General features: G+C 53.7%; 5 protein-coding genes across 8 annotated transcripts; 4 read left to right on the forward strand and 1 right to left on the reverse strand.

Annotated features, from left to right (window-relative positions):
• The first annotated feature begins 859 nt into the window (after window positions 1-859).
• PLEKHA2 (pleckstrin homology domain containing A2) lies at window positions 860-10,684 on the forward strand. 2 transcript variants are annotated; one of them, XM_062510602.1, is made up of 12 exons: window positions 860-1,441; window positions 1,812-1,868; window positions 3,310-3,358; window positions 3,487-3,584; window positions 5,358-5,504; window positions 5,629-5,637; window positions 7,359-7,496; window positions 8,411-8,479; window positions 8,611-8,681; window positions 9,222-9,285; window positions 9,541-9,618; window positions 9,730-10,684. In XM_062510602.1, the coding sequence occupies exons 1-12, from the start codon at window positions 1,301-1,303 to the stop codon at window positions 10,054-10,056; spliced, it is 1,248 nt and encodes a 415-aa protein (XP_062366586.1). In that variant the 5' UTR covers window positions 860-1,300; the 3' UTR covers window positions 10,057-10,684. The 2 variants fall into 2 exon arrangements, with proteins under 2 accessions (XP_062366586.1, XP_062366585.1); XM_062510601.1 differs by lacking the exon at window positions 5,629-5,637.
• Window positions 10,685-13,330: 2,646 nt separating this feature from the next.
• Window positions 13,331-14,500, reverse strand: TM2D2 (TM2 domain containing 2). Of its 2 annotated transcripts, XM_062510599.1 has the most exons (4): window positions 14,308-14,500; window positions 14,135-14,222; window positions 13,942-14,057; window positions 13,331-13,830 (listed from the first exon to the last, which is right to left on the reverse strand). In XM_062510599.1, exons 1-4 carry the CDS (start codon window positions 14,493-14,495, stop codon window positions 13,617-13,619), a joined length of 606 nt encoding a protein of 201 aa, XP_062366583.1. In that variant the 5' UTR covers window positions 14,496-14,500; the 3' UTR covers window positions 13,331-13,616. The 2 variants fall into 2 exon arrangements, with proteins under 2 accessions (XP_062366583.1, XP_062366582.1); XM_062510598.1 differs by having other exon boundaries at window positions 13,331-14,222.
• Window positions 14,501-16,045: 1,545 nt separating this feature from the next.
• ADAM9 (ADAM metallopeptidase domain 9) lies at window positions 16,046-38,995 on the forward strand. Of its 2 annotated transcripts, XM_062510646.1 has the most exons (22): window positions 16,046-16,160; window positions 22,978-23,075; window positions 23,583-23,647; window positions 24,691-24,769; window positions 26,052-26,128; window positions 26,853-27,042; window positions 27,800-27,865; window positions 28,332-28,403; window positions 28,941-29,110; window positions 29,451-29,532; window positions 30,287-30,420; window positions 30,624-30,795; window positions 30,897-30,989; window positions 31,194-31,389; window positions 31,895-32,000; window positions 32,410-32,593; window positions 33,238-33,318; window positions 33,759-33,864; window positions 34,845-34,983; window positions 35,454-35,556; window positions 36,110-36,237; window positions 36,952-37,202. In XM_062510646.1, exons 1-22 carry the CDS (start codon window positions 16,046-16,048, stop codon window positions 37,061-37,063), a joined length of 2,568 nt encoding a protein of 855 aa, XP_062366630.1. In that variant the 3' UTR covers window positions 37,064-37,202. The 2 variants fall into 2 exon arrangements, with proteins under 2 accessions (XP_062366630.1, XP_062366629.1); XM_062510645.1 differs by lacking the exon at window positions 36,110-36,237 and having other exon boundaries at window positions 16,064-16,160; window positions 36,952-38,995.
• A 402-nt stretch (window positions 38,996-39,397) lies between these two features.
• On the forward strand, window positions 39,398-46,276 carry LOC134054615 (disintegrin and metalloproteinase domain-containing protein 32-like). Its single transcript, XM_062510477.1, has 18 exons — window positions 39,398-39,573; window positions 39,702-39,780; window positions 39,916-39,992; window positions 40,155-40,338; window positions 40,528-40,593; window positions 40,836-40,907; window positions 41,413-41,579; window positions 41,948-42,029; window positions 42,193-42,329; window positions 42,984-43,161; window positions 43,242-43,331; window positions 43,553-43,751; window positions 44,155-44,263; window positions 44,559-44,745; window positions 45,135-45,215; window positions 45,386-45,494; window positions 45,571-45,712; window positions 45,910-46,276. The coding sequence occupies exons 1-18, from the start codon at window positions 39,398-39,400 to the stop codon at window positions 46,274-46,276; spliced, it is 2,502 nt and encodes an 833-aa protein (XP_062366461.1).
• Window positions 46,277-47,155: 879 nt separating this feature from the next.
• LOC134054616 (indoleamine 2,3-dioxygenase 2-like) lies at window positions 47,156-53,710 on the forward strand. Its single transcript, XM_062510478.1, has 11 exons — window positions 47,156-47,225; window positions 47,468-47,661; window positions 48,181-48,276; window positions 48,788-48,907; window positions 49,113-49,231; window positions 49,564-49,578; window positions 49,981-50,080; window positions 50,282-50,399; window positions 50,491-50,542; window positions 52,298-52,446; window positions 53,089-53,710. Exons 1-11 carry the CDS (start codon window positions 47,156-47,158, stop codon window positions 53,457-53,459), a joined length of 1,404 nt encoding a protein of 467 aa, XP_062366462.1. The 3' UTR covers window positions 53,460-53,710.
• The last annotated feature ends 12,764 nt before the right edge of the window (window positions 53,711-66,474 follow it).

The following is a 66,474-nucleotide window of genomic DNA, read 5'->3' on the forward strand; positions in this document are numbered from 1 at the left end:
GTCAGTGTGCACGGAAGGGCTGAGCTGGTTTACGGCCTCCCAGATGAGCCCGTGGTAGGGAAGAATGGTGGTGGTGGGACATGGAGACTCCCAAGAGGTGTCCATGGGGCTGGTGGCTCATCTCTGTGCTGCCTGTGGCACATTCTGCTTCTTCCTCCATCCGTTTCCTAAGCAGAAATCTCTAGACCTTTGTTGTCAGCAGAAGGAAGGGTTTATGAGATTTGGTCTGAATGTGTTGGTATGGTTGAAAGTACCTAAGGATAGGCTTTCCATGTGCTTCCCCACCACAAAAATAACCCCACAAAAAAGCAGTGAGACTTGAAGTGCCCTCAGAAACCCTTGTGGCAAGGCACTGTCATGGTCTGAAACAACTTCTCCCTCTGCAGCAGCATGGTTCCCATGAGCCAAGCCCCGATACCCATCTCTGAAATGCTGGTGATAAACTGAGATCCTGACAGCAGGTTCACTTGTTTTCTGCCTCCTCTACCTTTTCAGCTGCACCCCAGCTCTTGCACAACCCTCGCCTACCCGGGCCCCACTCCACTGCAGCTCAAAAATAGTATTTCCTCCTTTTCTGCATGAGTTCTTTTATTTGTGTAGCTCTGCCTCTGGCACCTGCGTGATCACCACTCTCCTTCCAGACAAACCACACTGGGTTCACTCACATCCTTTGGGTAACGGCTGCTCTCATCCCTGCCCTGCACCCCGTGCCATGGGGACCGGGCTCTGCCCGGGCACTGGGACGTGTCCTGCCCACCCCGGTGCTGTGTCTGCTCCCCACAGGGCTGGCAGTGGTGCCAGTGTTCCCAGGAGACCTCCTGCCCGTGGGGCAGTGCTGGGGAGGGTCCGTGCCTGTGGCAGACCTGGGGACAGCGTGGCCCTGCTGTGATGGGTCATTGTTTTCCCTGCTGACTCAACATCCTGGCTGCACAGATTTTCTGCTGGAGTTGCAGATTGTTCCCCATTTCCTGGGAGTGTGCTCAGGCTCTCTCTAGCACTCTGCTTTGGGATTATTTTTCACCGCAGCTCTCAGGGATCTGGTGTCTCTTGTCAGATCCTTTGTGGCTCCTTCGTCCTGTCTCATGGTGGCCCTTGGGGCTGGCAGTGATGGGTTGGTGAGTCGTCCCTTCCATCTCCCTCTGGAGAGCTCGGCTCTGGCTGAGTGACGGTGCTGGAACTGGAACAGCTGGCTGGGATGGGTTGGGTGGCCGTGGATGCAGGAGCAGCTCCCTGGGGAGGGAGCAGCCCACCCACCTGTGCCTGTCCCCACCCTGAAGGGTGATGCCAGAAGGAGCCCGGCATGCCGTACCTGGATCGGCAGAACCGTATCTGCGGCTTCCTGGACATTGAGGAAAATGAGACCTGTGGCAAGTTTCTGCGGAGGTATTTCATCCTGGACACCCAGGCCAACCACCTCCTGTGGTACATGGACAATCCTCAGGTAGGCACATGTGCCAGGTGTGTCTGTAAACCTTTCAGTGAGTCTGCAGACACATCCCAGCCTCCCTGGAGCAGGCGTCTCCTCCGGGTCTCCCCAGGTCGTGTCTGCTGTGTCAGAGTATCCCCTAGCTGACCCTGGCCATGACCAGGCTCCAGCCCTTCTGTGGCCTCTGTGGTCTCCAGGAATGTCCCAAGGAGCACAGCAGGCTGGTCCCACTGCTGAGGGGTCTGGGCTGAACCAGGTGCAGGAGAGGGAAGTGGCTGAGCCTGGCAGCTGCTGCCTGACCCCAAGGGCACAAAGGACAGGCTGGATTGCCCCCGCCACCTTCTCCCTGTCATTTACCTCCCACTGCTCATTCTGTGTGTTGCAGAACCTGGCCATTGGAGCAGGAGCTGTGGGATCTCTGCAGCTGACCTACATCTCCAAGGTAATGCTGGGGTGGGGCAGAGGGAAGGTGAGTGCTCCCTGTTTTCCCCTTGTCCTTGCGGCATTCCCGGGAGAGGTGATGGCTTGTCCTGGGAGCGCCCAAGGCCAGGTCCTGGTCCTGCCTGAGCTCGTGACCTTCTCCCTGGGATGAAGCCTGAGTGGAGCTGTGGGGAGCAGGGAGGGAACCCCAGCACAAGGATCCCAGTGCTGGGACCGTGTTCATTTTCACCCGTGCAAGGTTGGGGTGCAGGAGGAAGAGGAACTGCTCTGCTGTGAGGAAGGACACGGGGTGGCCAGGACTCAGTGGGAACAGGAGTGTGGTGTCGGTGTGAGCTGGGCACAGAGCTGGCAATCGGCTGAGCATTGAACAGGAGCTGTCCCTGTGCTCAGAGGGCAGTGCCCTCAAGGATGAGACCTTCTGGAAACTCACTTGTGTGTCCTAAGGGTGTTATCCATTCTCCTTGGGAAGGCAGAACTGTGCAAGAAGCAGCAAGTGTTGCAGGGCCAGTGACTGAGGCATGGAGCTGCGGCTCTGTGTGGAGACTGGAGCTGGCACTGTGCTCCTCCTGCAAGCCTCAGGGCCCCTCAGCTGCCCTGGGGGACTGGGGGGCTTGTGGCTGCCACGCCAGGCAGCTCAGCTTTATCCTGGAGCTGGATATAGCATTGGACAGATCTTTCTGTTCCTGCTGAATCATGATTTATAAATTAAGCGCAGATGAAGCAATGCTGGGAGGCTGAGCCTTCCCCATTTTGGAAAGAGCCTCACAAATTATATAGGTTTTAGTTTAAATGGAAATTGCTGCAGGACAGCATTTGGTCACAAACTGTGGGGTTGAGTTTTGTCAGTGGCTGGAACTACCAACAGTAAACATACCCAAAAAATGGAAGTTTGCTTGAGAAAACATATTTAAAGCATTATGGACTGGCTTTGAAGGAGGAGGACTGTCAGAATAAATACCCCATGCATGCTGTTTGTGGAGCCTCAGGGAATATTATTCTTATATAAATGATTCCTGCTCTTCAGGGAAAAACCACCGCTGTTTTCCCCTCAGTTCTCCTAATTGCTGATGAGAGTGACTATGTTGATCCAGAAGAATGGATGTGTTCAGGTCCTTTGAAAGCTTTCTGTCCTCTGCTGCACAGCTCAGCCAGTGTCTGAGGGGATGCAGGGGATGGAAGTCCTGGCTCCTTGCTGACCTTGCCCCGGGACCCAGCACCCTGTGCTGCATGTGGTCGGTGTTGTGACACGGGCCAGTTCCCTTCAGCTGGCACAGCTGTGTGGGTCCTGCTCAGGGGTCCTGCCTGGGGTGGCAGAGCCCAGGCAGGGAGCAGGGTGGGTGGGTGGAAACTTCCAGCTCTTGTGCCCATCACTGTCATGTGCTCAAGCAGCCTGTGTTATCTCTAGTTGTCTCTAATTCTTCCCCTGATTTGCCCTGTCACAGGTTAGCATTGCCACCCCCAAACAGAAGCCTAAAACTCCGTTCTGCTTTGGTGAGTGAGTGGGGTCTCGGTGGGCTCTGTGGGGGGACACCCTGCCACAGGAAGCTGCAGTGTGGGCACCTGCCCCACGAATCCTTCTGGCTGCTGCCAACTCTCCTTGTCCTTCCCTTCCCTGGCAGTTATCAATGCTCTGTCCCAGCGCTATTTCTTGCAAGCCAGTGACCAAAAGGACCTGCAGGACTGGGTGGAGGCACTCAACAGGGCTAGTAAGATCACGGTAGGTTCCTTAATGCTCTTCTCAATTGTTCCTCCCACCATCCCCAGGGATCCTTATGGCTGGGGTTCATTTGTGTATCTTCCTTCACCCTCCCAGCCCAGCTGTGGGGGACAGCAGCTGTGACCCTGGAAGGTCCTGTTGGAGGCATTCACATCCCCTCCTGCTCCAGGCCCTCCTCCTGTTGTTCCTGGCCCAGCCAGCTCCTCACTGTGGCTGTCAAAGGGCGGTTTTATTGTGCTTCCATAACTTACTGATTCAATTTTCATTCTTCCTGGAACCCCGGCTCTTGTGCTGAGGTGCAGTGAATGCCCCACACGGGGGGCATGACAAGGCAGGCTGTGCCTGCATGCACAGGGGCTCATGTGCCATCTCCTCTCGTGTGCTGTGTGCTCACAGAGCTGTGAGCTGATGCTCACTGACCCAGCACCTCGCAGCGTCTGTGCTCCGCAGCTGCCCCAGGGATGAGTTGTGCTGCTTCCCTGGGCTGCCCTGTCCCAGCCCTGTCCCACTCAGCTGGCAGTGCCTGCACCAGGGGCTTGGGAGCTCCAGGGAGCTCCTGCCTGGATGGGGGGGGTCCCTGAAAGGGCTGGGGGCTTCTGCTGGGCTGCAGAGCAATGGGGCCAATGCGTAACGTGAGCTGAGTTTTACTAGGTCGTGCACTGATGCATGTTGTTTATGGTAGGTAAACTGAATGTAAGGAAAAAATCGTGTAAGCAGTTTGATTGGAGCTTATCCATGAGATTTTTCTTTAAAATCCCCGGAGTGCCATGTTACAGTCTCTGTGGAAAACTCATCTGCAAGAGCAGACCTAGCTTGTATTTTCCTTCGCAGCAAATACAGTAATTGTGACAACTTTTGCACTTGATGCTACCAGTGCAACTGCTCTGGCTATTGGCCACAGACTTCACCTGCAGAGCTGTAGCCAGAGCCCGCCTGGCTCTGTGTGTACTGTCAGCATTTTCCGCCAGGGTCGCTGCCTCTGGGGCAGGGGGATCCTGGCAGAGGGGGGAGCTGGGGTGACAGCACAATGAGATGCATCTTCTGCTTCTGCAAGGAACTGTGGTGATTTCCATGGCCTGATTTTGGCCGCCCTTCCCGACTCTGGCTGTGCCCCAGCTGGACCGGCTCATCCAGCCCTTCAGGGAGGAGCTGTCATGGGCTGGCTGGGAAACCCAGGGCGATGGGATGGGAGTGATGCTGCCACTCTGCCCTGCTCTGTGGGGATTGGCTTTAGGGGAGTTGAAGTGCAGGGCTGGGAAGGGAAACTTGGGAACTCCCCTTTGTGTCCAGAGCCAGGTGCCAGAGGGAAGGAGCTGGGAAGGGAAGGGGAGGGAAGGGGAGGATACCAGTGCTGGGATCCATGTTGCTGCAGCCCAGGCTCTGCCCAGGAGTGTGGGGCCACTCACGGGGGGACACGGCCAGCACTGGGGTCACAGCAGTGCCCGGCTGCTCCCCCTCGTTAGCCAGACCTCCTCATTAAGCCTGGCTGTAAGTGGAGCGGGGACAATTAAAGGAGCAAATGTCCCACAAACTCACTGAGCTGCAGAGGCAAATCGCAGGCGCCTGTGAAGGGATGTTTAATCACTGAGCCCCTGTCATCTCTCTCTGGCTGTCACCCAGAGGGTTCCACACCCTCGCTGACTGGGGTGCTTGGCCAGGGGCTGTTTTTGAAAGGGATGTTGCTGCACTAGACAGAGATGGGGTGCCCAGTGCAGGTGTGGGGATGCCCAGCATGGTCACCCTGTGTCTCTCATCCCTTCCTTTCTCCCACAGGTGCCAAAGGGTGGCAGTGTCCCACCGGCCACGGAAATCACGAAGCCTCCAGTGGTGGCCCAGGCCCAGGAGAGGAAGCCCCAGGTGGCCTACAAAACTGAGATTGTTGGGGGGGTAGTGGTCCACACACCCATCTCCATCAACCAGGTGAGATGGGGTGCACTTTCATTTCTGGAAACTGTGTGCCTGCAAACCCTTCCCCCTGCAGGTATGAACGGCTGCTAGAGCACCCTAAACACCTCTGCTCTGTCTCACTCTGATGTGCGATGAGACCGGGGGTGTGAGGAGGAGGAGGAGGTCATGAATCTGCTCGGCTTCCTGGCTGTGGCCATCCACCCACGTGTCCTGGGTACAAATCTCCTCTGTAGGTACCCAGGGCAGAGGAACCCAGTGTCTGGTGCCCCACAGCAGCCACAGGGACTGTCCCAGGGGTGGTGGCTGGCATTTGCCAGGGCTCTGTGTCCCCTTCCCTGGCACGCAGCTGGGTGTGCACGTGGCCATCAGCGTCTCCCACGTTTGGGCACTTGTCCAGCTCTGGGTCTCACTTCAGCTCTTATCAGTGGCAGCACTAAAAATAGAGCAGAGAATTAGATCATAGCGGCAGTTTCTGCCGGCAGATGCTTTTAACACTTCCCTGGCCACAGGGTTTGGCAGGATGCAGAGGTGAATGGAAGGTTGTGTGGTGCAGAGGGGTTTTTTGGAGGTGGTGCATCAGCTGCCAGAATATTTCCGTGCTCTCGTTGCTTCCCCCGTGTGAAATGGCCATTCCCCCGCTGCAGCTTCCTGGGTGTGTCTGTGGTTTCCTGGCTGTGCCCCAGCCGGTGCTGCTCCAGGACTGCAGTGGGGAGTCCTGTGCTCTGGCTGCACCCCAGACCGGCCAGGGGCATCACCCCAGCTCCTGGGCATGGCACACTCCCAGGAGTGTCCTCACCTCTGGCTCTGGACACCACATCTGCAGTGCCTGGCAGAGCTGGCGCAGCTCTGGGTGTGGGTGGCTGTGACCTGTGCTCTGCTGCTCTGCTGCTCTGCACAGGGGCTGGGCAGCTCTTTGGGGCCAGAGGAAAAGCTGTTTGTCTGTTCTGGGGACAGGTGCTGGGCAGGCAGGTTTACCCAAACCATGGTCACAGCAGCCATACAAGGCTGGCAGTGGCCAAGGCCATCCTGCTGCCATGGCAATGCTCAAACCTTGGAGCAGGAAGGGCTTGGAGGGATGGGGAGAAGCTGAGTGCAGAAGATGTTTCATCTCAGCCATCCTCTGTGCTGCTGGGGGGAAGGGAGGGCACTGCTGGGAGGGTGCTGGAGGCAGGGCAGGGTCTGGGGTGCACTGGGGTGTGCTCAGGGGAGCCAGGGGTGGGTGCTGGGCACATGGTCATGGCCACAGCCCCTTTGTGCTCACAGCACTGAGCACTGCACTGGGGCAGGGACAGCCTGAGGCTGCAGGAGGCACAGCTTCCCTTCCTGAACTCCAAACACCCAAGTATCTTTGGGAGAACTTGGCTCTGAAAATGAGAACCAGAGACTTTATGGCTTTTCTGGGCAGTTTCTTCCTGTAGTATATTGTCTTCTCCCCTTGGAAGGCATTCCTTTCTAACTTGTGTTTGTCTGCTGGTTTTTGTTCTCCTCATACCTTCAGTGGTGCAGTCGAGTCACCTCTTTGTGCATGAAGCCAGGGCACATGGGCTCTATTAACTCCCCAATGCAGGGGATTATCTCCAGCCCTCAAACTGCCTTTCTGCAGCCCTTCTAATTTCTTGTTTTTAACACGATTGCCAAAAGGGTGAATAAGTACCAGGGCAGGAGCCCAGAAAGCTGCACACAATGAGAGAACATCAGCTCTGGGTTCTGGCTCGTTCCCTGCCCCTGTTCAGCCCTGAGCCCTTGGCTCACACAATTCACTCAGGGCTTGTGTCAGGTGGATTTTCCTTGCAGCAGGGACGGGATGTCCTGCCTGCAGCAGGGATTCCCTGGGTGCTCACACTGGCTCTGTTCTCTCGGGTGCAGGATGCTGGGGAGGGCAGTGAGGTGGCTGCTCACCCTCTGCTGCGGCGCTCACAGAGCTACATCCCCCCCTCGGCCACCAAACCTCCCGCCGGGCCCCCTGTGCTCAAGAGCGGCTTCTGCGTCAAGCAGGGGAACGTGGTGAGTGCAGGATCGTGGTGAGTGCAGGATCGTGGTGAGTGCAGGATCGTGGTGAGTGCAGGATCGTGGTGAGGGAGTGCGGGATCGTGGTGAGTGCGGGATCGTGGTGAGTGCAGGATCGTGGTGAGGGAGTGCAGGATCGTGGTGAGTGCAGGATCATGGTGAGTGCAGGATCGTGGTGAGGGAGTGCAGGATCGTGGTGAGTGCGGGATCGTGGTGAGTGCAGGATCGTGGTGAGTGCAGGATCGTGGTGAGGGAGTGCGGGATCGTGGTGAGTGCGGGATCGTGGTGAGTGCAGGATCGTGGTGAGGGAGTGCAGGATCGTGGTGAGTGCAGGATCATGGTGAGTGCAGGATCGTGGTGAGGGAGTGCAGGATCGTGGTGAGTGCGGGATCGTGGTAAGTGCAGGATCGTGGTGAGTGCAGGAGTGTGGTGAGTGCAGGATCATGGTGAGTGCAGGATCATGGTGAGTGCAGGATCATGGTGAGGGAGTGCAGGATCGTGGTGAGTGCAGGAGTGTGGTGAGTGCAGGATCATGGTGAGTGCAGGATCATGGTGAGTGCAGGATCGTGGTGAGTGCAGGATCGTGGTGAGTGCAGGATCATGGTGAGTGCAGGATCATGGTGAGGGAGTGCAGGATCGTGGTGAGTGCAGGAGTGTGGTGAGTGCAGGATCATGGTGAGTGCAGGATCGTGGTGAGTGCAGGATCGTGGTGAGTGCAGGATCATGGTGAGTGCAGGAGTGTGGTGAGTGCAGGATTGTGGTGAGGGAGTGCAGGATCGTGGTGAGGGCCGGGCAGGGGCTGGGGCTGCTGCTGCCCTGCAGGCTGGGGATGCTTCAGGGGTGCTCTGGATTCAGGACCTGGGCACAGAGTGGCAGGGCTGAGCACTGAGCAATTTCCTTCTCCTTTGCAGAGGAAGAGCTGGAAGCGGCGGTACTTTGTGCTGGATGAGTTTTCCATCAGTTACTACAAGTGTGAGCAGGTGAGCAGCTCCCCCAGGACCCTAAGCAGGGCTCTGGCACTGCTGCTCTGCTGGCACAGGGGGCTCTGGGGGAGGCACAAGCCAGCCCCGGGGCCAGCCAAGCCCACCACTGTCTCCTCTCACCTCTGCAGGACAAGGAGCCTTTGCGTTCAATTCTCCTGAAAGATGTTTGCAAGACTCACGAGTGCTTGGTCAAGTCTGGGTAATGCTCCCACCCGTGTTTCCCTGCCGTGGCTGGCTCAGGCCAGAGCTGCCAGCAGGAGCTTGGGCTGCTCCAGCTGCTCATGGGAAGTGGCTCTCGAGGTGTTTGCCTCAAACTAGCCCAGGCAGCTGCAGTGTCTCGGGAACAAGTTATTGCAGCAAACACTGATATAATCAAAGTAACCCAAAGATTTGCAATGAAAAATAACCTAAGAAAACAAACCTCTTCAGCTAAAGTAAAAATATAATGTATTAATGTGTCTCTGAACCATTTATTCCTAATAAGTAATAGCAAGCTGATATTTAAAATGAGCTGGGAGTGCAGTGGATTATGGTGGGGGAGGGCTGGCTGATGGTAGAGCTGGGGGCTTTCTGGCTGAAACTCTCCGGGGATCTAAACTCTTCTCAGAATCCCAGTGAGATCCAAGGCTTGCTTTCAATATGTTCCTCCCCAGCACACTCTAGAGATGACAACAAATACATGGTTTTTCTGTCCACGATGGCTGCTGGGGTGTGACTGTCTCTTCCTCACTGTTTCTAGTGACCTCCTGATGCGAGACAACCTCTTTGAAATCATAACGAGCTCCAGGACCTTCTACGTCCAGGTGAGCAGCTGAGGGCAGGATCATTTTTGGGGCAGAAGTTTCAGCTCTTGAGAAGTGGACTGTTCCCCACAGCCCTTCAGCGTGAACACGAGCAGATGGGGCTGTAACACCTGAGAGTGAGGGAGAACTGCGGGGGATTCACTTCTCCCTTGGGATTATTTATGATAGGGGCTGTTTGTGAGAGCAGGCGGAGGCAGAGCTGGACTTTGGGAGTGCCAGGACAGCCGAGCCTCACTGGGGCTGCTGTGTTTGCAGGCAGACAGCCCCGAGGAGATGCACAGCTGGATCCGGGCGATCACAGGGGCAGTCCAGGCCCTGAAAACCCGCCCCAGGGTAGGTCACGTACTGTGTTTCATATGTAGTGTCAAATGGAGATGGTGCCAACGTACAAGATACTCGTTTAGCGGATTATCTGCCCAGCCTCACTCTGCCCTGTCCTTGCAGGAGATGTCCTTCGCGAGATCCAGCTTCGTGGCCAGGCCCGGGGGCTCCTCGGCGCCCTCCCAGCCGCGGCCACCGGCAGAGGAGCGGCGAGCCATGGCCAAGGTGCCCTCCACGTCCTCCTGGCAGCCCTGGACGCCGGTGCCGCGGGCAGAGGGGCAGCGGGCGGCGCTGGGGGAGCCGCCGGACCCGCTGTCGGTGCCCGCGGAGCGCCAGGGCAGAGCCGTGCCCGGCGCTCGCCTGCGGCACCGCTCGGAGCCGCAGCAGCTCAAGGAGAAGCCGTTCGCCTTCGACCTGGATGATGAAAGTATCCGGACCTCGGACGTCTGACCGGGCACCGAGCCGCCCCCGGCTCCGCTCGCCGCCTCCCTGGCTGCCGGGGGTCCCTGTGGGTGGTTTGGGGTACTCGAGGGGGTCCCTTCCCTCCACCGCAGCCCTTCCCTGCGCTGCAGGATCCGTCGGTGCCCTGCTCTGCGGGGCGTGGGGTCCCTGGCTGCTCCTGCCCAGCCTTGGCCCCAGTGGTTCCATGTCTTGGAAGGTGCTTGCAGCACTGCCGGTGCTCACTGTGCAGGGCAGGAGATGCTGGGGACCTGTATGAGGGGACATCTTCTGCAACTGCATCCTTTCCCCACAAACGAGGTCTGGAGGAAGTGGCAGGAGGTCTTGGAGGCATGAGGGCGAGTGTGGCCTTTCTTGTGTTTGTAAAATGTTTCTCTCCCCTTTGATGCTGCTCAGATTCCCCAGAGCAGAGCTGGGAGACACCAGCCTGCACCTGCCCACACAGGGGACTCACTGCAGCTTCCCCTTACTGTGACTTATTCCCTCCTGCCCACACAAGAGTTTATCAGCAATCTGCTGGCTTTTAATTATGCTTTTTTTAATACCTGTGGTTCCTGTTGAACCCCAGCCTGGGCAGGTGCTCAACCCCTCCAAAGGCTTTTGGCACTTCCTGAGCATGAGCCAGGGAAGGCAGCTGGAGTGACAGTGGCTCCCAGGTTGGAGCATCTTCAGGTGTGCTGTCAGTTTTGCACTGTGCACACCTGGCCACAGATAGCCGTGCCAGGGGGTGAAGGACTTTTAGTAAAAAGCAATGAATACTGAGCACCTGATGGAACTGGGCAGACTTGTCTGGCCAACTCACCCACTGCCTGCCCGAGATGGAAACCAGCAGCAGTTTCTAGAGCAATGTGAATCGTCATTTCCATAACCAAATGAGCTCCTGTAGGTGTGATAAATAGTGTGTAGAAAATCCAGGTGTTCCCTCGGCAGAGAGATCATCTGATACCTTCACCCCACACGTGTGTGTAATCCCCAGTGTGTAAAACTGAGTGAGACCTCAGCTTCCTTTTCACTTCCCTGGCCATGACACGTCTTCTGCTCTGCAGGCTCAGCCCAGTGTGTTCCCCAGGAGCAGAACATCTGGTTTGTCCCAGCCCTTTCGGGGCATCCAGCTGTTTGACAGCTGCGCCTCAGCCTGAGCCTTGATTAGCCTGACCGACCTTAATGCAATCCCAGTTGTACCTTCCTGCCTTGGTCCCCTGTGGGACCAGTGGGGTGCTGCAGGATGGCACACTAGAGGGGTCTTCGTGCAGCTGGGGGAGGCAGGAATGGAGACTCCCAAGTTCAGGGGGGAGAGGGTCTCAAAGGGGATTGTGTGGAGGTGTTGGAGAGCACAGAGACCATGAAAATGGGTGGGAATCATTGCAAGCGGTACAGGACGAGTGTTAATATTATTTAATTGTAGTTACCTAGATCCTGCTGTTGTTACTTTTTCTGCTTCTTTTTGCTTTATTTGCACTAGAGTTTGAAACTTTCATTTTTTTTTAGGCTGACTTGCTGTTTGGCTCCTAACACTGTTTCAGAATGTTTTAGTAGTTTGGTAAGCCCGTCCATCAGAGTCAGAGCGTTCAGTAACAGCGTTCTGATCTCAATTTTGGAGAGCAGGGAATGCAGAGAGATGATTGTTCTTTTGTGCAAGGCCTTGGAACCACAGGCTCCTGAGTATTCCTGGTGCTTGATAATTGCACCGTTTCCTCAGGCCTGGGAAGGTAAAGCAGAGGCTTGTTGCACAATTAAGGTTAATTATCCGGGAGCAGAAACTACCAGTGGCTCCAGCACTATTGCAACATTCTGCTTGCTCGTTCCCACCCTCCTGCATCCCCAGGACAGCACAGAGGCGAAGGTGAGGTTCAAACAGGTGTGGAGCTCAGCTCCAGAGCCGTCCATAACACAGGTGGGGTTGGGAAGGAGGGATCTCCCTCCTGTTCCGAAGGGCTGGGTGGATGCAGCCAGACCTTGCTGGATCTTTGGGGTTATTTTAAAGCAAATTGGTTTCCCCTCAGCTCTGCGTTTGCTCCTGGCTCAGGTGTGGGATGGACACATCTCCCCAAGTTGCTCCCTCCTGAAGTGTGTGCTGTGGGGCTGTGCTGGGGGTGCTGCAGGTTTGGGGTGCCTGCAGGGGCAGAGCAGTGGGAGAGAGGGGTTTGCTATTCCCACGTGATTCCAGATGTTCCTGGAAGTGCTGGCTGGGGATTTCAAGTGCTCTTAAGGCTGGCAGTGCTCCGTGACTCCTGGGGTGGGGGCTGCCTGCCTCCCTCCCCTCGCCTGTAAATGCTGCAATGCCCCTTCCCCCCTGTGTTTTTAAATAAAGAAGGAAACCCCAGTTACTTTCTCAAGCTGTCCATTTGCACTGTGTACTTTGGGTAAGGGTTGCTGTGAGGGTTGAACGCTGTCCCCAGCAGGTGGGGGACAGAGTGCAGCAGCTGGGGAGACCCCAGGAGCACCAGGGGTGCACCCCCATGCTCAGCAGGCTGCTGCCCTGCACAAGGGAGGGGCTCTGGGCTGGGGGAACAGTACAAGGTGAGGGCAGGGACATCACAACTCTTTTTGGACCAAGGTCCCAGATGTTCCTTGGGGAAGAGGGAAGCTGATGGACCAAGGTCCTGCTGTGAGCTGCCAGTGAGGGGCTAGAGACACAGGAACTGTTAATAACAGCACATGGGTATTGGTGGTTTTTTTGTTGTTTTTTTTTTTGTTTTTGTTTTTTTTTTCTGGGTCACTGCAGAATTTTTTCCCGTCCAAGAACTTTCCAGCCCTGTTGTTCTGCTGAGGAATGGCATTTTCAGGACAAAGCTGCCCCCTGCTCCCCAGCTGAAGCTGCCAAACTGGCAGTGTGTTTGTTGTTTTATCTCAAATGTGACCAGACATTTGCATACACAGATTTTGTGTCTGGCTCTGGTTGGGACTTGTTGCAGCTTCCTTTTCCCATTTTATTCAGCTTGGTAAGTTTTTAACCTGCAGCTGGTGGGGCTTCCTCTTTCGGGTGTGAAGTTCTTGCACCCTTTGGGTGCTGCAGGGGCCCTGTGCTGGGGCTGGAGCCAGAGGGGTGCCTGGCATACAGACAGGAGCTGCCCCCTTGGCAGCTCTGGCCCTTTCCCAGCCCCCTGACTGCTCCCAGATGTCAGGTCATCCATGACCCCAAGGTAACCAGGGCTCAGGACTCTGGATTAATGGGCTGGCTGAGAGGGCTCAGGGCTGGACCATGAGCCCACTGGCCTTCATCTCTGTATGGCTGTGACTTTACTACTTCCCAAAGGACGTGGAGTCAGCTTCTTCCAGATTTTATTGTTTGTTTGACCCTCTGTGTTTGCAAGCTCTGATTTCTTAAGCTGTCGCTATTTGCAGTGGGAAGCCAGATTATTTTAAACAAGCAAAATATATACTTAACACCTTTGTGTCCAAGGTTGGTAAAGAGTCGTTCTCAAGAATAACTGCTGTGCACCCTGAGTTCCAGTTCTGTGAGTCCAGGTTGTGCCAGGCAGAGCCTGGTCCAGAGCTGGCAGTGACCAGAGGCATCCAGGGGCTGCAGCTGGGGCCAGTCCTGCCCCTCCTCAGTACACGGTGCACCAGTTGCTGCCATCACTGGGCATCAGCCCACCGGTGATCAGCAGAATCAGATCCACAAACCACCAGATGCCCAGGCCCCCCAGGGTCAGCAGCTTCCCCACGGCCGTGCCGGTGTGGCCCAGGCAGAACCGATCCACTCCGAAGCAGCCCAGGAAGAAGGAGTAGAGCAGAGTGGTGATGAAGTAGTGTCCCGTGTACCTGCGAGAGAAGATGCGGCTGGGTCAGAGCGTATCAGCCTTCCCCGCCGGAGCAGCCCTGCTCCCGGGGGTTCGGTGCGGTGGCTGCGCGGGGGGACAGGGACTCTCCTACTTGACGCAGGGCCGGCTGCCCCGCAGGAAGCTCCGCGGCTCGGCGCACTCGATGCCGTCCAGCGCTCGGCACTGCACGCGCGTGTGATCCACCTCTCCGTGGGCCTGGCCGCCGAACTGCGGCGGGGGCAGCGCTCAGCGCTCGGCGGGGCCGGGGGGCGCCGGCGCTGGGGCCGCCCCCGCCCCGCCCTCACCTTCACGCAGCCGTGACCCAGCTCCTGCTGTGCCGTGGCGTTCCCGGCGTGGTCCACCGGGTCCTCGCACTCCACGAACTCATCGGGGCTGCGGGGAAGGAGCGGGTGGTGAGGGAGGCAGGGCGGCCGCGCTCCATCCCCCGCTGCCCGGCCCGGCCCGGCCCGGCGCTCACAGGTAGGTGCATAGGACGAGCGGCGCCCGCGGATCGCTGTAAGCCCAGGCGGCGGCGGGCGGCCCCGGCGGCAGCTCCCGGGGCTCGGTTTCGTTGCCCGGGAGGCCGCGGCCGTGCAGCAGCAGCAGGTTCCCGAGCAGGAGCGCGGCCTGCCCGCACAGCAGCGCGTACCCCACGGGCGGCGCCATGGCGGCACCGCCGCCCCGCTCGGCCTCGGGCCGCGCCGCCCGCAGCCAATGGGCGCCCGCCGCCGCGCCGCCCGCAGCCAATGGGCGCCCGCCGCCGCGCCGCCCGCAGCCAATGGGCGCCCGCCGCCCGTTGCCAGTCAGAGCGAAGGCGGAAAAAGCTGCGGAAGCGGCAGCGAAGGGCGAGGTGGAGGGAGTGCGCGCCAGACGAGGGGATGATTGGCTGTCGGGAGGGGCTGACGGCCAATGGGAGAAAGCGAGGGGCGGAGCGCTGGTGCAGCGCGCGAGCTCTGCGGGGTGCGCCGCTCTCCGCGCTCGGGGCCGAGTCCCGGTCCCGGTCCCGAATCCCGATCACGAATTCCGGTCCCGAGTCCCGGGGCTCGGGGACCCCTCCCTCGGGCTGTGCCCGCCGCGCTCACCCGGAGAGCGGACACCCTTAGCACGGGAGAAGGGCTCTCAAGGGTCGTGTTGCCGGTAACGGGCAGCGGGGCCCGTCCGAGCGGGCCGTTGTGTGCCCGGCTCCCACCAGCGTCACCCCACCCTGTGGGAATGGCAGGCGGCCTAGGTTCGGGTGCATTTGTGCACTTTTCAGTAGTAAATTGACTGCACCGAGCCATTCTCCGTGTCTGCCCTTCGTGTCGATTTAAGGGAGAATAGCTCCTGTCTCAGCCATGGGAGGAACAAAATGTCCGTGCTTGGACGTCAGGAAATCTTAGTGCAATGTGCTTTCTCACTGTGCTTTATTCTAGTTACAAAGTCCGTGCTGGAGACAGCGAACAGCCCTAATCCAGTGCTCTGCTCCGAGGTCTCATTTGTGGCTTCAGATATTGCAGACCTCCAGGATTTCTTGGTTGGTTTTATCTGGTTCTTCTCGCACAGCAGCTCCTACTGTGCCTGCTGACGTGGGTGTCCCAAGTGTGTTTCCCCCCGGCCGAGCAGATGGGCTGGGATTTCATTTGACCTGAGCTGTGTGCTCAGAAATGGTCACAGCTGTCCCAGCGGTGGTGTGTCTGGAGCCTTGAGGTGTGTTTGCAGTTCCTTGTGTCACAGCGCTGAAGCAGTGGTACTGAGTGACCGAGAACCCAAGGCGCATGGATGGGTCTGGTTTGAACCTGGGGATCTCATGTCCCCCAGGCAGGCAGGAACCACAGGATGTTTGACGTTTGTGCATTATTTGTGCAGTGCACAGAGGTGTGCAGTGCAGTTTATTGTCAGGAAAGGCCAGCGGAGCCGTGGTGGCCGCAGTCTGCGCTGACACCAGCTCCCTTTGCGGGCGTTTCCTTCGGGACCCCGGCTCTTCTGGTACCTGGGAGTTTTAAGTCCAAAAAAAGCACTGGAAAGGTTCAGGCTCTCCTGGCCGCGGTCCGTGCTCGGTGCCGTGCTCGGTGCCGTGCCGTGCTCGGTGCCGTGCCGTGCCCGGTGCCGTGTCGAGCCGGGCCGTGCGGGGCGGGCGGGCGGACGGCTCCGCCCCGGGGCGGTGCAGCGCAGGCCCCGGCCCGGCTCCATAAGGCCGCGGGGCCGCCGGCCGGACCCAGCGCCTCACGGGAGGGGCGATGTGGGCACGGAGTGTCATGGCCCGGGCCTGGAGCTGCCTCTGTCGCCTCCTCATCTTCCTCCTGTTCCTCCTCTTCCTCCTGCCGCCGCCGGCCGCGCCCGGGCAGCCCGCGGGTGAGTGCGCCGGGCCGGGCCGGGCCTGCCGCCCGCGCCCCCTCCGCCTCCGGTTCCCTTTCCCGGACAGCGCCCTTCCTCCTTCCCCGTCCCCTCCGGAGGGTCGGGCCCCCCATGTCACCCCTCCCCGGGGCCGCCTGAGGGGGCTCTGGCAGCCCCTGCCCTGCCCTCACAGGGTGGCCCTGGGGCAGAGACCCCTCCGTGGCTTGTCCGGAGCGGGGCCGGGCCCCGGGGGTCGCAGTTTCCAGCGGGAGGGTCCGAGGGTGCAGCACCGTCAGTGCCAGCGTGCTCCCGGCCAGGAGTGCTGCGGGCCCTGCCGGCACAGCGCGGGTCCCGGCTCCGCACCGGGGAGCTCCGGACGCGGAGCTGATCCCGCCGGTGACCCCGGGTCCCGGCACTCCTGCCCCGGCTCTGTGCTCCATCCTGCCGTGCCAGGTACGGCCGTGCCCTCGCCGGGAGCCGTGCCAGGCTCGGCAGCAGGAGCAGAGCAAAGCCCTTGGAGGTGCAGGGCCGCCCGGGCCGTGCGGGTGCCCTTGGCCATCGAGGAAATCGGCTGTGGGGCAGAGCCGTGCAGGCTGTCCCCAGGGAGGTAGGGCAGCGCTCAGTGCTGCCGTTCTGCGGGGCTTTTAAGGAGTTGGTCCCGTGCTGTCCTTAGGGACTGTTTATGTATGGAGATAGTTCTGTTTATGGGCTCTTACGGCGTTGATTCAAGGCTGTACACAGGTGACAGGTAGAAACCTCTCCTCTGTCATTGCTTTCCCCTCCTGAAGGGACACGTGCACTATGTAAAACGTCGGTGTTTGTCATTAATGTGTATTTCTATAATCAGGTCTTCCCAGTTGAGGAATATACAACTTGATACTGGTGCTTTATGCTGAGGACAGTGCTTATGTGGTGTGTGCCTCTCCCTGAGGGATTCTGTGTTGGAATCTCTTCCTCTCACTTGCTGTGTCTGCTGGAGGGTGTGTGAGCTGCGTGAGGTGGAAGTCAGCTTTGAGAGGTGGCACAGCAGGTTAGGAGCTGTCTGAAGCTCTGCATCTCTGAGGTACCAGGTGCTTGTGCTTCCAGTGGGGTGCTTGGTGTTTTGAGGAATAAGGTTTTAGTTCCTGCCTGTAGGAAAGAAACACTTGTGCCAGTTCCTGATGTTGGATGTGAGTGTTCCTCTCTGCCTTTGGAACTCTCTGTCCCAGCTATTAATACCAAACCTGCCTTGAAATACAGTGAACCTCCCTTGCCTGAGGTATGAGCATGAAGGAGAGAGTAGAAACCTTCAATTTTGGGTTATAATGGAAGTGCTTTTGACACACACAGGGATGTAAGGCAGAAGTGGAGTGTTACCAGAAACAATTATTTGAAAATTCCTGAATGACCATAATCACGTAGTGTTGTGTAGCCTTAAGGGATCTCTGTGTGTGGCTTTTCCTTTCCTGTTTGTGTCCATAGGAGCCTTCAAGATTTGACTGTATGAATTAAAAAAAAAAATATCACAGGCAGTGCTTGTTTTGTGCTACTTCATCTCTTTCTTGATACTTGGTGTCATTCACACACCAGGATGCTCCAGCCATGCTTGGCCACAGTTCTTGAAGTGTCTAAATGCTTGGGTTTAAATTTCTGGGGAGATAGGATGTTTGGATAAGACAATTCTTTTGTTCAGATCATAGAAAACACAATGCTGCCTCACCCATAATGCAACAAACCTGGACCCATCATTCAGCAGAGAGCAGGTGTGTGGTTATTTCCTCTATGTGAAAAGGAAAGAGAGGAAAGGCATTTCAGTGTAGTTAACATTGCCTCTTCTTGTGCTTTGCTTTTGGAAAAAGGAAGTTTGAATCATGACTTTAGAGCTTCTGCATGTCTTGATCATTATTATTTCTCAAGCTAAAATTAAAAAAAAAAAAAAGGTCAGAATGTGCATTTCACAGTTCCCTTTGGTGGCCGAATGTGAAGCCAGTGATGTCTCTGAAGAGAAGGTTCCCACGGGCTCAGCTGGGAAAGCAGAGCTGATGTTCACAGCTGGTAAGACGGGCAGGAAATGAGGGGCTCAGCCTGCTCAGCTCCTGTCCCTGGGCACGCTGTCACACTGGAAGGGAGGGACTCCAGTGACCCACAGCAGGGCTCACCTTGCTGCAGAGGATAGCTGGCTTTACCCTGCTGCTCCTTGAGAGAAGGTGCAGAGGATGTTGTGACGCACCAGTGGACACGTGTGACAGTCCTTTTTGTGGAACAAGGGGAGCTGTTGTCTTGCAGACAAATTAGGCTTTAGGAAGGGCAGAAGGAATGGGGAGAGTCTAGACAGGAAACACAACATAGGTCTGGATTTCAGCAAGGGGTGTAAGGATTTTCTTGGAAATATTTCTGTGGAAGAGCTCCGTAACCTGATCAAAGTCCAACATCCCCTGGGAAATACCAAAAGAAACTTCATGAACTCTCTGGCCAGGTTTAATGTTACACAAATATTCCAGGTGAGCAATGCATACAGATTAATTTGCTTCTCCTGTCATGATAGTTGGTCATCTCTTCCTGCCTTCTAAAAGGCCCCGGCACAGCAGAAGACCCAGCAGGTCTGAAGGCTGAGAGCAGGGGAGGGAGAGATGGAAAAAAAACTCCTAAAGAGTGGTGCCTGTAGAAGAACAGCTGGCCAGATGTTCCCAGGTGTTTTGAAGATGAAGCACCACTGAGGCACTCTTTAGTCTTTGAAGTATGGGAGGAGCTGGAACTGCTGGCTCCTCAGAAAACATCCCTACATTTAGAAGAAGACTTGTTGTCTTTGTGTTTTATGTAAACCTCTAAACATTTTTAAGTGGACTTCGATAATATTTGTGTAGTGGAAGTGAAGGAGATTTTTGCTTGCGGTAGTCCAAATACTAAATCCTACTTCAACTGTGACCTTAGTGCAAAAGTCAAGTGCATCAAAGAAGAAAGCTTTTGCTGGTGTGTCATTGCCTGGAAAAATCCACCAGCAGTGGTTCTGTTGTTTTGAAGGACATACGTAAGTAAGCCAGGCCATGGAAGTTGTTCCTCAGACACTGCTTGGCAAACTCCTGTATGATTCTGAAAATAGGATATGGAGAATGCAGATTGGGCTGGCAGCTGGTACTTCCCAGTGCGATGGGAGTCAGGCTCCGTAAGGACTGGGATAGCAGTCCCAGTGGTTTGGGCACGAGAGAAGTATCTGTCATAAATAAGTGGCTTTGAAAGGATGGTGCAGAGTGTTCTGCTGAGGTAGAAGTAATTGTCTGTACAGGTATGAGAGGGTGAAAAATGGGGAGCAGAAGCACGTTGGCAGGGAAGGAAATGAGTGTCAGAGTAGATAAAATGACAGGTGAATCAGACATGTGCTGTTTGTTTTGAAGGGGAGGTTAACCTGTGGAGATCCATACACACACAGCACGTGTGCCTTGGGATGTGAGACCTCACCAGGCTGCTGTGTCCTGTTGTGGTGCTTTTTTGGGATAGGTGTATCTGACTGGAGACTGGGGCCAGAACAGCCTGGTATGAACAGGCAGAGGTGTAAGGAAATGCTGAATAATGATGCTCCTTAGTTGCAGGAAAGGAGAGGTAAGTATGACAGCACACTGGAAATGTAAAGGTTTTTGGAGCTAGAGGGAAGGGAATCTCCTCACGGATCGTTCCCCTGCTCTGGGGTCAGAGTGCAGCTGGAAGCACCATGAGCTGATCCCGTGGAGATCAGGGATGCTTGGTGGAGGTGCTGGTGTGGAACTGGTCCTGCCTGGGCCCTGGTGGGCTGGATGTCTGTGTAATGCTTTTGGCACTTCTGGTGGCAGTCCCCTACCAAAGTGTGGAATGTCTCGTGCAGCTGACCTCAGCTATTAATTTTAATCAGTTGATGATAACCACAGTTAACTTAATGAGTTTTGGTATTAGCTGCTGACCTGCTCACATGCTGATGAGCTGGTTTTTATGAAATTAGCTTGTTCTGTGGTGTAACAGGCTACAGTCTGAACTTTCTTCTTTTTAATTTTTTTTTTCTTCTACTGAAGAGTGTATCTTTGACCTTCCGCTGTAGGCTTGGGAAGGAGTCACAGCTCAGGAAGGATGATAATTGAGGGGAAGTGTGAGTGTGGGTGGATGTAGCAGTGGGCTGCGATTCTGTAACTGAGCCAGTGACCCATGGCCATGCCAAGGTCTAGCAGGTCAGGGGATGCAGTCTGACCTGTGCTTAATACAGATCTTACCTGTCAGGCACTCCTGATCTCTTACCTGAGCACCCCCAGAGCTTCCCTCAGTGTCTGGAGAGTCCTCCTGGCTGTGATGTGTTCTCAAGCTCCCACATGCCATGGAGCATGCATGGAATTCCTATGGTGGATTTGGGGTGGGGAGGGGAAGATGATTCACATCTCCCTAGTTGTCTCCAATGCTTGGTAATTAATGGCAGCCTTTGATGGGATGAGATAAGTATGGTCATGGATGCAGTTGTGTTTTTGTGATCGGAAACGAAATCTCAGCCCGGACATGGGTCATGAGCATGTCATGTTGTGAGCATGACGTGGTACAGCTCCAACAGCTGCCAGTGGCAGGAAGCCCCTGAGGATTAGAAGTCCTGTAACTTGCTGCAAAACTTATTCCATACTGTAGCTGGCTTTTGTAGGAAGAAAATGTGGGAGCAGGGTTGGCTTTCTGCTGGGCTCACTTGTCCCTTGGGTTGGAGTTTTGTTGGAATGCTCTGTGCCCTCTTTGAGGATTGCTGATGATGTGTGAAATGCTGCACAGGGCAGAAAGTGGGGAGAGAACTGTCAGAGCATTCAGAGACTTGAAAATTTGCCTCTTTTAGTGCTGTTGCTCTAAGAGGATCCTCTTGGAGTTGTACTCTTCCCAGAAATCCCTCCCAGTTCTGCTTCGTGTGGTGATTCACTGATTTGTTTTCTGCTTCCAAGCTTCTCTGGGGCAAACGTGTCGTAGTGCAAGCACTGCCAAGGCTGGCTGTGTCCTGCTGTTTGTGTGACCTGTGCCTCGAGAGCCTCCAGAGCCCGGCCCAGTGTCCCTTCCCCACTGCTGCAGGCATGGATAGGGACGGGTGGCACTGGGGAAGGAACAAGAGCAGAGCAGTGACCTGCAGGGGCTCAGGGCTGGGGACGAGTGTGTGATTGGAAATGACAAATGTAGAGAGGGGATTGCTGCGGTGTGTGCTTTTGGTGGCTCATTCCAGGGAAGGAAGCAGCCCTTCTCTCCCTTGTTTTCAGGCCAGGGAGTAATTGGCACTGTGTTCTGTGGCCAGCAAATGTAAGGGGCTGTTCTCAGGAATTTTCTCTCTGCTCTTTTTCATACCTTTTGTCTACAAACACTGTATTGATGAAAGTTCTGCTGCACTGTGTGCCCTGTATGATTTCCTGAGGAGCAGTGGGGCTGTGCCTGTGCTCAGGTGACAGATGTCCTGGTTCTGTGACAGACCAGGACTGCATGGTGCATCTGAGGTCTCCTGCCAGGGACACGTGTGTGCTGTGCTGTGCTGGGAGGGGAGCTGGAGGTGATCTGATGGCTTGTTCCTTGGGGTTAGTGGTGGGAAGGGACTTGCTTTTCCCTTGGGATGCCTTGGTGAGTGCTCACCCAAGGTGATGATGTGTGTGTCAGCTTGCCAGGGATGGGCAGAGGGGGGGAAAACATTGGGAGGAGCCTGAGTGTCACTGCAGCCTGGTGCTTTTTGGGGAACCCCTGGCATTTCAAACCTGTGGGGGGGCTCCTTCTTGTTTTCCAAAGGATGGAGCAGGCCTCTCATGCAGGCTTTGAGCTCACAGTGCTGTCCTGTGACTTAGAGAAGCCAAAGGCCCTTGGGAGATGGAATGTGAGTTTTGGTGTGCTCAGAGGGGCTGGTTTTAACTGGATGCAGCATCTCAGTCCCACTCGAGAGATTTTTGGAAGGTCTTGGACACCAAACACTTGGTCACCTGCCCCAGATGTGGTGATGATTTCTGGGGACAGACAGTGAGGATAACAGTTCCCTTCCCCCTGGCTTTGTTGGGAAGCTCAGACTCCTCTGATGAGCTCATTGATTCCCTTGCCATGAGCCAGGAAAACTGGCTACAGGAGGATAGTGCCTGTGATCTGGGTTGGGCAGCCTCCTGCTTCCTGGGTGAGCAGCTCTGAGGCAGGCACCAGCAGATGCCACCCCTGATGGGAAGAGTCATTTGCATGCACAATTTATTGTTGCTTACATAGTTAATACAAAACAGTTGCTTGCAAAAGCTGATAAAGGGAGCTTGGACTGTGGACTTGTTTGGTTCAGGGGATGTGTCTGATGTTGCATATGCAATTAATATATAAGGGGATCTGTGATGGCTGCTTTGATGCAGGGATCTGTCTCACCTTGGTTGTTTTGATGAGGCCCTCGAGGGCTCTCTAAGAGCATAATGAATAGTAACAGCAGCCTCAGGTCAGGAGTTTGGCTGTGCTGTGCCATGGGGAGCACAGGAACTGCTGGAGCTCTCTGAGAGGCTGCAAGGGGCAGCTGTGCAGCTTTGCAGCACAGGACACTTGGTTTGACACTGGGTATCCTTGAGTGAGTCCTTGCTGTGCTGACCTGCTTTAAATACTGATTCCTACTGCTGAAGAGGGGTGGTGTATGAGATGGGTACTGGTAAGACAGGATTTGGAATGTGAAGGTTTCAATTTGAGCCTTTCTGGGAAAATTGGTGTCTTCTCTGCTGTTTGTGTGTTGTTTTCTCTGGCCCCTTGCACGACAATCCAAAGTGTGCCATGCTCTTCTGCATGTGGACTTTTCCTGAAGTAGTGTTTTCTTCCTTGTGCCTCATCCTCTTGATTGCGTTGTTCCTTTAGCCAGTGTTTCTACTCTGCTTTCCAGGATTCCAGGAGATTTCCCTGCTCACTTCCTATGAAGTTGTAACTCCACAAAGATTGGGAAGGGAACGACGAGAGGCTTCCAACAGCTCCTCAATACAGGTACTGGGCAGTCTTAGACATATCTTCAGTTTAGTGTCTACTTCCAAGTCTACCCAAAACTGACCTGAAATGCCCATGGGATGCTGCTGGATTCACCTGGCAGCAGGGGAATGTCTGTCCTTGCAGTCACCTCTGTCCCTGCTGGCGGCAGCTGAGGTACACAAGTACCTTCCTCCTCCAGGGGTCATGAGTTGCTGCGGTGGATTTTTGATGTGGGTGTAAAACTTGCATCGTGTTCAATAAAAGAACTCTGTTGTCCTTTTCTGGCTCTGACTTGGAACTTGAAAAGAATAAGAAAACCATAGTTCTATTTTGAAACCATTTCCTTTGTGTGCTTTTTTTTTTTTTTTTTTTTTTTTTTTTTTTTTTTTTTTTTCCTCTCCAGTCACACAGGAAGGGATGCTAGGTTCTGGAGGCAGGGACAATTGTAAAATAAATTTCTGGCTCATCCACCTTTGTTGTTTTTATTCATTAACTTGAGTAAAATGCACCTTTCTTTATATTCAGGACAAGGTGTCGTATGCTATTGAGATTGAGGGAAAAGAATACACCATTCATCTAGAAAAGAACAAGTAAGTGATGAATTTCTTTAAATTATTAAATTATTCAAACTATTGTGGCCAGATGACAAGCTGGCAGGTAGCACGTGAGTTTTGTATCCTGGGGTTCTGTGTGGGAAGTGCAGGTACATCCCAGCTCTGCAAAATGGAAAGAGATTGAGTCCAGAGATGTTTTTCAGTTCTTGCAGCCCTGGGGAACCCCTTCAGAGCAGGAAGCTGCAGATTACCCCAAGGAGACACAGGGAATCTATGACTCTTTCTATTCACATCTAAAAATAAACAAGCTGAACTGTATTTCAAGTAAATATTTTCACTTTTGTCTGGGTCTTGTTTATTGCTTTAGTTCTGTGTTTTTTCCCCCATCTCAGTAGCACAAGGACACTAATAAATGAGGAAATGACTTTCTCTCCAGGATCTGAGCACTGACACCTCACATCTGATGCAGATGCTGTCTGCCTGCAATTTTAGGGCCACTTGCAGCAGCAGCACATGGTCATTTACCAGGCCACCGTGCTCCAAACTGCCCTTGTGATGGAGACACAACTGTGCAAGCCCTTGGGGAGCTCCAGCTGCCCCTTGCCAAGGCCCTGACCCTCAGGAATGTGGGAACTTAGCTGCACCACATCAGTGGAATTACCAGCATGGTGCAGCAGTTGTGGTCTTTGGAGACTTTCCCAGTGCACTTCCTCCTTAAACTGAGGAGGAGAAGGCATATGCAGCAGGCTGAGAGCTTGAATTGTTTTTCCTGCTTGGAAACAGGCTTTTAGCACAATTTAATGGGTTTTGCTGCTTGTTCTACTCTGAGGTGAGGTAGTTTGTTTGATTTCATTAACAGTCCTACCATTCTGATCCTTTGAATTTTGCTGTGAAATTAGACCATTTCTTCATTAATTTTGGAGGGTTCTTCCTTTTTAATGTTTCCTTATTTAATTGCAATTTGTCTATTTGTCACACTTTTGATTAGGGCCATCCTACTGCTCTACTCTAATGTACTTCCATGAAATTGCTCTTATTTCATGGAATGATTGTGTATTCCTTCTCCCCTTTCATTGCAGAGAACTGCTGCCCAAAGATTTCACAGTTTATACCTATGACAAGGAGGGAAAGTTGCAATTGGAATATCCAGATGTCCAGGTAGGATCTCCTTCTATTCATACTCTCACTGAGGCTGACTGGAACAGAGCATCTGGGGGATGAGGGAGTCAGGATTACCAAAGGATAGTTGTATTTTCTGCTGGGCCCACCTTCAGTACCCCCAGCCCTCTTCCTGGAGAGAATCCTTAGCTAGGGATGAGGATCTAACCTGTCAAAGACCTGTATTTTCTGATGTGGAGGTGGTGGCTGGCTGTTAGGGACTAACAGCTCCTGAGAGTGGGTGTTAGACTAACAGCTTCTGTTAGCCTTGACGGGGGGGGAGTGCTGGGAGGGATGGGTGGGATCAGGTCTGAGGGACCTTTGAGAGGGATGTGAGCTGTGTAGTGTTGGAGTTATTCCACAGAAAGCATGCTTGCAGCCCTTGCTCTGTACAGGCAGCTGCCTTACGTGTTCCTTTGGAAATGTAGAGCTGAAAGCTCTCTATTTGTGTGTATATTTGAAAGCTCTTCATATTTGTGTGATATGAAATGCATGAGAGCTTTTCTAATGGCTCCACTCCTAGGGATCAGTGTTGTTCCTTTTAAAGGGAAGTATTAGTCATACATGATTCATAGGATCTTGTTCCTGAAAATAGAGCACCTGAGTTAAATGACTATTTGCTTCCTAGTTAAAAGGGATTGGTTAGAGGGAAAATGCTTTTGCAGCATTAGACCCCAGAAGTCACACTGCCCTGAACAGTTAGCACAAGCCCTCTGTGCTTTGTGCATTCCTTGCTGAGAAACAGGTGACAGAATCTCTACTATATCTGTATTGTAGACCCTGTATCAATGTCTGGAAATGCCCCTGCCAGATCTAGTGGAGTGTATTTGCCCCGTGCCACCCCTTGTGTAGCTTGCAGAGGATGTGCAGAGTGCACAGTGGAGTTAGCCCATCTGTCAGGGCTGCCCGGGGCTGGGCTGTGCAGGAGGCTCTGGCAGTGCAGCTCCAGCTGGCCTGGACAGCAGGAGGGTCCCTCCTCCTGATGCTCAGAGGTGACAGACAAGCCAGAACTTTCTGCCAGAAGACTGAAGAGTAATTTGGCCCAAATCTGGAGGGAGTGGCTGGCCTCAAAATATTTGAGGCAGGGTGGAGGACAGAACATGAGAGGGCTAGCCTAGGTCAAGCTAAGAAATCCAGCTGTGGTAAATTTAACTTTATTAAGTGCATTCATTTTGTGTTCTTGAGTTGTAATCACCGCTGGTCAGTGGCAGATCAGAGATTGGCCTGGGAGTGCAGGCATGTCTGAAATGTGTGTATAATGCACCCTTGTTTTCCTGTGCAGGATCACTGCCATTATCAGGGATTTGTGGAGGGGAGCCTGGATTCCCTGGTGGCTGTCAGCACTTGCTCAGGGCTCAGGTAGCACAACTCCTCCTTTGTGTGTCCTGGCTGTTACATTGTGGCTGCTGAACCCAAAACCCACTTCTGCTGTTTTTAACTGTGCCTCAGCCAGCCAGGGAGTCCCTGGCTGCACTAAGCTGCCTTGGTGCTTTTGTCCTGTGGCATCTTTTATTCAAAGAGTTCACAGATATTTGAAGTACCATCAAATCAGTTATTAATGCAGTTTGTTACCAGAGTGCAGTAAGTTGATTTCAACACATATTCGGCTCATTTTTTAACTTGCACAGATGGTATTGACAACTGTATCTATTGCAAAAATGGGATGTTGAATACTGGTCTCCAAACTTCACAGAATTTGCCCTAAACCTTATGCACCTCAAGTTCGATGGAATTGTTTTCTACTTTGTGCTAATTGCCATATATTCTGTGCCAATGATTTTTCTGCAGGGCCATGCCAGGCACTAGAGTGGCAAGAGTATTTGAGCTAAAGCATTTCTGCTTAAACCTGTGATGTAATTCCTGGGGCACTGCAGAGCCTTACAGAGGTGTTTAATGCAGTGCACTTGTAAGGCCCTACTCAGTGCAAGGCTGCTGCCAGGCCTGAGGTGAAGTGTGCTGGCTCACAAGAGCTGAGGTATAGGCAGGCTCTGGTTCTCCAAGAATAACTGTTCCTTTGTTGAGCTGTACAAATTCTGGGTAACTGTCCTCTCTGCTGGATTTCTCACACACTACCATATTTCAGGGGTTTGGTGACAATAGGGAATGTCACCTATGGAATTGAGCCCATGGATCCCTCTCCTGGCTCTAAACACATTTTATATCGACTGGATAATGTGAAGAAAGAGCCTAAAACGTGTGGAGTGACCAGTGAAGGCCAGGAAAGGGAACATGCAGAGGGAAATCTCCATCCCAGTATGACCCAGCTGCTGCGGGTAAGTCCTCCCCAGTCCCACATAAGAGCTTTTGTGAGTTCATTTGAGAGTATGGAAGCAGCTTATCAGATTTCCTGGGACTTAGCACATACCTAAAGGTTTATAATTTGGGGGGTTTCTGCACTACTGGACAACTCAGTTTCTTCCCCAAAGCAGCCACAGTCTCCTCCTGCTTCTGCATATGGCAGTGAGGGTGGGACAGCTGATTAGAATGTTCCTGGGCTTTTTGGGGGGACTTTTATGGGCAGGAACATGACCCTCATGGAGAGGCTTGTTAACAAAGTACTGCATCAGGATCCAGGAGAATATTGTCATGTTTATTCCATCCTCCTCACCATCACAGTAGCAGTTTGGTGTGAAGTCCCCCTTGTCCTTCAAGGACTGCCTGTGCACGAACAAGATTGAAATGGAAGCAGGAGAATGAAAAATGTTGTTTCACTTCAAGATCATTGGCATTTGCTTGTAGAATCTTGCTGCCCCTTTATGGAAGTGTGTGCTGACCTTCCAAAGGAACCTGTGCAGAGGTGCCTTGTTTTGAAACAAGGGAAGTCTTTGTGCAGCTGAGTTTTTAGTGTAGAGCACAGAGACTGTCATTGCATTGGATTACACTGCTTGGGTTTGGCACAGTGTGCTTTGGGTGTGTCTCAAACCACTGGTGGTATCAAGTGAAATATGACAATGTCATGACAGGTTTTTTTTTTTGTTTACACTTGAATTAATAAATCTGAAGTTGTCTAAAACATGTTCTTTCCCCCAGAGAAAGAGGGCGGTCCTGCACCAGACAAGATATGTGGAGCTGTTCATAGTTGTGGATAAAGAAAAGGTGGGAGTTCTGTGTGGCTTTCCTTTTTTTCCCTCAGGAGAGGGCCTGGAAAGTCCTCAGGCTTCATTACTCCAAAATGGATTGTTGAAAAACACTTGACAATTTACCCAAGTTGTGCAAATATGCTGCCCTAGAAGTGGATAAATGTGTGCAGTGCAATCCTCCTCAGAAAAGGAGTCAGCCATCAGACAGAGAGAGGTTCTGTTAGCAAGGAATCTTGTAAGTGTAAGGAAAGCACATGGTAAAAAACTGCCTTTGCTGTTGTCTTTGGGATATTGAACTGCAGAGCAGTAGCAATGAAGGTGTTGCTCTCTTGGTTAGCATCTTCTTGGAGATTTGGAGCTAGGCAAAAATGTTCTGGGTTTTTTTTGTTGTTTTTTTGTTTGGTTGTTTTTTTTTTTTGTTTTTTTTTTTACTGTTGTCTCTGTCTCCGGTCTTTGTGAGGCTAAGTTTCTTTGTCTTGCAGTTTGAAGATTTTGGGAAGAGTGAAACAGAAGTAAGAGAACATATGGTGCAGCTGGCAAACTTCCTTGACAGTGTGAGTAGGAATGTGCTGCAGTCTTGATGCCTTTTGTACATGTCCACCTTGGGGTCTCCTCTGGTACCACTCTGGGAATGCATCCCTGTGCAAGCTTTCCCAGTTCTAAATTAATCTGCACTTACCCACCTTGAGAATTAATTTAGGAAACTTTTCCAACCTGTGCTACATCCAGTGAGTGACAGGACAGATTGTTGCAATTATTGCAGTTCTTGTGTCTGTGTAAAGGTTAGAGAAAAAGCATGTCTATAGCTCCACTATTTCACATGATATTTCTCAGAATTGAGACTTCTTTTTATTTCTGTTGGATATTGTCTTACAATGTAGCCAGTGTGGCATTTAAGCATTGATCCTGTAGCTAAGGAAGGCCTAAATCATAGGGAAAATGCATTCTGGTGGTTCTAATTGTGTACTAGCTGTGGAAAAAATCAGACCCACACAGAAAAAAAAGAATACTTGTAATAAGATCTATAACACCAGGCCACTTGCTTTTGTCTTTATTATTAATAAATCTCTCTGCTCCTTTTTTCTCCCCAGATGTACGTTATGTTGAACATCCGCATCGTGCTGGTCGGGCTGGAGATCTGGAAGCACCAGAACATCATCAGCACAGATGGAGGGGCTGGGGATGTGCTGGCCAACTTCGTGCAGTGGAGAGAGAAGAACCTTGTGCTGCGGCGGAGGCACGACAGCGCCCAGTTTGTCCTGTGAGCTCCAGCTCCTTCCCTGTGCTCCCAGAAGTTCATTCTGTTCCTGCCTGCTCAGCCTAGCTGTAGTGCCTGTGCTCTTTATCTGCAGAGGGATGATGTGGAAGGGGCTGACTTCCTCTGTAAACGCTTGTCTTAAGTGAACAGAGTAAAGGGCTCTTGAGCAGACAGCAAAAGCTTAACTGGTGCCACTGTGCAGTCAGTAGCAGTGCTCCTGTGGCAGCCTTGCAAAGCTGGAGCAGCAGGGTTCGTGCCAGAGGCAGGAGTGGTGTGCTGATGTGGGCTCTGTGTGTGTCTGTGCAGACAGATGATGGCCTTTCCTTTCTCTTCATGCCTGCAGGAAGAAGGGTTTTGGTGGCACAGCTGGAATGGCCTATGTGGGAACAGTGTGCTCCAAGAGCCATGCAGGAGGCATTAATGTGGTGAGATTTCTTCAGTGATTTCTGGATGTGATTGAGGTCAGAGTTTGCACTCTGAGAGTTTTTGTGGAAGCACGGAGTCTTTCATAACAAAGCTGAAGTGGCTTAGTGGGGCTCTTATGTTGTCCCCAACAATTTCTGACACTTCCAGGATATCTGGATCACGACTTCTGTAGTCTTCTTCTCAGCTTCTCCTCTGTCAGTGTGCAGTACTCATGCTAAAGGATTTCTCAAAGAGGATTTCTGTGTCCTTTTAAGCATCTCTTCCTCAAACGTCTGTGGGGGCTCTGGGTGGTCTCAAATCTGTCCTGTACTGTCTGACCTGCAGCTGTGACCTCCTGAGCAGTGCTGGTTCACTGCATGTTTTACGTGGACCTGCAGAGCCTTAATGAACCAAGCTGCTGGTCTCAGATAACTGGGAATCCCAGAAATCTGGTTTCTTTGGACCAGTGACAGAGGTGATGGAATTTGTACATTTCAAGAGAATTGGGCTGGTGTGGAGAGTTGGTTTTTTTTGTGTTAGTGTTGCAGTTGCTCTGGAAGGTAGAGGTTGTTGGGTAGTGTCCCAGAGAGGTTTCTCTGAGGGCTCTTATTGCTAAGCAAATTCCATGCACTTGGTTGGAAATCCAGCACTGTTGGTCTGAGACTCCTGATAATGTAAAGACAATGGAAAAAGGGTCTCCTTTGCACATAAGTAAATACTGACTCTGTTAGTAGAAGATCTCTGCTGACTGCCTTCTATGTCACTCCTGTGCAGTTTGGGAGGATCAGCATCCAGATGTTTGCATCCATCATGGCTCACGAGCTGGGCCATAACCTGGGGATGAACCATGATGATGAACGAGTCTGTCACTGTGGAGCAAGCAGCTGCATTATGAGCTCTGGAGCATCGTAAGTAGCTGACCAAGGGAAGGCAAAGAAGGCTCAAAATGCTCCAACCATGTGCTTTGTTTTTATGGGTTACTTTCACCTTCAAATTCCCCTCGCGGAGTCCTGTTGTGCTTGTTGTGGGGAAAGGAACATCCCCCTTGTTCTGCAGACACGGGATACTGGCTTGGCTTAGTGTGAAGCTCAGCTCACTTTGTCTGTTGCAGGGGATCGAGGAACTTCAGCAGCTGCAGTGCAGAAGACTTTGAGAAGCTGACCCTGAACAAAGGTGGGAGCTGCCTGCTGAACGTTCCGAAGCCCGATGAGACGTACAGCGTGCCGTACTGCGGGAACGGGCTGGTGGATGCTGGGGAGGACTGTGACTGTGGCTCACCAAAGGTTCGTGCCTCTGCTTTTCCCAGGGGGTGCCCCTCACTCAGAGGGGACTGCTTGTGGCAGAGGGGAAGGTTTTGTGACGTTCACAGCCCTTGTGTCCTCAGGAGTGTGAGAGTGATCCGTGCTGCGAGCCAGGAACCTGCAGGCTCCGATCCGGCGCTGAATGTGCTTATGGTGACTGCTGCAAAAACTGCCAGGTAGGAGACTCTGGTGGTGTTAGGGATGTGAGAAAAGGAGAGCATTGGCTTAGTCAGTGCATCTGTGACAGGGACTTGTCCTGTGTGTCCACAAGGGCTTCAGATCAGTCCCTCGTTCGGGATGTATCCTGGGTCAGGAGCAGTGCCGGTCTCTGCTGTGAGCTTCCTGTTTTCTGATGTGTTTTCCCTCCCCTCTCTCCTCAGCTCCTTCCTGGAGGCACCGAGTGTCGGGCGAGTACCAACGAGTGTGACCTGCCAGAGTACTGCAATGGCACCTCCCAGTTCTGCCAGGCAGACTTCACGGTGCAGAACGGGCACCCCTGCCACAACCAGGAGGCGTACTGCTACAACGGCGTGTGCCAGTACTACGACGCACAGTGCCAGGATATCTTTGGCTCCAGTAAGGAAGAGTGCAGTGTTACGGTCTTTCTAAAAGATATAACTAAAGAATACCTTAAGTTTATTTAAAATATATTTATTTGCTTTTCTGTGACAAAGACCAGCTGGAAGTTTTGAAGCAGGGGTGGCAATGGCTTATCATAATGGCCGTGCGTCCTTCCTGTGTTACACTTACTTCTGTGCTGGGGATTCGAGGAATAATTTTGTTGCACTTAACCATTTCTGGTGCAGTTGGGTTTTTGCTGTATAGGGCTGTAAAGAAATATCAAATGCTAGAATTGACTCATGTTAAGTAACTGTTTTTCTCAGTCTTTAAACTTGGAACCTTGTAATCCTGACAATCCTGTAACCTCTTTAGTGTTTTGATCAAGTTCCTAAGCTCACTCCTGCATGGCAAATACTTGGTGTAGCAGGGTAGCTGCTCTGGCTACAGGAGATGCTGTGTGAGATGTTTCTGTGCCTGGGTAACATGGCTTCTCTCTCTGGGGATGGGCTGTTGTTTGCAGAAGCCAAAGCAGCCCCCAGCATTTGCTTTGCTGAAGTGAATTCCAAGGGGGACAGATTTGGCAACTGTGGTTTCCATGGCCATGACTACAAGAAATGTTCCAGCTGGTGAGTTGAGCCCCGGTGCACTGGGAAGTTCTGAAATACGTGGCTGGGAATCTGTGTTTGGGTGCTGTAGTGTCAGTTTGGGATGTTGTGCAAGGGGAGGGATGCAGGGCTGTGGTGAGGAGGGCGTGTTCCACACCTCCTGTCAAGGATTGTGCTTGTCACATACGGAAGACGAGAAGCAAATCATGCTTTCCTTAATGTAGAGATTCCAACAGCTAACAGAAAGAAGGGATGTGCTACTTTTGCAGCACTGGAATAAAGCCCAGTTCAGCTTTATTTGTCAAGTTGCCTCAATTTTGTTTTCAAGTAGCATCTTCCAGTAGAAAGGAAAGATCACATCAAACACATGGTGGTCTCATTCTCAGAATAAATTCAAGTGTCACTACAGTGTTCCTTGTTGCTGTTGTAGGAATGCCATGTGTGGGAAGCTGCAGTGTGAAAATGTGAAAGCCATGCCTGTGTTTGGAATCAAGCCTGCTATTATCCAAACTCCCATCCAAGGCACCACATGCTGGGGGGTGGATTTCCAGCTGGGCTCTGATGTCCCGGATCCAGGGATGGTGAACGAAGGCACCAAGTGTGGTAATGGAAAGGTAATTAAAAATTTAAAAATTATATCCTAATGTAATAATTTGGGGTGTTCATGGGAATAAAATTTTCAGCTGCATTGTTTCATGAATAGTTATGACCATTATTTTTTGATGCCTGTAGTTAAATGTAAAACTAAATGAGTCCATTGATTCCCCTCTCCCCAGTACTGCACTGCGTGTGCATCAAACGTTTAATGAGCCTTTCAGTTGTAGGTGAAGCGAAAGAAATTGAGGTTGTTGAGAGCCAGCTTTGCTCTGTCAATGAGAAGGAAGAGCCAGGCCCACACAAATGGCTCGAAGACAACTTTCAATTAAAATCCAACTGAACTAGAGAGTGGAGAAGCTTAGCCCTAGCAGAGGAATGTGCATTCCACATGTCCTTACTGGGCACAATTTAATTGCTGTTCCTTTACATTCAGACCGGAGACAAAGGGCTCCAGTGCCAGCTCAGCCCCATGCTGAGAGGCCTTTTGTGGAACAGAGTATCTGCAGAGTTTGGAATTATCAGTGAGAGTGTGTGAGGCTTTTTGTGGCAGCAAGCACAGCCTGTGGCTGGGGAGCCCCGAGCTAGGAGCAGGAATCTGGGCAGGCAAGGGAGCCCTGAAATGCCATCATCCCTCATCTGTGTGCATCTCTCTGTTCCCCAGATCTGCAGGCACTTCCAGTGTATGAGTGCCTCTGTCCTGAAATACGACTGTGACATGGAGAAGCAGTGCCACGGGCATGGGGTAAGCAGGGAAGAGAGGCTGCAAGTTTTAAAATGGTGATTAGTAACTTCATAAAATGTCTCTAGGCAAGAGAACCTGTAGCAGTGTCAAGTCTTTGACAACTCTCTGCCAGGCAAGAATTCCCAGTTCTAGTATTGCTAATGAAATTTGACTCTGCATCTCACAAAGGAAACAAAAAACAGCAAAACAAGCAAAAGCCATGGTGTATAAGCTGCTCACATAGCTAATCCTTGGAAACTATTCCTGAGCAGTGCTGTGTGTGCTTGGTCATGTGAAACCTTGGGATGCCTGGCCAAGGACTGTTTGGAATTGGCTATGGAGTTACTGGCTAAAATTCTCCAAGCTGAGCAATACAAGGGGCAGAACAGGTCGTGGCTGCTGCAGGAAGATTTAAGTGCACAGAAATGGAAGTTACTGAGTATTTGTGTTTCGGAATACAGGTGTGCAACAACAACAGGAACTGCCACTGTGAAGCAGGCTGGGCCCCCCCTTTCTGTGAGGCCAAAGGCTACGGAGGCAGTGTGGACAGTGGCCCTCCATACAATGGCAAGTGGCTGTGAGAGCTGGGCTGGGGCTGGGTGCTCCAGAGCAGCCCCTGTGCTGCTCTTTGGTGGATGGCTCTGCACTGGGTTTCACTGCCAAAGTGTTCTGGCAGAGGTTTTCTGCTCAAGGTGTTGCACTTTGCTCTCTGGATGCTGGGGAAGGGATCTGTAAGGATCTGTTCAGGTGATTTCTCCCACCTTGGAACAAAAATCCCTTTTGGGCTTCTCTGTATCAGGGTTGGGAAGGAGAGCATGATTGCTGCAGACGAAGCAGCAGACTGACAGAGCTGGGAAGCTTGCTTTGCTCACTGAGGATTTGAAGGTGAATAGGGAGCCAGAGCCAAGCTCTAATTTGGAGAAAATTTATGCTGTGTCCATGTGGAATATATAAAGAAGGGATTGGTGTAACTTCTGTGGGCTGTAAGAGTGATTTTTTTGAAGTCTGTTTTTCTTAAGCTGATGTGGGTTTGGGAAAGCTAGGCACTGTGATGCAATATCAGGCTGGAGAAACACTGGAGCTCAGGCAGATCCCTCAAATCATCTGACAGAAAAAGGGAAAGGCTGTTTTAGTACAGCCTGCAGGGAAGAAATTGCTGCATATAAAAATGTCAAGATTAAGAACCCAAGTTCTTTGTCTACAGCCAACAGTGGCTGGAGAAGAGGTAGATTTAACATCAGACCAAAAGGCAGAAGCTCTTGTTTTCCTCTCTTGTAAGATCTTTAGTAATGCAACAATCCAGTCATGAAAAATGAGGATTGATCTCCTAATTGAATGTGCTGTTGGAGCCCAGGGTATCAGCTCTGAAAGATAAACAGAAAGGATCTATTTGGGCATATATCTTACTGGATTCCTTCAGGTTTTTTTCTGTGAAGAAAGTGAAACAGTTACAGAACCATTCCTACCAAATGTTCACTGCTGTGATGAGTCAGGAGGTGCTAACACCACGTCAGACTCGTTCCTTCTCTGTGGTTTTGTCCCCTCAGACAAAGACACCTCTCTGCGCAATGGGCTGCTCGTGTTCTTCTTCCTGGTGCTGCCCCTGCTCGTGGCTGCTGCTCTGGCCTTTGCCAGGAGGGACAGGCTGAAGCGAGGCTGCAGGAGGCTGATGTCCCGCTGCCACTCGTGAGTGCCCCTCCTTCCTGCCTTCCCTGCCCCTGAATATCCGTGGATGTGTTTGCACGAGCCAGTGCCCGAGTGTGGAGGCATGTCCCGGTCCCAGGATGTCAGGTGAACGCCCCTGCGTGCAGTGGCAATGCAGCTTGCCTCCAGTAATGATAGAAAACATCAAGTCATCCCAAATCAAGACAGCAGTTATGTTTTGTCTTTGTTGTTATGTTGGTTCTTGTGCATTGGTGATAGGGGTTTATATTTTTGGGTCTTTTTATAAAGGGGCAAAGGGAAGCTGCCAGAGTCTTGAACAGAAAAAGGGTTGTTGTTTATTAGATTTGTGGTGAATATTATCTTTCTCACACCTGATACATGCTAAGATAGTATAAATCCAGCTGTCAGGTTCACAGTGCCTGGGTTCATGGCCTGCACAGTCACTGTGTCTGGGTTATGTGCTCACACAGTCCATATCCATCCCATTCCAGGTCATTTCAGTCACCTCCTCCTCGGCCAGACACTGAGCCCAGGGACTGCCAGCAGAGAGGCTTCTCCCGTGGCATGCCTTATGCTCCAAGACCTGTACCCATGGTAGGAATCATCTACTTTCCCTTACTCTATTTGTTTCTCTCAAGAGATGAAGGAAGTTACTATAATTTTTGCCCTAATAAAAGCTTTAAAGTTACTTCTTCACTTCTGAAAATTATGTTTCTCCTTGATAAAAAGCAGAGAGAATGTTTGTTTCCTGAGGGTTGTGTGAGGGGCTCCTCAGTTTCCCAGTTCAAGCACTGTCCAGGCTGTGCTTGGTTTAGCTGCTTTGCTGCTCCCTTTTGCTCGTGACAGAATGCCCACCCCTTGTGAGAGCCCTTCTCCTTGTCAGAGCAGTTCTTCTCTGAAAGCCACAGGCAGCCAGAGCACACTCCCAGAGCAAACCAAGTGCTGCTGTGATCAGCCTTTTGTGTTTTTCAAAATCCAGCAGTTCCCAGACTGCTGTTGCTTCTTCCTCCTGAGTTCCCAGAGGAAAGAGCAACTCTGACATTGCCAGGCTGGTTTGCAGGGGGTCTTGAACGTCACTTACTTCGTGACACAAAATTTTAAATCCTAGTTGCAATTTGTGAACGTTTTCTTTATATTTTCTTTGTAGGATACGCATCCAAATACGTTTCCTGTCCCAGCTTACCCAGTTAACCAGCACCCTCAGCAGGCTTTCCAGCAGCCCTACTACTCCCCACCACAGTACCCACTGCAGCAGCCACAGAGGGTGCCCAGCAGGTCAGTGGGGTTACTGCAGGTGCCCACTGACAGGGGCACTGATGGGATGATTGCCTGTCCTGGCCTTCACTCCTGGGAGCTCTGGGGTGTTCCCATCACATGTTGTGTGCAAGTGGGGCTGACTTGTCACTGGGAGAAGTTTCTCCTTGACTTCACCCTGAAAGGCAGAGCATTCATCCTGCTCTGTCAGGGCTGTGTGGTGATTAAGGAGGCTCAGAGCGCTGCTGTGGGGGCAGATTAGCCCAGGAGGTGGATGAAAGGCCTGGTAGAATAGTCAGTTTAAAAGCAAAGTACTCAAAAACCTGTCATTGTGCTGATTTGTGAATGTTACGGCTAAGTGCAAAGCCATTTCTCTTAACTTTGAACAGAAAATTTTCCTTTTATTTTTCATCTTACTTTTAAATTGTGCTTGTAAGATGCGGTACTGTGTGTGGCACACACAGACCCAGGGAGTGCCAGCCACTGAGTGGGAACATCCTCATGTAGCTCATGTTGGTGGGGCACTTGGGCTGGGTCTCGACAGAATTCTGGGAGAAAAGGTGAGTTTTAACAGAGGATTTCAGGCCATTGAAGGCTCAGTCTGAGCAGGGCATGTTCAGAAGGAGTCTGGTGTGGGAGCAGTGGGCTGGGGAGGCTGTGGGAGGCTGGGGCAGGGTGCGGGGCTGTGGGTGGTGGGCACTGTGGCACTGACCCCTCTCCTCTGTCCCCTTGCAGGCCCCCACCCCCCCAGCAGAAGGTTGTACCTCAGGCAGTGCCAGCACAGCAGAAATGTTTACCTCAGGGACAGTATTTCCCTTCCCGACCGGCTCCTCTGCCTCCCAAATAACTTGTGGCTTCCTCAGGCCTTGTGAGCTGAACCTGCTGCCTGCACAGCTGGAATTGCAGTTCCCCTTCTGGCATCCCGTGGCAGTGCCAGCAGCCTCCCTGCTGCAGTCTGGGACAGGGCAAACGAGAGATCCAAACAGGAATGTAGAACTGTGCACTCAAATACCTCGACCAAAGCTCCAGGGACTGAAACACCCAGCCCCTCCCTTGCTCTGTCCAAGCTTTGCCACTGCAGCCAGGCTGGCAGCAGCAGTGCAGCAGCCTGCAGGGAAATAATCCTGAAATCCAGCACGTGGGTTTGGGTTTCCCCATTTCTGCCACGAGCCCTGGTAAGGAAATTGTCTGATGTGTTGTTGTCTCTCTGACTGTGCAGTGAGGAATTGGAGTTTGCAAAGCAAGGAGATCTGGTCAGTTAATTTACAGTTACTCTGCATGGACTGGAAAATGTCTCCCATGTACACCTTAATGGCATAAATGGAATGAGGTCTCAGAGGACTTTTTCAGGAAGAGAGATATTTTAAACATGTTTATGCATGTATATATGTTTATAGATGCATAATAATGCACTTAAATTCTTAACTCCATGCTGACTGACACTAAGCTGTGCTATAGGAGCATGGAGTCTAATGCTTTTTAATTAGTGGCTAAATGAGACTCCTGTACTAATTCCCACTAATACATGGATGGGTAGTGAAGATAAAGGTACGAGAAGACACGGCCATATTCTGGTTTTAAAAAATGGGGTGCTGTTCGGTTTTAATTCAGGTCTAAAGACAGCAGCAGTCCCTGCAGAACACTGGGAAGCAGAAGTCTCTGCCTGGACCCACCAGAGCTTCTCTGAGCACTTTAAATGGGAGCCTGGTGACTGATGCACCCCCTCTTAACACCCAAACCCTTGTAATGTCAGGATGCTTCTGGGCTGCTGTGTGTTGGACGAGACTGCCCTCTGCTCCTGCACCATGGGCTAGACTGGATTTTGGAACTCCTGAGCAGAGGTGCTCAGCATCCACTGTGCTAGGAGAGGGAGCTGTGGATCCTGTGGTGCCGTGGGTAGGAGCTGGATGTCGTGGTCACAAATAGGAATCTATTGCACAACTTGCTAAAAGTGAGGTTCTATTGCACAGACTTGCTAAAAGAGAGATAAGTGCTGGAGAGTGTGCTGGGCTGTTTTACTCTGTGCTCACCACAAGCACAGCTCAATCTATAAAATCCCCCTAATATTGCCAAAAAAATAATCTTTTCCTCTGTATATACATACATAAATATATATATAGTGTGTGTAGTAATAAAGTACTTGAACTCCTGTGGTTTCCCATAAACTTAGACTAAGATTTATAACACTATTAAAATCTGTAAAATGTCACCTAGAATTTCACCAACTGTACTGTGGGGGGGGCGTCTCCTTTTTTGTTCCAGGATAATCAGTTACTTCCTAATTGTGTTGCTGTGTCCGGCTCTGCCCGAGCAGGCTGGCTGTGTCTGTCTGTCTGTCTGTCACAATGAGCTCTGCAGCTGGATGCAGCCCATCTCCAGCCCTGGTCAGAGGGTGGGGAAAGAGGAGGGGATCCAGGGAATGAAGTCATCCAGAGCGATGTACTGAACTGTGTGTGTGTGTGTGTGAACTAAACTATGCTGAAAATGGTGCCTTTACAAACCAAGAGTTTTTGTACTCCCGGCGTGCCCGTGGGAAGGTTCTAAAGTGAGCCCAGGGACAGGAACTAGCTCTGATTTTTGGTGTTGGATACAGAAGATGACTACTGGACTACTGACTTTCTTTTGTGAAGTGTACGGATACCTGTCCCAGGGCTGGGGCTGGGGTCATGGATGAACAGCCACGTTCCCCTCACAGCCAGCCCCTGCTGGGCTCTGGCCTAAGGGCTGCTCCCGCCCCCTTTGTGCAGACCCAACCAGCAATAAAGATGCCAGTTTTGTACCGGTCTCTGCTTGGCCTCTGCTTTGAGGGAGGGTGGGCCCGTTGCTGGTGGGGCCGTTACTGGCCGGCCACGGGGCCACTGTGCAATGCCACCCGTGCTGCTCCTGCTGCTCCTGGAGCTGCTGCACGAGGCTGGGCCGGGCCCCCCCGTGCCCCCCAGCCGCCGGGACTGGGCTCAGCCATGGGGGTCTCTGTCCCCTGTGGGTGGGCAGGTTTGGTCCCAGATCACAGTCCCACAGCAGCTGGGGGCAAACGCTAAAGGAGTGGTGGGGCTGAAGCAGGCACGGTGCTGGGGGGCTCTGGGGAGGCTGGGAGGGGAAGGGGCAGGAGAGGGCGGGGGGAGTACAGATGTGGTGGCAGCAGCTGTAACAGTGCCACCACAGCAGAGCTGCCAGCACCACGATGGCTGCGCCCACTCTTGTGCTCCCCTCTGGTGTTCACAGCAGGCCTCAGATCACGCTATTTCCAACTCCCTGTTCCCAATTCTCCCCTTCTCTGCTTTTCTGTATGCACAAGGATGCAGTGTCCTACATGCTGAGGATTGAGGGGAGGCTGTACACCATCCACCTGCAGCAGCAGTGAGTTGGCCCTGACGCTGCCCTCACTGACAGCCCTGCCCTGCTCCCTGGTGGCTGCAGGGAAGCTTGAGAAGCTCTGGGTCACGGATGCTCTTTTAAGTACCTCACTCTGCACCTCTCTCCTGTAGTGCCTTTTTATCTGATGATTTCCAGACTTACACGTGCAGCGAGCAGGGATCTTTGCACTCTGATTCTGCCCACATTGAGGTAACCTGGCCTTGCTTTGGGCTGTTTGTGCTCCCAGTGTCTCTGCCCAAGGCAACCGCTCCATCTGTGGAGGGTGGGTAAGGAGATCGTCTTCCCAGCCATGGAAGGGGCTCCCTGTCCTCTGTCATGTCGCAGGGAGCCTGCTACTACCGGGGTTACATCGATGGCTTCCCCAGCTCAGCAGTGTCCCTCAACACTTGCTCGGGGCTCAGGTCAGTGCCAGCCCTGTCCCTGTGCTGCCCTCCCTGTGGGCACTTGCCAGGCCCGTGCCACGAGGGGCCAGGGCTCCCCTGGCAGCCTGGCTGGACACAGCCGGTGCTGGGGCAGCTGTGCCGGTGCCCAGGGGTGAGTGGCTGGTGCCGGTGCCCCGGCAGGGGCTTGCTGCAGTTTGAGAACGTGAGCTATGGGATCCGGCCCCTGGGCTATGCCCCTGCGTTCCGGCACGTGCTGTTCCGAGTGAGGGAGGAGCAGGTGGCAGCAGCACCCCCAGCCCACAGCCCCCCCGAGGCCGGGCTGGCAGCCTGGGACGTGCTGGACAAGGCCCGCGAGGATGAGGAGGTGAGCGGTGCCGGCTCCCCAGGGCTGCTGCTGTCCCTGTCCTGTGAGGAGGGGTCTCACTCCCCTGGGAGCTTTGGCCAGGCACAGGACACAAACTTGGAGGGGGCCCTTGAGAAGCACAGCCAACAGCAGCAGTGAGCTGACCAGAGAATGCAGAATCTGGATTTTGAAGCCCATTTTCTCTTTTAGCCCCTCTCGGCTGCTGCACAATCTCCCAAATACCTCACGGTGTATGTGGTGCTGGACAAGGCTTTGGTGAGTCTACGCCAGCCACGTTTTCCTTGTCTTTGCCTGACTTCTGTGAGCATGGAAATGGTAACATTTCCCAACTTTTTCTTGGATTTGTGTTCTGTTTTGAAGTACTGTGGATTTTGTAGGAAAGAAGGAACGTGAATTTGTAGCTCAGTGTTGGGAATCATTTCAGTGTTCCACCATTGTCATGCTTCACCTTGGTGAGCACCTTGTCTGCCCTCGTGTCCTCTTGGGTTGTTTTTCAGTACGACTATATGGGATCAGACCCGAATGCTGCGACACAGAAGATAATCCAGGCCTTCAATTTAGTCAACAATGTGAGTTCTTCAGTCTGGTTTGCACTGCAGTGAGATAGGAAATAAGGGGGATGATAAAGAGTGGCCACATCTTTTCTAGCTGCTTTTAGGTTTAGGAAGATGACATGTAAAAAATTCCGTGTTTCCTGAGAAGGCTTTTCCTCTGGATATGTCAGTCTACCACAAAAGAACATCTTTCCCTGTGTGATGGCTATGTCTTACTCTCAGGTGCTTGTAACCAACTTCCAGTCCTGTTCTTGACTCCGCTGGTGGTCTTATGGATCACTTGTGTAATGAGAAGCTATTCCCAAAACCCCTAACACTTCTTATGAAGTTATTGGACTTTGGCTCAGGCCTCTAGCTATATCTCTTTATTCTTTAGGTGTGTTCATTCTTTTTGGCTACAGATGTCATTGGGGCACTGACAGCAGCAATTTACTTTTCCTACATGTTTACTGTGTGCAGAGTAATGACTCTGCATGAAGGGAAGGTGTGAGAGCAGACGTTTCCTCTCTTGTACTTTCAGATGTTTAATCCCCTTAATGTCACCATTGTGCTGTCCTCCCTGGAGCTGTGGGCAGAGGGGGATAAAATATCAACAGCAGGGGACAAAGATGATCTTCTACGACGATTTTTACAGTGGAAACAGCTGTCTCTGGAGCCACAGGCATACAACATTGCTTCTCTCTTAGGGTAAGATAAGGTTCATTAGTGTTAGAGGTTGTGTGGCAGCAGTCAGTCAAACCAACGTAAGTTGAAATCTAAAGGAAAAATGGTTTTTAAAAAAGCTGTATTTCCTAAATCTTTAATATTCTTAAAGTGTTTCTTCCGAGACTTTCCTCCCAGCAGTGCAGCAGCTGCAGTGGTGCCATCCATCCCCTGCCACCCACCCAGCTGGGGAGATGGCAATGGTGGCAGCCCCCAGTCCCTGCCCCAGCTCCTCTGGGGACAGCAGGACACTCGGGGGCACCAAGGGGACTGGGGCTGTACAGACCCAGCATCCCCCACTCACCACAGCGAGGGGGTCCCTGGGACCACCAGTGACCACACCTGTGTTCCAGGTACAGGGACCAAGGAGCGTTCATGGGTGCAGCGGCTCCAGGAGAGGCATGCCAGAGAGATGCTGCTGCCACAGTGGCCCTGGTATGGTCCCAGCTGTCCTCTGCCTGTCCCTCACCTGCCCTCATGGCTGTGACCTCAGCCCTGGGCAGCAGGAGCAGGGCTGGGTGGGAGGATCTGTGTCCAGGAGCAGGGATCTCTGCAAGGAGCACTCAGCTCTGGCAAATCACCTCTCTCGTCCCTCCAGTACCACGGGAACGTGACCCTGGAGTCCTTCTCCACCCTCCTGGCACAGGTGCTGGGCCACAGCCTGGGCATGAGCTCCGACAGCTCCCGAGGCTGCAGCTGCCCCGGGCGTGTGTGCACCATGAGCCCCGAGGCGCTGTGAGTCTGTGGGGCTGGGGGACAGGGGGACAGGGGGACAGGGGTGGCTGCACGGTGTCCCCTTGGCAGAGTGCCACTGTCACTGCACTGCAAAAACTACAACTAATTGGAATCACAGACTCGTGGAATTGCCCAGGTTGGAAAAGGCCTCCATCGAGTCCAGCCTTTGACCAGTCACCACCTTGTCAACTGGAGCAGAGCATTGAGCTCCGTGTCAGGCATTTCCTGAGCACCTCCAGGCATGGGGACTCCACCACCTCCCTGGGCAGCAATTCCAACGCCTGACCACTATTTCAGTGAAGAAATACCTGCTTTTATTCCTCTAGGAAGAAAAAAAAAGGAATTGATTAAATAGCAATTTAGTGCTTAATTTGACAAAAGAAACCTTTGCTCTCTAAAACGAAGGTACTTTGGGATGTTTTTCTGTTAATAATGAGCTGTAGATCAGGTGAATGAATAGACCCTTGGGGCCATCGCACCCTGTGCCTGTGTCTGGGCGAGCCCTTGACTTGCACAGAGCTTTGGAGGGAGAGAGGGGCGGTGAATGTGAGACATACAAGTACCACACTCGTGTACGTGCATATACACATTTATTTTATATATATGTACATACATATATCATCAGCTATACAACTGATAATTGCTTTACTTTAGACATTTCAGCGGGGCAAAAGCATTTAGCAACTGCAGCATCAGGGACTTTGAGACCTTCCTGAAGCAGGGCAGAGGTGCGTGCCTTTTCCACAGCCCCCGCCTGTCCCGGCGGAGCGGCGCCGTCTGCGGCAACCGCGTGGTGGAGCCGGGCGAGCAGTGCGACTGTGGTACAGCCGAGGTGGGGACCACGAGGAGGAGGAGAAGAAGCTCGAGGGGTACAATAAAATAAAATAACATGGGTTTGCCATGTGTCCCCAGGAATGCCTGCAGGACAAGTGCTGCACTAAAAGTTGTAGACTGAAGCCAAAAGCAAAATGTGCCTACGGATTATGCTGTAAAAATTGTCAGGTAAGGCTCACTTTTATAACTATCACAAGATCATTATTTATTTTTGGACAAATAGTATGTTCCCGTGCTGGGAGGAGTGTTAGTGGGAGTGTTAGTGTCCCAGGCGGTGTCACACAGGTGTGCTCACCTGAGCGCCTCCAGGGCGCCCTGAGGCCATGCTCAGCAGGGCCAGCGTGGCCCGGGCTGGCAGGGGAGGCTGCAGAGCTGCTCCTGCTCTCCAGTTCAAGAGGAGGAACTCGCTGTGCCGCCCGGCCGCCGATGCCACCTGTGACCTGCCCGAGTTCTGCAGCGGCTCCTCCGCCTCCTGCCCCCCTGACCTGTACCTGCAGGATGGGCACGACTGCGGCCACGGCACTGGCTACTGCTACCAGGGACGCTGCCAGTCCTCAGACCTGCAGTGCAAGCAGTTCTACGGGAGAGGTACCAGGCTGCGCTGGTGGCACTGGCACTGCTCGGGGGCAGGGGTGGCCACAGTTTGCACCTGGACTCTTCAGTGCACCAGCCTCGGGTGGGAGTGGGGCACCTGGAGAGAAGGCACAGCTTTAGGAAAGCGTTCCAAGCTCTGGTTAACAGAGTCCCCAGTGCTTCGCAGGTAACAGTGGAAAGAATAAAAAGCAAATTATTTTCTGCGGGCAAAGTCAATCAGAGAACTTCCCCACTTGCTACTCCCCTGCAGATTTCTGAGGTTTAGGATTGCTGGGGGTTTGGGCGGGGATAGGTATGTTTTCTTTAATTGAATCATGAAAAATGAAGTTATTAGATACCGTAATATGTTCCTCTGTGTTCCTTATAACTGTAACAAATGCTACTGCTAAACTTGTAGATTCAAAGAATGCTCCTGTGGGCTGTTATGAGGAGATTAATGGCCAGCGGGACAGGTTTGGGCACTGCGGGTTCAGGAACGGACACAAATACCGGCCCTGTGCTTGGAGGTACGCTGGGCAGGGAACACTGCCTCTGCTAAAATGCATGTTTAATTGGGATTGCACACTCAAGAGGAGTGCCAGGACTCCACTTTACGGTGAGATTTGTGAAGCAGTAAATAGCTCTGTGTGTGGGCTCTCCTTGTGAGGGCGTCTCCTTATGTCACAGATCCTCCCTTGGACTCCCAGTCCTGCTGATGTTTTCTCACCAGACTGTGCTGTCTAATGTTCCAGCGTTCAGCAGGCAGTTCCTGCGTGTGTCTGTGGATGTTTGATACACAGGCTGTGCTAACTGGCTTTCCAGGGATCTCAGGTGTGGGAAGTTAATCTGCACGTACCCGTCCAGCAAGCCCTTCTCCTCCTCAGCTGCTGCCGCTGTGATTTACGCTCAGGTGCGGCAGCACCTGTGTGTGTCTGTGAACTACCTGAATGTGCCGGCATGGCAGGACCCGCTTCTGGTTCCTCCAGGGACAAAGTGTGGCTCTGGAAGGGTAAGGAAGTATTTTGTAATAATCTGAAATGACTAATAGAAACTGTAAATATTAACAAGACCATAGAAACACTTGTTCCTTGCAGCAATGTGCTTGATATTTAAAAACACTGAAAACTTGCAGACGTTGCATTAAAGGTTTGGTGGGGTGTGAGCACTAAACATGACCTGGCCCCAGGGCAGAACTATGGCTTGCCTTCTTTTTTTTTTTTTTCTTTTCTCTTTTCTTTTCTTTTCTTTTCTTTTCTTTTCTTTTCTTTTCTTTTCTTTTCTTTTCTTTTCTTTTTTAATAAATAGTGTGTTTCCCTTTCCCTTTGGGTCACAGCCTGATGTGCTGAGCACTGTGTGGGTGAGGCAGTTCTGGGCTGGAGCTGCCATATTTTTTCGCAGATGTGTATAAACAACACATGTCACCCACTGTCGGTGCTGGGATCCAGCTGTGACAGCAAAGCAAAGTGCCATGGCCACGGCGTGAGTCCTGTGGGTGCTGGGGCTGGGGCAGCACAATGTACACCCTGCACAGTGCACACCTGTACCTCCCTGGGCACATCTCCCTGGGCACACCTGTACCTCCCTGGGCACACCTGTACCTCCCTGGGCACAGCTGTACCTCCCTGGGCACACCTCCCTGCCCCTTGCAGGTGTGTAACAACAAGGGCAGCTGCCACTGCCACCCGGGCTGGCAGCCCCCCGACTGCCGGAGGAGGGGGTCGCGCCCGAGGGGCAGCAGGGACAGCGGCCTGGAGGGAGGTGAGTGGGGGCAGCCCTGGGGACAGCGAGGGCAGGGCCGGCAGTGCCCGTGCCCAGCCGGGCTGTGTCCTGCCAGGCCTGCAGCGAGCGCTGGAGGATGGGGAGATGGCCTGGCTGGTGCTGGGCTCCAGCCTGGTGCTGCTCGTGCTCACCGCGGCCCTGGGGCTCGGCCTGTGGCGGCAGCGGGGGCACTGCGGCGGGGAGCCGGCCACGGACGCGTGAGTGACGCTGGGGCACGCTGCGGTGCCAGACGGCTGCAGGGTCCCCAGGAGGGCTGAGGGGATCCCTGGACAGGGGAGGGAACGGGACAAGGTGATTGCTGCAGGGACACGAGGACGCTGCCCAGGGCTGAGGTGACCTCAGGCCGAGGCACTCCCTGACTCTGGGCCAAGGCACCACTGTGGTCCCCCCACAGCACCGGCCGGGACACGGACAGGGAGCCAGAGCCGGAGCTGAGCCTGGAGCCAGAGCTGGAGCTGAGCCTGGAGCCAGAGCTGGAGCTGAGCCTGGAGCCAGAGCCGGAGCTGAGCCTGGAGCCAGAGCTGGAGCTGAGCCTGGAGCCAGAGCTGGAGCTGAGCCTGGAGCCAGAGCCGGAGCTGAGCCTGGCCCCAGAGCCGGAGCTGAGCCTGGAGCCAGAGCCGGAGCTGAGCCTGGAGCCAGAGCTGGAGCTGAGCCTGGCCCCAGAGCCGGAGCTGAGCCTGGAGCCAGAGCCAGAGCTGGAGATGAAGACAGGCACAGACCCAACACCAGAGCCAGCACTGGGGCAGCACTGTGGGCAGTAATTAAAGGTGTTGGGCAAAGCTGGTGTCATGGGCAGTGCCCTGTGGCTTTGCGCTTATGCCGTTGGTGTTTTTTGTCAGAGTTAACCCTGCTCTCGGGGCCTAGGGGCCACAGCTGCTGAGATTGTCCCCTTTCCTGTGTGGGCACATGGTGGTGGTTGGGATTTGCCCATCCCTGAGGGCTGTGACACTGCCTGGTGCTGGGGACTGTTGGACAGGGATGGCTCAGGAGCCGTGGCTGCCCCTGAAGGGGACCTGTCCTGTGTGACTGTGGATGTGTGTGGCTCATGGCCCCCTCCTCAGAGCTGGGGACCAGGGAAGGTCACTGCCTCATGGGGTGGCCACAGTGCTGACTGTGAGGGTGTCACCTCTGTTCTGTGTGTGAGGTGTTTCCTGCAGTGCCCTCGGACCCACACCCCACATCCCCACCCTGGAGATGTCACTCCTGCTGTTTGTACCCCTTCCCTTCCCTTCCCTTCCCTTCCCTTCCCTTCCCTTCCCTTCCCTTCCCTTCCCTTCCCTTCCCTTCCCTTCCCTTCCCTTCCCTTCCCTTCCCTTCCCTTCCCTTCCCTTCCCTTCCCTTCCCTTCCCTTCCCTTCCCTTCCCTTCCCTTCCCTTCCCTTCCCTTCCCTTCCCTTCCCTTCCCCTCCAAGCCCCAGCCCCTGTCTGCACAGGCAGCACTCACAGGGCTCATTTTCCCCAGAGGACAGAAAGCTGCTGTTTGGGGAGCCCTGCTCACAGCATCCTGCTGACTCCTCTCTGGTGGTGGGACTCCACCAGCAACCCCAGGGACCCCCAGCACCATGGGGGAAGCAGCAACATCCATCCACTGTGTCTCGTGCATCTCTGGCCAGGTGAGCTCTGGTCCATGAGCTTGCCAGCATGGACCACCCCCAGGCTGGGAGACTGGCTCCTGCCTGCCACAGTCGGGCCAGCAGCCCGCTGCGCACAAGTCTGGCAGTGCCAGGATGGTGGGGATCCCCAGCCACAGCAGCAGCGTCCCTGGGCTGGTGCCCCAGGAGCCTGGCAGCCCCTCAGGGTGGTCCTGGGAGGAGTCAGCTCACAGCCCCTGCTTCCCCAGAGACAGGTCCCCTAAGGCTTTCCCATGGGGGTCAGAGTTTAATGTTTGCTCCAGACAAAGCCTTATCAGCAACCTTTAGCCGTGTTTGCTCAGCCCCTCTGGCCATTGGGCAGCCAGGCCCGACCCCCCAGGACAAGGCACAGGCAGTGCTGGCTCAGCACACAGGGCCAGCGGGGTGGCCAGGCCAGAGCACAGCCGGCGTCCAGCAATGGAGAGCAGCGATGACACCGAGGAGCCCCCACTGCCTCTGGCACTGAGCAGGTTTCAGGTCTCCGAGGAGTTTGGCTTCCTGCTTCCCGACCCTCTGGTAGGAGCTGGCTGTGCCTCCCCGTCCGCGTGCCACGGCAGGCAGGCAGGAAAACAGAGGGTTGGTGAGCAGCAGTCTGGGGGAGCTTTGGTTTAGCATTTTGCTCTAACACTTTCCAAAGAACAATGAGGAAGGTATGTGCTGTTTGGGCACAGTCCATTCCATAGGACGAACCCCTACCCTTGAAAATGATGAAAGCAGCTGCAGCAAGCAGCACAGAGGAGAGGTGAAGGAGCTCTGCCATTTCCACACTGGCCTTGGCTCTACAGGATTTTGGGGAGCACAGGAAGGGCAGGTGTCCTGAGCCCAAAGAGGGGCTATTTATTACTGGCCTGGCTGCACAGTGGGCGCGGGTGGGGACGGACAGAACCTGGTCACCATCCATTAATTTGCGACCACACAGGCTCATCTGACAGGAGGGGGAACCAGACACAAGGCACCCACGGTGGTGTGCGAGGCTGGGAGGGTGCTGGGAGCCTGGGCACCTTCACAGCCCTCCCTCTGCCTCTCTGCCCCCAGACAGAGCTGCCGGCACCCTACGGCCCCTGGATGGACCTCGCCCATGAGCTGCCCCAGCTGATCACGAGCCATCAGCTCCGCTCGCGAGTTCACCAGGTATGGAGTTCTCCTTCCTGCCTCCAGGGCTCTCTCAGACCTTGGTCTGACAAAAGCAAAAGCAGCCCAGCAGGGCGGACGTGTGCTGAGCCAGGACAGACACCAGGCGACAGCAAAGTCTTAACATTGGCACAGAAATAGCTCCTGCACCAGATCCAAGCGATCAGCAGCCAGCAAGGGCTGGAGCAGGGCCCCTCTAGGTGTCACAAGAACCATGCCTCATCCCAGCCACCAGCTCCAGTCAGGCACACAGGGATCAGCTGCTCCCATGGGCATCCCAGCACTGGGAGGAGGGACTCCTTTTTGAGGAAAATCCCATGGATTACTGTCCCCGCTCACAAATCAGTAACATTGCAGCAGGAGCAAGTCCTGCAAAGCAGGTGGGAAGGGAGGCTTAAAGGCAGGGGAGAAGCACTAGGAGGGTTCCCCCAGGCTGGCAGGGCAGCCCCTCTGCCACAGGGGCCTTGGCATTGCTGGCTCTGCTCCCTGCTCCCAAGGGTTTCCCTGGCAGATGCCGCAGCTGAACACCCAGCACCTCCAGGGACGTGAGGAGCTGCACTTGGCACACCTGGTGCTCAGCTTCATCACCATGGGCTACGTCTGGCAGGAGGGCGAGGAGGGCACCGTGCAGGTAAAGGCAAGGTAAAGCAGGTTCACCTGCTCCTTGGGGCCTGGGAGCTGATGCTGCTCCCGTAGAACGCACCCCACGGGAGCAAAGCCCCTTTCCTGTGGCTGCAGCAGGAGTGTGCCCCTCCTGCCTGGCTGCTGCCTGCAGGCAGGCACCTTTCCACAGCCTCACAACACCCCCATGTTCCCCTGTGCTTTGTGCCACTCAGGTCCTGCCCCGAAATCTCGCTGTTCCCTACTGGGAGGTGTCCCAGGCCCTGGGCCTCCCGCCCATCCTCAGCCACGCAGACTTTGTGTTGGCCAACTGGAGGAGGAAGGACCCCAATGGGTAAAGAGGCAAAAGCCAGCGGACAAAGCGCGGTTCTTCCTGTGCTTGGGCAGAGTAATGAGCTGGTGTTGGGGACAGACTGTTCCCAAATTGCTCCTGTCCTGCCAAAACCCCTTGAGGTTTTGAGAACCCCTTGTTCTGCCACCTTTGCTGGGGTCAGCCTCATGGCTGTGGACATAGGAACTCTGTGGGGACATGGGTGTCTCCGTGAGCAGCCCCTGGGGACAACTCCTCTATTCCCTGCAGAGCACAGACCATCACTAGAACAGTTTATAATCTCTCTCGTTCTCCTTTTCTTGTGCGTTTGTTGGCCATAACTGAAATGCCTTCAGGCCTCTGGAAATTGAGTAAGTAGTTAATGCTCATTTATTTTCTAACGGTGTTGGTTTTGTTTAGATTGGCTCAGCTCTCCAGCACTGCTTGGGCTGAACCTCTCTTGATGTGTGCACACAAGAACAGTGTTTGTCACACAAGTGCCACTGTGATGACAGCAAAGGGACTGTGGCAGAGCTGCTGGCTGCACAGAGCCAGTGGCCATGGGGAGGGCATGGGGAGGATGGCAGGGCCCCCTAAACCAGAGAAGTCCTGTTCCACTCTGACTCTGTGCCAGCTCCTCTCTGCACAGGGTGCAGATAAGAGGCTCTGGAGCCTGGGATGGCTTTGTTCCAAGGGCTCAGTGGGTCCCACAGTGTGTAGGAAAACCCTGAGCCACCACCACCCCAATCCCTCTCCTCGGCCCCTTTGTGCAGGAACCTGGACACGATCATCACTCTGCCTGGGGGAGAGAGCCTGCGGGGCTTCATCCTTGTCACCCTGCTTGTTGAGAAGGCAGCTGTGCCTGGCATTAAGGTGGGTATACTGCTGTGTGTCGGGGCTCTTTGCTTTCCTGCACTGTAAAGTGCCTGAGGGGCACCCACAAGGTGTTCCTGTCCCCTGAACCTGGGCTGAGGAAGGGGCAGAGCTGGCATGGGTGGCAGCAAATGTCCAGAGCCACTGTAGACAGACATCCTACCCCTCTGTGACTCAGTGCTCTCCCTCCTCCTCTCACAGGCAATCGTCCGGGCCCTTGGTGCCATCCTGCAGAGTGATGAGGAGACCCTGCACAGAGCCCTGGAGGAGCTGGCAGGGGCCATCGAGGCCATGAGTGAGGCACTGAGGCGGATGCACGGTGAGGGCAGCTGGTGCCTGTGCGTGCTGCAGCTCATCTCACACATTGGTGTGACTGCTCATCACCTCTGATCTCATTCACTTCATCCTAGACTATGTGGATCCAGAAGTATTCTACTCTGTCATCCGGATCTTTCTTTCTGGGTAAGTGCAGACTGTTTCCCTTCAGAGCCACTGTGCTGGCAGCTCCCAGGGCCAGGGGGAGCTGGGAATGTGCAGGGAAGGGGCAGCCCAGGTGGGATCTGGAATTCCTCAGGGCAGGGTAGGGACCAGCATTGTGTCTGGCAATGATGCTTCCTAGAGCATCATGATCCTGTCCCTCAGGAATTCCTACCATGGATCAGTTGGGCATGGACTATGGCCAAGGGCTGGGGTCTGCCCTACTCCAGCTTCTCCCCATCCCATGCTTCAGCTCAGTCCTGACAGCCCCAACAGCCAGAACTGGGCACAAATGAATCTTTCCTGCTCTTGGCCGAACAGTTCTGACAGGAGAAGAGGAATTTCTCTTTACTTCCATGCTGTGTACACAAAGCTGCAAAGCTGAGCAGAGGCTCTTCCCACTACGTGTTAAGGAAACATCCATAACAATCCACTTGCTGCTGCTCTGTTACAATTCTCAGTCGAAAAAAAGAAAATCCCCCCAAATACTCAAAATGCCATTTGGGCAAGGCAGCAACGTGGCCCCAAGAGCCCAGCACGATGCATTCACCATCCCCCAGCATCCCTGAGGGGCTGCAGCATCTGCCAGGTCCCAGGCTTCTCAGGGGAGTTCTATTTTTATTTCTCTCCATCATATCTCAGCATTCCCAAGTAAAAGGCTCCATGCATCATGATTTAGTTTCTCTCAATTTTTTACCCAAGCTGACCTTGTCTCAATGGTCATCAGCTTGGGAAAACATGCCTTTTAAATTCCTTTCTGCTTATAAGAACTTCCCACTAGTAGAGGTTACTATAAATACTTTCCTGGGAGAACTAAAAATATTCTGGTATTTGATAATGAATCTATTTTCTCTGCAGAAAATAGATTTTTGTGTAAAATCTGTTCCTGTAGCCCAACAGACACTGCAGGCAGCACCGAAAGCCACATGGAATGGTGCATTCTGTTAAAGGTCAACAGATATTTTTGTGCCAGGCACTTTACTTCCCTGAAATCATAACTTCTGTCTCCATTTGGGTGTGAGCACTTCTGCATTTCGGCACAAGGGGGGCTGACAGGCTCTGAGTTCAGGGTGTGTGTGGGAGGCACCAGCAGTGCTGGCTCCCAACCTGCCCAGGCAGCAGCTACAGAGGGAGGAATCCCATCCTTGCCTTGTTATCTGCAGAGATAAATAAAGGCAGGCTGGCCTGGCCTCCATTTATCTTTTAAATGCCTTTTAAAAAGACATCACCTTGAGTAACAAGAACAAAGGAAAATCCAAACTTCAGGGGCCCAGAGGAGTGTTTGGGTGTCTACCTGCTCCTCAAGACAGCCACCGACCTTCCAGGAATTGATGTCAAGTGCCACTGCTGCCCAGACAAGTGCCCCCTCCCTTCCTGCACACCTAAGGCAGGTCTCTGCTTGCATAAACCTTCCTGGAGTGGAGCAGGAGGTGCAGCCAGGCAGGGGAGTGTGTCCCAACACCATGCCACAGGGTGCTCACCAGGGCACGGAGATCCCACAGAATGCTCTTCTGGCAAGGGAAAATGAAGGATTTCTCCTTACACCCACGGCCTCATTGTGTGCTTTGGCACACTACTTGATCTCCTGTTTGAGGAAGGCTGACATGGCTGAGTTGGAGCAGGAGATCCATGGGCTGGGACAGGAACGTTTTGCTCAATCTTGCCAGCCCAAGGTCCCTTCTCACAGGCTCCTGTCCCCAGCCCCATGGCTGCTGCCTGACTGCCGTGTCTCCTGCCCAGCTGGAAGGACAACCCTGCCATGCCACACGGGCTCATCTACGAGGGGGTGTCCCCGGAGCCCATGGCGTTCTCGGGGGGCAGCGCGGCGCAGAGCACGGTCCTGCACGCCTTCGATGAGCTCCTGGGGATCTGCCACCGGCAGGACACTGGTGAGCCACGAGCCTTTCCCTTTGCAAAGCAAGTGAGGCAGGGCAAGAGATGAGCCAGAGCGATTCCCATGGCTGTGCCAGCTCTGTCAGGTGGGAGGGCATGTCCCATCCCATCCTGCCTGGGAGCAGGCTCTGCCCAGTTCCAGGGAGGAAGGTTATAAATGTGCCTCTGGCAGGTGCTTTCTCACCGTGCTAAATTCACAGAAGCACTCATTTGGCTTCTTGCATGGCAGCTTTTTGCTGAGGTCCTCTGTGGGCCCAGAGATGAGGGAACAGAGCGTGCAGGCATCCTGCCATGAGAGGCCATTCAGAAAGCTCCACGTTAGTCCCACCCACAATGGAAATATTTACCACAAATTAGTGAAACCATTTTACTAGCAAAAAATCCCAAACAAAAGGCTGGGAGCAGGCCTAAGCCCTGCCTTTTAGGGTTAGCACCAGCCCTTATGGAGCACTGACCTAATAGGGGTTTTCTTCCTCACTGAATTGGAGGCAGAGCAGAGGAGGCAGAGCAGAGGAGGCAGTCAGGGGTCCCTGCAAACCCCGCCAGCACCGCAGCTCCAGGCCAGCCTCTCTCCTAGAGGCTCGGGGCCTTTAATCCACTTAGCCACTACTTACCCCTTCCTTTGCCGTGCCTTGCAGCTGCCTTCCTGCACAGGATGAGGGACTACATGCCCCGGCCGCACAGAGCGCTGCTGCGGGAGCTGCAGGGCGCCGTGTCCCTGAAGCAGTGGCTGCTGTCCTCGGGGGATGCGCGGCTCCGCGCCGCCTTCAACCGCTGCGTGTGCGCGCTCACGGACTTCAGGTCCCACCACATCGCCATCGTCACCAAGTACATCGCCATCGCGGCGGCCAAAGCCAAGGCCAGGCGGGCACAGCCCAGTGCCAGGGCTGGCCCCTCTGCGGGGAAGCCCCCGGCTGCCCTGGAGGCCAAAGGGACCGGCGGGTCCCACATCTTCAGCTTCCTGAAGAGCATCAGGGACACCACCAGGGAGGGGATGATAAGTGCCTGACCTACCCCCAGGGTTGCCCAGAGTGGGTGGAGGAGGCCAAGGGGCAAAGCGCGAGCCAAGATCCAAAACCTGCCGTGGGCAGCGGCCTTCCCACCCGTGCACGTGCGGGACACGAGGAACACGCTCGGGGCTGCTGGGAGAGAACAGCGCCGCTGCTGCCGCCTCCCCCAGCAGCACACAGCGAGCTCAGCACCCTCCCCTGGCACCGGCACGGCCACAGTGTCCTCCCACGGCACCGACGGCAGCGCATCATCCCCGCGCCCAGGCAAGAGCTGCGTCCCTCCGAGCCCCGCTCCATCCCGGGCGGGGGGCGCAGCTCGGGCAGACACGGGGGGGGGGGGGGGTCACAGGGACCAATAAAGCAGCGATTCCCGACCCAGCCGAGGCCGGGCCCTGTGTCCATCCCGACCTCGCAGCGCTTCTCCAGCACCAGGGGGCGGCAGAAACCGCGCTCGGCTCCGGAGCCGCTCCCGAGCCAGGAACGGGGCGGAGCGGGGATGGAGAGAGGGGCACGGGGATGGGGAGAACAGAGGGGAGAGGGGATGGGGAGGGGGGCACGGGGATGGGGAGAACAGAGGGGAGAGGGGATGGGGAGGGGGGCACGGGGATGGGGAGAACAGAGGGGAGAGGGGATGGGGAGAACAGAGGGGAGAGGGGATGGGGAGAACAGAGGGGAGAGGGGATGGGGAGGGGGGCACGGGGATGGGGAGAACAGAGGGGAGAGGGGATGGGGAGAACAGAGGGGAGAGGGGATGGGGAGAACAGAGGGGAGAGGGGATGGGGAGGGGGGCACGGGGATGAGGAGAACAGAGGGGAGAGGGGATGGGGGTGAAGGGCGGAGGGGTTCGGGGGACAGTGAAGGGCGAGAAGGAGCTCCCGGCTGTGACCCCCCAGCCTCTGGCACTCGGGGGCTCCTGTCTCCCCGCACCTGCAAAGGAACCATGATTGCTCCACAGGGGAAGTCCAACAAACACCAACTCTCCCGTCATGGCAGTGATGCTGAAGCCACTCAAACCCAGCCGCGAGAGGAGTGTGGATGGGAGAAAGGAGCCGAGCCATGGGATAAATGTGGGGTGCCCAATAAAGGAGGCTGCTGTGCAAGGGAAGAGGCTGAACCGAGGCACGTGGAGAGCAACTGGGGCTCCTCTCCATGGCCAATTCCATTGCCTCTCCTAGCTCATTAAGGGCTCAGGATGTCACAGGGGCCTCCCTTTGAGTCTCAGTGATAATGCAGTGCTGTAGTTGGGGACATGGGGACACTTGGCTTCCCCAAGGGGCCAGCATGGGAAAAAGACTCCTGACAAATCCCTGATCCTCACTGGGTACTGGCAGCAGGATAACAGCAGCCTGGTGCCAGGGCCAGCACAGTCTGGAAGCTCCTCTGACACACCTGCTGCAGGTGAAGCGAGCCCCGTGAGCAGCTCCTGTGCTGGGCTTGGCTGCTCCCCCGTGGCTCTGCCTGGCCCAAGGCTGCAGGAACGGGCTCCCCTTGCACCACCCAGCTGGGCTGACTGGGCAGAGCCTTGCACCAAGAGCAGTGCTAAAGCTTTTTTCATAATACCAGGTGCCTATGTTGCCCCTTTCTAACAAGTCAGCACGCCCAGATTCCTTGGAATTTGTATCTTTAGGGAAATAGGGCCATATGGCTCTGTTTTGCTGCCCCAGGTTTTGCTGGCACAGCCACCAGAGGCAGGATTCACACCCAATCAGTGTCTTAGTGCAAAAATAGCCCTGGCAGCGCCCCTTCTGCACTACCAGAAGAGAGTCAAGGTCCTTTGAAATGAGATGTTCCCATAAGGGCATAAACAAGCTCAGCACACTGTAGCTTGAATTATTAAACTCTTGCTAAATTGTATTTTGTGCTCTTTTTTCGAATACAGCCCTAAAACTGGGGCTTCAGAGATGACTTTAGTAAACAACCCACGGGAACATGTCGGCACCTTTAAATCTTTGCCTGGCAGCGCTCCTTCCACTGGATCTTCATTTCTGAATAGCTGCTGCATATTTCATGTAGGAAATATTTCATCCCGATGATCATCTTGGTCTATTACATTTCAGACCATTTCAGGAAAACAGCAAACTTGGACCAAGGGAAAAATCACTCCATCGAAACAAGAAACACAGGCAGGAGTGGAGGGAGCTGGGGCAGGCTGGCCCTGCAGGGGACTGCAAATGCCCAAACCTCACTGGGCAGCAGCAGTGCCTGTGCCAGGAGGGGCCATGGACCCCCAGCAGGAGGGTTTTTCTTCCTTCTGCAAACTCTCTTCCCTGAACATGCTGCCCCATGCCACCGGCTCAGGAGCAGGTCCTTAGGAACAAGGAGGATGGATTTGTGTCACCTCAAAAAGGGGAGATGGGAAACCAGAGAGGTGGCACAGGGCTCTGGAGAGCCAGGGGGTTTCCCTGCACTGGAGGGCACACTCCCCTTCTTTTGGTGGACAAGGAAAGTTCCTAACAAATTGAAGAGGAGTCAGCCCACTGCATTCGCAGGCCAGCAAACCACACAGCACGGGCTCCCCATGCCTGAGCTCACGTTACCAAATCTCTGTCACAGCCAGCTCCCAGTCAACCAGCTGCAGCTCCTGTAGAACTGAATTCAGTAAGGATCCTGCCACTCTGGAAGTACCCAGGCTGTGAGGCACTGTAAGGCACAGACCTTCCCTGTGTGCTCTCCTGGCAGGCTGGGACAGCTGCTCCAAGACAGCTTTGATTTCTCTCTGTTTTCAAACCATTGCTGTCTAACATTGATCACAAGACACAGACATCTAAGGTCTCAGGTGCATTCTGACTGGAAGCACGTGGCATTTAAATAATTTATGCCTGTGCCTAAAAACGGCACAATGTGTTTGAGGATAACCATGTGCTTGGCATCCATGGTGCATCCTGCCAGTGGGAGCTGTGTCTGAGCAGAGCCTGAGGCCCTGCTGTGTCCTGAAGGGTTTGTTTTGGCAGGCACTGGGGGAGCCCAGAATGTGTGGGATGAGCCCAGCCACAGCTCTGCTGTCCAGGCTCTGCTGCTCTCTGTCAGACCCCAACTGGGACAGCCTGAGCACTGGAACAGGCAGGGTTAAAACCATTTCTGCAGCTCTGTAATAGGATTAATGTTATTTCAGCAAGAGAAAAGCAGCAGAAGAGCAGACTCCCCTCCCTCTTTTCAGAGGTGCTGCCCCCAGATCTCCACAGTGAGGCTGGGATGCTCAGTCTGCCCAGGATCCACGACTGAGAATGGGATTTTGCACCAACTCCCTGAGCCCAGAAGTATCTGCTGGGTCAGCTGGGACTGACGCCTGCCAGAGAGTGGATGGAAAAACAGGGGAGATGTCACAGCCCTTCTCCACATCCAGAGCAGCGCCTCCAGCCCCAAATTGGTACCACCCACACAGAAATCTCCCTTATCTCTGGAGCCCGGCCCTGTCCCTGCAGCACTGAGGCACAAGTTTCCATTGTGGAGCTGCCACCCAGAGCTGTCCAGCAGCCCAACCTATTCCAGCCACGTTTTGGAGCGTCCACCTGACTCCTGACTCCTTGCTTTTGTTGAGCAGAGATTTTCCCCGTGATATCTGATGGTCAGGCCTGCGTGATGGAGAAGGAAGCCTGGTGCACACCCAAGGTGGCAGGAGGAGACCTCACCTGGGCACACCTTCGATGCACCAGAGCTCACCAAAGCCCTGGACCAGCCCGCAGGAGGTGGCCAGTCCTGCCTGCCAGGCACCCTCCACTCCCTGGGCCATGCCCAGCTCGTCATCCCACCCACACTGTTGGCTCACACTTTCCATCCTTCTCAATCTCTTTGGCCTCTGGGTCCCTCCTTGCCGTGCCTGGGTCTCACCCAGGTCACCGTTCAGTGAGAGAAATCTGTGCAAAAGTTCCTGAGCTGCCCCTGGGTGCTGGCAGCCCTTTGCTGGTGCTGGGCTGCTGGTCCCTCCGCAGGAACTCCCAGAGCCCCCAGGCAGACTCAGCCAAGGCCTTTGCTGCTTTTGTCCCCGTGAATATTTGAAATCGAACAGGAATACAAACATTTGGATTCTAGACACTTCCCAATTCCGGCCTTATTTATCATACTTGGCTCTGCTCCTGGAGCTGGGGCCAGAAGAGGCTCTGAATGATTTAAGTGATTTAACATGCTGTGCATAGATCAATCTCACTCTCCCCTCCAGCCATAGGTTTTCCTTTGTGGTTTGCTGCACACTTATTATATCCATCAATATCTAAGTAATTAAAATCCCCCATTATCTGGGTCCTGGCTCCCTTGCAAACTCCTCATAAGCTATAAACTCATTCATGATCAACCTCCCTAAAGTGTCTGGGAGTTTGCAGCCCCATCTCAGGGTCCCCAGGCTGTTGTTACATCGTGAAGGTCCCACTGGAGCCGTGGCCAATTCTAGTCTGAGCCATGGCTGCTATTCCTCTCCCTGTGCTCCTGCTCTGTGCCAGTATTGCTCATTTCCATCCCCATCTTTCTGCACTCACTGCTGAGTTTATCTCTCCTACTTCCCTTGTGCTCCTGGAGCAGAGCTTTGGACCCGCTGCATTCCTGAGAGCTCCCAGGGCTCATCCCAAATGTTGCCCTGCTGCAGAATTAATTTCTGTACCTTGGAAAGGCAGCAAGCCCCCGGTGCTGTCACACCCAAATGTCCCTGCACTGTGATCAGGGACCACCCCAAGGCTCTTCTGGGGGGACGCTTCCTTGTCACTGCTCGGGTCCGTTCCTGCACACCTCGGCCACAGGTCCCCAAGCAATTGATTAATGACAACCAAGTTTGCCTTCTAATTGCCCATTGGAGGGATGTGAGAGCACAGAAAAGAATTGCCTTCACCTTGTTTCTGGTGCTGCCACTTGCCCCAGACCTGAGGCTGTGCCCAGAGCACCGTGTCCCCAGCGTGGCACCAGCAGAGCCTTATCTGTACCTGGGGAGGGACTCACCTCTGCAGAGTGACTGCAGGCCAGATATGATTACAGGCCATGACTCAAGACAAAAAGTGCTAATTACAGCATGGGGGAGGAGGGAGCTGCTAATTTACACCTAATATGGAGAGGGACTGGGGAACAGATTGAGAAGCCACCACTGCTAAGAGGATGACACAGGGCTGGGAGGTGGTAAAGTCTTCGTTATCACATAAAGGATGCCCAGAGGAGCCTTTGGGAAAAGGTTTTATTTCCCTAAAACCCTTGGTGCCTGGCCAATATTTGCAAGACATTGCACTATTACGGCTGTTGGTAAATAAAGAAACCAGAGACCCAAACACTGGCACTAGAATAAAAACAGCTTAGTGTGGGGCAAAGGGTGGGAACAAGACAGAGGCAGGTCCTGACAAGGTCTCATCATTTCTGTGCTGCCCGGGGTGCCCAGCCAGGCTGGAGCAGGGTTTAACCAGTGGTGGCGCGTCACTGGTGCCACACGAGGATGTGCCATGGCCTCTCTGTTTGCCCAGTTAGTCACCGCAGCCATAGCTGCTAGCCCTGGTAAACAAGGGCAAACACAGATCCCCTGTCCCAGAAGGCACGGGAAGAAGTTCACCCAGAAGGTGAACCCGTGAGGCAATCGCTACCCGGCATCCTGGGAGCTCTAGTCAACCCTATTTCTTAGAAAAGAGAAAAAAAAAGGGAAAAGAGACAAGGCGGTGCTATTATTGCAGTAAGAGGCTGTGTCATGCTGGGCTCTGCAGCTAAATATATTCCATGTTTACTGTAAGCAAGGACAGTGGGAAGCCTCCTGAAACGACACGGGGGCTGCTCCCATTTTTTACAGCTTTCAATCATGCCTGGCTTGAGCCATTTTTATCCCGACACAAATGGAAAATATTTTCCTGGTTTAATTTCTACTGATCAAAGATACTTCCTCAACAGAGAGGAGCCCCACAGCCCTGGGGAAGGGCGGGGGGGGGAAGAAGTCTCCAAGGAAACTGAGGGGACGTGGGACACAGCTCATGCCCCTGCAGCTGGGGCACATCAGGACATGAGGTGTCTCCATCCCTGAGGGCTAGGACACAGTCCCACCAGCCCAGGGGCAGCTGGCCAGGCTATTATCCCGTTCTCTTCCCCAATTAATTTGCCAAACAAGACACTTGGTGTTTACCAGGTGCCCAGCACAGTGCCGGGAGCACCTGGGCACTGCCCCAGGTGTGCGGGTCCGCTGTGCCGCACCAGCATCCTCTTCCCCAGCTGCTGCCGTGAGGACAGAGGCCTGCAGAGGGGCAGGGTTCGGGGTCAGATATCTGTTTACTTTCTCCATAAAATTTCCCTAAACAGCATTGGAAAATGCTCCTTCCACAAAGCTCAGTGTGGTCGGAACTGACTCAGCGTTGTGCAGAGGGTCCTGGGCATGAGCTCACTGTCCTCAGCAACCTGACGTCACACTCAGCACTGTTTACTGACAAGTTCTGTTTCTATTTGTGCCAGCAGAGTGGTGACAGCAGGGCTCCCCATGTGTGCCCTGCCCTGCAGCCCCCTGGCTCGCTCACAACCCTTGTGAGGGGCAGATTCTCTCCACAAGGCAGACACAAAGTCAAATCAGACTTACTGCTCCCAGGCACATGCCAACACAAACTGCTGGCTGGGCTTCTGCTTCGTCACCCCGAAGCACTGAGGGCTCAGAGCCCTGGAGCTGAGTGACTGCCTGGAGTCACTGGGAGCTGTCAGAGCCCAGGCTCACCATCAGCACTGCTGCTCAGCCAGACCTGCACAGCACTGCTTGCTGTACACACAGCATCCCCCCTCTCCCCTTCCCTCCTCTCCCACACAGAACTAAAATCCACTGGCAGCTCTAAACTGGTTATTTTTTGTCTGAAGTGCTGCATAAATAACCCAACAGACAGCCTGAAGCCCCCGCACACTGACACCTGACAGCGAGTCAAGGGCAGATCTCGAGAACAGAGACAAGGCTCCCGTGTAAACAAGGCATCAGTCAGGGAGGCTGTGTGATTGTGGGGAACATCCAGAAGGAATTGCTGGAGAGTTAAATACCTCTGAGAGCAGGGGCTGTCAGTAGCCTGCTGCTCAGTGTGGAGGTCACAGCACCTGGGCTGTGGCTCTGGCTGGGGCCAGGGCACAGGGGAAGCAGCAGGGCTGTACAGAGCAGCTCTGTGCCCCACAGGTGATTCAGGGCTCGTGGCAGCCTCCCTGCTCCAGTTCTGCCCAGCTCAGACCTGTGGCAGGCACTGCTCTGGGTCTGGAGCTGCCAGCCTTGTCCCAGAGATAGGCTTTACAGCCCTGCTGCTGCTCTTTGAGCAGGGCTGACGTGTGCAGCTGATGCAGTTTTCTGGGGAAAACAACCACTGGCAAAAGTTCAGTTACCTGCCATGACCCACAGGCAGCTGCGGTGGCCTTGGGGACAGCCAGAGCCCGGGCACAAACCTGCGTGACACCCATGGAGCAGCTCCACAGCCAGCCCCAGCTGAGCCTGGGGAGGATCTGCAGCAGCCCCAGCATCCCCAAACACCTGGATGCAGCCAGCAGCCCCTGGGGCTCAGGCACGGCCGCAGGGATGGGAAGGGGATCACAGAAATTGCTTTTCTAGCAGCTACAAAGTGAAGTTTCTGGGCCACCAGAGACAGTGGTAGGAGCCAAACACCATCTGTTCTCTCCCAGGAACTCTTTTGTTAGTGAAGAAATGAGCTACAAGGCTGATAACTCTGCAGTGCCAAGCTCATCTCCCAGACCATCAGCGTGGCATTGACTCCCTGAGAAATCTCCACAGATGCAGCTTTGCTGTTTCCCTCCTTCCCTTCCCGGTTTTCTACTCCCAGTGTTACTCAGCTACACATCCCCAAATCTCAGCTGTTCCTCTCCAAAACACAGCCAGGTGAGGAGCTCCCTCTGCTACATCCCACTTTGCTTTGACACAAAATTAAAGAACTGAAAACTAAATTCTGCTCAAGAAGCCCGTGCCTCTGACCTTGGGCCTCGCTTAGCTCTTTCCACATGAAGCCAGAGCTTCCCAGGCTGGACTGTTTGCAGGCTTTCAAACATTGCACAGAGGTCACCCAGGCTTTCCCTCGTGCCTGGCCCCAGACAGACCCACAACCCTGAGCCTTTGGCGTCCCCTGCCTCGCCTGCATCTCCTCTGCACCACCACAGCCCTCCCCAGGTACCCCAGGTCACCCTTAACATGGCCCTGCTGGACCCCAGGCTAGCACTGCCACCACCCTGCCCGCACCCTCAGCACCCATTCCCATCTCATCCTGCTCCTGACCCAGCACCCACCCTGGGGAGCCATGGGGGCACAGCAGAGCCCCAGGAGCCGGAGCAGCACAAAGGCACATCCTGTCTTCCACCTCTCCTGCAGCAGAGGAAGCGGCTGGAGAGAGATTAGAGCCCGGAGGAGAGGGGCACCGGGGCGCCTGTACGTGTGCTGGGTACCGTCACTGCGAGCCGGGCTGGGACAATGAGCCAGCCCAGCCCTGGGCCCAGCCCCGCAGCAGGATTTCCGTGAGCCTGTCCCCTCGGCAGCAGACAATGAGCTGTCTGACAGCTGGAGACGGCTCTGCCTTCGCCCCGCTCCGGGACGGGTCCTCGGGACCTTCCGGAAGATCAAACAGGAAACTGGGCAGAGAAAGAAAAAGGTTGGTCGTGCTCCAAAGTCCAGACTTTCATTCCTGACCTGGGAGGAAGATGCTGAAGTCAGGGTATTCCAAGAGTTTGAATGGTGGTGCCATCCCCGGGTGATGGTCCTGCTCCCACCTGACGGGGTGATCCCACAGCCCTGGGCATCGTTCCCCTGCATCCCCATAGACATGGCTCTTCCTTTTGGGACGATGCTCTGGCTGGCAACCTGCCACCGTATTTCAGGAATGATCTCCCATGACACGTGAGGAGCACCACAGCCAGAGCTTCTCTTTGCAAGATGGGTTTTGGAGGTCTCAAGCACTCAGAGACTGCACCTGTGGCTCCCTTACACAGTGAGCCCTTGCCTTCCCAGACCCTGCAGTCCCCTGTGGCAGCAAGCAGCCACACCACATGTGTCCTCAGCTCTGCTTTCCTGCGTGCAGAGCTTCTTCCAAGGGGCTCTGCCTGGTAAAAGTGACAGAAGTTTCTGCTTCTTACCCGACGTGATTTACTTACTGTAACTGGCTATCCGTTATGTCCTGCACTGCATTATTAACTTGGTGATCGTACATTTAGCAGAGAATTTATGAGAAATGAGGAGACATTCATTATCAGTAACACCACAGACTTTACTCTTATATGGTCTCTGTGCACGGAGTAATGCTTGGCTCAGCCAGAGCTCACCCAGCTCCAGCCATTCCCTGGGCCAGAGCAGGACAGGGCTGCTCCACGCAGTCCTGGGGCTGCATTCCCCTCACTTAGGCTGGTCCTTACTTTTTCCTCTGTTAAAATATTTTCTTCTGGAATTCAACTGGCTTAATTGTGCAACCATGCCTTCTGTTGTCTGAAAACCAGTATGTTTTGCTGTTTTCAGGCAGGGAGCTATGTGAGGATTGTCTGAGACATATCTGTGCTTCCCAGCAACTGAAATGCAACAGAAGTGCCCTTGAAATACCCTCCTTATCCTGAACATATGACCTGGGGACAAATACCCCCTCCTTCCTGTACCTCTGAACTGGGGAGAAGTACCTGCCCTGTCCTGTACCTCTGAAATGGGGACCACAGGAGGAGTCACAGGGAATACAGATGGCCAAGTCAAGCTCTCGGGTTTTTTGTGAGCAAAGGGTACAGCATCCTGCCGTGAGATTTGGACAAGTGTTCCCAGATGTTCTATTAAAGAAACAACAACCACAGAAAAACCCAAGCAACATCCAAACAAATAGAAATCTCAGGTGGAGTCCCAGAGGCACACAAGTCCCAGTGGTGAGAGGCTGTAGGCAGGTTGGAGCCAGGGCAGGCACTGCCATTCGCACGACCTGGATGTCTGGCAACCTCCCAGGAATTTGGATTCCAAGAGCAGCACAATGAACCAGTTCCTCCTTGACCTTAGAGCCATGCCACAGCTGTCTCTGCAGAGCACTCCATCTCAGAAACCTTTCCATCTCAGAAACCTTTCCATCTCAGAAACCTTTCCATCTCAGAAACCTTTCCCAGCAGACAATGGCATTTCTGGCTCCTGAGAAGGGCTGAGGATCCCCAGCTGCAGGCTGGGCTGAGCCAGAGTTCCAGACCATGTAAGCCAGGAAAGGATGGGAAGAGCAGAGATGGCTGGAGGCTTCTGCACATTTCCCATTCTTAGGTTTTCACTGAATGACCTGAAGACAAAGCAACTACTTATATATCTCTATATCTATTTCTATCTGTCTATTACATCTCACAGGTATCACAGGATATTCTGAGTCTCAGTTTCTGAATGTCCCATGCCTGGCTGGGAAGGTCTGGGCACCACCGATGCTCCACGGGGCTGCTGCATCCTCTGATCCCAAATGGGTGTTCCCGACGGCGAAGGCTTTGGCAGCAGGAGTGGAGGAAAGTTATGCAAAACATGCCCCAGGGAACTGCCAGGCTTCCCGGATTACCTTCTTTGGAGCCATTCTGGGGGTTACATTAAGGCAAAGCAAGTTGTCTGCGAGAGTTTGTGGTGTGAGCACTGGCTGCCCCTGCTGCCCCCGCACCCAGGACAGCCCCAGCCTCCCTGCCCTTCTCCCTGGGGCTTTCCTGGCAGCAGAACCCCTCACAGCCCTCGCACCCCGAGCCCGTCACGCCAGGAGAAGCAGAGCACAATTTGAGCTGTGGCTGTGCCTCTCTGCAGACGGTGGGGATGGGAATTAATCCTCCCATTAACGGGTGAAATGGAGCGGGTGCGTCTCACAAAGCAATTACACAATAATAGCGGGAGAACGATGATAGAAATCACATCTTCTCTGAAGTTGCTCTCCAATCCAACACATGAATAATTCCTCCTAGGCATTACTGGGAAAGCAGTATTAAAAGACCCATATAAACAAAAATTACTGGAAAAAAACAGACGAGGCATGCTTCATCGCTCTGTCAGAGCCAAGCACAACTAAATTTATCCAAAGTGAGCAGAGAAGCTTGAAGGGGCAAAGACATTTGTTACTGCTCTGCGAGAGATGAGCTCACAAGGAACGTGTGCTTGATCTTGGCAGCTTGCTGATGTCTTACTCCTAAAGCTTCAGCTTTAGTCTCGGTTTCCATGGCAGATACTTTTCTGAGCTTGTATCTTCCACAGATATTGCTAATTTATGCTGTCAACCACGTCTCTGCAAATACCTGCAGAGTAACTGCATGTACAGTGGGAGTGGTGAAAACAAGGTGCACGTGAACCTGCCTCAACTCTTATTTTTGATCAGGGGACACAAAAGGATTTGTTTTCTTCAGACACAAGATCTTGACCGATCTTCTGGCACTGAATTTTGCCCCAGGTACCCTGACATTGTGTTATCTGTCCTGTGAAGAAAAGCACCTTCAGCGTTTCATCCAGACACGTGCTTTGGGCTCGGGGCAGCTCTGAGCAGGAAGGGTTGGGCAGCACATATGGCCCTGCTTCCTCCTGCTCCCCCATCACATTTCATTTTAGCAGAGTCTGTAACTATGAGATCTTTCCCTGGCAGAGATCCAGCCACACCAAAACTGTGCCATTTTCAGGGTGGATTCATCAGCCCTGCAAACGTTGAACAAGCAGCTGATGAATTGGTCTCACCAATTTGGCAGGACCATGGCAAGGCGAGAGGCTGCATGTCTGGCTGGTGGAAGAAAAATCCCCAGGATTTGCAAAGCTGTTGTTTATACACTGAAGCACAAAACATCCAGCACATACAAAAGAATTGTGAAAAACTTGTAAAAAGTAACTCACACGATGACAGAACCACAGGAAGCAATGGTGCATGCAGAGAGAGCTCGTGCTAGAGCAAAGTCCTGGCAGCAGTGGGGAAACCCATGTCCTGGCAGGGTAACCATACCTGCCTGCAGGGCTCAGGATGTGCCAGCAGCACCAATGGGTGAGTCCCAAGTGCCAGGTAGGGAAGTGGCCAGCAATGAAATGACACCACTCCCTCTCCTAAGGAGAGAAGCCTGGCAGGTCCTGGCCTGCTGGAAGTTGTTCTGAGCCCAGAGGGAGCTGGGCTTGCCAGTCATTCTGGGGCCCAAGCACCATCTGCCCTGCTCACACTTCACCTGGTGAACTCACAGGTAATCCCCTCCTCTGTTCTGAGCCAGCACAAACACCTCCACAGGGGCTTCAGGTGCGTTCACCTCTCCACTGGCTCCCACTGGCTGCTGGAGAGGGGTGTATGGCTCAGACATATCCCCTCCCTGTACCAAAACAAACGGAAGTTTTAAAGGGAATGTGGAATAAAAAGCATCTGGGTGATGTTTCTTTGGGTCTGTTCTTCAGTGTGGTCAAAGGCAATTTCCACAGGACTCTTGTAAATAAGGGAAACCCCTGATCCAAGTGGGATGGGAACAGAGGCTGTTCCTAGAATCTTTCAGCAAGGGTGAGTAACAGGGTCAGCAACAACAGTAAACAAGCAGAAACTTGTTTTCCAAACAAAGCCTCTGCAGCATCCGGCTGCTTTAAAACATTAACCAAAATACACTTATCTCTGGCTCCTAGCCTTAAGTGACTTTTGAACCACAGCTATTCTGGGCCAGGTTTGATTGTGCTCAGTAACACCAGGTGTCTAAGCCCCTGGGCAGTGGTCAGAGCCAGCCCCTTGCTGGCTGCTGTGCCCTCTCCACAGTGTACCTGGAGTGAGAAGGGACACATAACAGTCATCAAGTCCAGCTCCTGCTCCTTACAGGCACCAAAACTAACCCATATGACTAAAAGAGAGTCCTCCCAGCCCAAGGGCTTGTGGGCCAAGGGTGGTGTGGAGAGCACAGATTCTTTTGGAGCAGAGGTGAGTTTTCTTTTCAGCACTAATGAGCATGAAATGTAAGCAAAAGGATGCTGGAGGCAAGAGCAGGACAGCAACCCGTGTTTCATGCTCCCCCTGAGACCACTGCCATGTGCAGTTGAGGGTGTAACACCCAGGGAAGTCACCTCAGAGGATTTTACGGATCACCTGTCTTTGGGACAGCCCTTGTCAGAAACTGCAGCTCTGTGTG

The sequence above is a fragment of the Cinclus cinclus genome, chromosome 29, assembly GCF_963662255.1.
Source record: "Cinclus cinclus chromosome 29, bCinCin1.1, whole genome shotgun sequence".
Taxonomy (NCBI): Eukaryota; Metazoa; Chordata; class Aves; order Passeriformes; family Cinclidae; genus Cinclus; species Cinclus cinclus.

Bases quoted from the DNA above. Each gene is read 5' to 3' on its own strand.
- PLEKHA2 (XM_062510602.1), top strand. From the start codon at position 1,301: ATGCCGTACCTGGATCGGCAGAACCGTATCTGCGGCTTCCTGGACATT. The intron at 7,497-8,410 runs GTGAGTGCAGGA...TCTCCTTTGCAG, and splicing joins GCGTCAAGCAGGGGAACGTG to AGGAAGAGCTGGAAGCGGCG. The intron at 8,480-8,610 runs GTGAGCAGCTCC...TCACCTCTGCAG, and splicing joins GTTACTACAAGTGTGAGCAG to GACAAGGAGCCTTTGCGTTC.
- TM2D2 (XM_062510598.1), bottom strand. From the start codon at position 14,495: ATGGCGCCGCCCGTGGGGTACGCGCTGCTGTGCGGGCAGGCCGCGCTC. The intron at 14,223-14,307 runs GTGAGCGCCGGG...CCTTCCCCGCAG, and splicing joins CTCGTCCTATGCACCTACCT to CCCCGATGAGTTCGTGGAGT.
- ADAM9 (XM_062510645.1), top strand. From the start codon at position 16,064: ATGGCCCGGGCCTGGAGCTGCCTCTGTCGCCTCCTCATCTTCCTCCTG. The intron at 30,796-30,896 runs GTTCGTGCCTCT...TTGTGTCCTCAG, and splicing joins GTGACTGTGGCTCACCAAAG to GAGTGTGAGAGTGATCCGTG. The intron at 35,557-36,951 runs GTAGGAATCATC...GTCCCCTTGCAG, and splicing joins CTCCAAGACCTGTACCCATG to GCCCCCACCCCCCCAGCAGA.
- LOC134054615 (XM_062510477.1), top strand. From the start codon at position 39,398: ATGGCTGCGCCCACTCTTGTGCTCCCCTCTGGTGTTCACAGCAGGCCT. The intron at 40,594-40,835 runs GTGAGTCTACGC...GTTGTTTTTCAG, and splicing joins TGGTGCTGGACAAGGCTTTG to TACGACTATATGGGATCAGA. The intron at 42,030-42,192 runs GTATGGTCCCAG...TCGTCCCTCCAG, and splicing joins CTGCTGCCACAGTGGCCCTG to TACCACGGGAACGTGACCCT.
- LOC134054616 (XM_062510478.1), top strand. From the start codon at position 47,156: ATGGACCACCCCCAGGCTGGGAGACTGGCTCCTGCCTGCCACAGTCGG. The intron at 47,662-48,180 runs GTAGGAGCTGGC...CTCTGCCCCCAG, and splicing joins TCCTGCTTCCCGACCCTCTG to ACAGAGCTGCCGGCACCCTA. The intron at 50,400-50,490 runs GTGAGGGCAGCT...ACTTCATCCTAG, and splicing joins GGCACTGAGGCGGATGCACG to ACTATGTGGATCCAGAAGTA.